Source organism: Trachemys scripta, chromosome 2, assembly GCF_013100865.1.
Source record: "Trachemys scripta elegans isolate TJP31775 chromosome 2, CAS_Tse_1.0, whole genome shotgun sequence".
Classification (NCBI taxonomy): Eukaryota; Metazoa; Chordata; order Testudines; family Emydidae; genus Trachemys; species Trachemys scripta.
In genome coordinates this window covers 112,905,635-112,962,092 of record NC_048299.1, presented here as the reverse complement: position 1 = coordinate 112,962,092, position 56,458 = coordinate 112,905,635, and the positions used below count along the sequence as shown (strand labels likewise).

Here is a 56,458-nt window from a genome sequence, read left to right as displayed (position 1 = left end):
CCAGACTCACGCCTGCTCCCCGCTCGGTTCCAGGATGGCCAGGCTCCTGAGGATGTTCAGGAAGAAGGCTCTGCAGGTGGCCCCAGAGCCTGAGGGAAGCAGCCACCATCTTCCCCAGGAGTAAAGTGGCCCCTCTGTTCCTGCTGGTGGGGAAGGAGCTCCTGGCCGGGCCAGGAGGTGGAAATGCCCAGCCTTCTGGGGAAACCCACTCCCGGTGCAGGCGCCAAGGTCGGAGAGGCACTGACCAGGCCAAAATGGAGCTGGGCCCTGGATGCGGCTGGGCAGGCAGGACCCAGCCCAGGAGGTGAGCCAAGCAGGGTGTCTCTGGGGCTTGTTGTGTGGGCAGCACCGGACCCAGGAGCCCAGACCAGATTCCAGCAAGAGGCATAGCTGAGGACCTTCCAGCCTTTCCAGTGCAGGAGGTGGATGATCCCTGTGCCAGCACAAGCAGCTTGGCCCGCTCCCCATGGGACAGCAGCAGCGCCTGGGACTCGGGCAGCAGCGAGGCCGATGGACGCCGTTGTTTTGTTCCAGGTGAGGAGCCAGGCTGGGCTCAGGGAGGGGTGACGAGGGGGCTGTGAACACCCTGGGCCCAGGTGCTCTACCAGTGCTATGGGGGCGGGTCCCCAGCCCAGGTGTCTGGCCTGAGCCACGTGACCCCACTGACACTAGATGCTGCCACTTTGGTCCTTGGTGCTCCAGTTGGGGTTGGGGGACAGGCAGCTCCCAGGGAGTCCAGGACAGTGTATGTGGGGGGGTGTCTTTGCTATGGGCTCCTGAAGGAGATGGGGGCTGAAGGCATCACTGAGAGGGGGGAATGTGGTGCCCGATCTGCCCTATGTCCCGCAGGTGGGAAGGTGGCACATTGCCCCACCATGTCCCTGTCCTTCCCCCCGTGAGTGGCAGCAGGAATCACCCTGTCCCCTTCTCTCCCTGGTGCAGGGACCTGCAGGGACTCAGAGGACGAGAAGGAGGAGGAATGGGCAGACATGGCCACAGAGGAGGCTGCTCTCAAGAACATCCGAGAGCAGCTCCAGGGCCGAGAAAAGGTACAAACGTTCCCCAGCTGTGCGGGAACCAAGATTGTCCTGCCCCTTCCCAGCATCACGACCCCCTGCAGAGGGTCTTGTCCCCAATGATCCACCACCCCAATGGAACCTTTCTCCTCCGTGACCTGGGATCCCCAAGGTGGCGGTGTTTGTCACACACCAACCAGGGTCTCTTCCCCCCACAGGCACAGCCCCAGTTCCTGACCTTGCTTGTGTAGGAGTCGTGGGTGATTTGGACAATGGTTGGGTCCCCATTATCCCCCATTCAGGCCCGAGTCCTGCAGCTGGTGTGAGTGGGGCAGGGAGGTTCCTGGCTAACTGGCTTTCTCTCTCCTAACCCCACTCCTGGTGGGTGCAGGATGAGGTCCAGCAGCTCATGTTTCTGCACACCATCCACCCCATGTGTCTTGCTGCACAGCAGAGCACAGGACACGCTGGAGCCACACTGCTGCAAGGTGGCTGTGGTGGAGAGAATTGTGGTGAGCGAGACACGGTGCCCGGCAGCTGGAGGAAGGACAGAGACATGGGAGGGGCAGGGGTCTCCCCGGGTCAGCGAATGGGGATGGGTGGTGCTGGAGGGGCAGCTGAGGGCTGGGATTGCTGGGGCTGAAGATTGGGGAGAAGAGATGGGAGAAATTCTGAGATTGGTCACCAATGGGCAGGAATCGGAGGAGCAGGAGGCAGGTGGGGGGATCCTGCTGGCTGTGTGGGGCGCTGGCTGTGTAATCTCCTCACTGGGAAGTGTCAGTGAGACCCGAATCTCACATGCTTTTTTGTCTCCTTTGGGTCTCACAGGAGCTCATTGAGGAGCTGCTTGATAACTCTCCACCCAGCGCCGTGCTAGCTAACTCCCTGATTGCTGTGGGCAACCTCAGGTACCGAGACCGTCTTGCCCGTTTCCCCTAACCCCGGTGCTGCTCAGGCCCAGGGCTGGGAGTCACTGCTCCTCCCACTCCCAGGTCACCTCCCAAGGGTGACTTCTCTGGCAGAGGTGATGGGAAGGTTCCCTCTCTCCTGGCTGCGCTGTTCTTTTCACTCTAGTATCATTCAATGGCTCTGGGGAGAGGCTCACTCCCAGGATCAGATACAGGAGGGGCAGCAGGGTCCAGGGAACAGGCACTATTCCTGTCCTGCCACTGTCTGTCTGGGAAACCTTGGCCTTGTCATTCCCTGGCTCGGTGCCTCAGTTTCCATTCTCGCCAGCCTGTGCCTATTTCTCTGCAGTTTCACGTCCGCGTTGGTGCCAGTCCCACTCCCGTACTGCACAGTCTAATACTGGCTCCTCTCTCTTGCCAGCACCATGACTCCTGCCCTGGAGTCAGAGCTGGAGACCCACCTCCTTTGAGCTGCCCTGCACGCCATCTTCACCCTGGGCACGGAGAAGGACACCACCCAAGTCCAGGTAGATCATGCTAAAGTTATGGATTGAAGAACCAGCTGTCATCCTGCCATGAATCATTGCTAATTGCCCGCAGTGGGATGTGAATGAGAGAGGCCAGAATATGTGTTTGTGGGTCGCACCAGTGCTTCCCAGAGACCCCTCTTCCCATTCTGTGACAGTTTCCCTATCTCTGACCCATAGCTCTCCCTTGCTTTGCAGGATCTGCATAGCGTCTTGCCAGACCTCCTGGATGCCATGCTGGGGAACCTGCTGGCAGAGTCCCCAGACACCGACAGGCTGCACTACATCTTGGAGGTGAGCCCGATGAGAAGGGTGGGGGCAATTTTATCTTAACTCTTAGATCCATTTTCCAGTCTGTCCTCCTAGCTGGGCCCCCAGTGGGCCGTCCTTGGTCAGGGCAGTCAGTGCAATGCAGTGTGAGGCCCTTTCTCCTTGAAGGACAGAGGAAGGAGCTGGGACTTCAAGCCAGAGCTCTGCCTGGTTCTGTTGAGCACTAATCACAGGACCCCTGGCTGGCTTGGGGAGTGAGAGTCTGAACCCCTCCTGTGAGTTCCAGAAGATGGTCCTCAGAGATGAGGCACAGGCTCCTTCCTAGAGAAACAGGAGAACCTCAGAGAATCAGCCCGTCTCTCCGATTGGCCCTGAGATTCCTGAGGGGATTTTGTTCACACTCAGTCCCTTCATCCAGCCAAGGACTTGAGAGCCAGGGCTGGGGGAGGGGTCTGTCTCCTTCCTGCTGAGCTGTTCAGGAATCAGGGGTTCAGGGAGGATGGGACCAGCCCCGACACCGAGCGTTGTCCCAATCTAGAGAGACAATGACAAGTTGTGACCTGCAGGATACAAGCATCGTCCTGGGGGCAACAATCCCCTTCTAAAGCTCTGCGATCAATGAATCAGATATTCCACCCCGCACACAATGTCTCAGCCCCCTGGCTATGGGGAAGGGCTCGTTAGCACAACACATGCACCTGCCCATTGATCCTGAGCTGCCTCCTTTCCCCACAGCACATTAACTACTGGATCGTGTCCAGGGTGTGGCAAGAGAGAGCCAGGGCCATTAGGAGCAGCACGGCCCTGCACAGATCCACCATCACCCTCCCTGAATTTGATGTAAGTGGCCTCTGACCCCAGCTTCCTGGCTCCAGGCGTAGGCAGGCTGGCTCCAACGGGCTGTAGGATCTGCTGCTGCAGGGGCTGTGGGTTAGGAGTGTCCCTCTCGGGGAGGCAGAGCCAGAGCAGAGAATGAGCTTGGCTTGAGTTAAGTTCTTCTTGTCCTGGTTCAGTGGTGACTCTGAGCTTTTAAGGGGACCATGCTCCAGATTCTTGCCTTCCTGTCATCCTGGAGCAACTGGGGAAGCAAATCCTCATGTTTGGCCCTGCCCACATCCCTGTGCTCCAGGTTCCCTTGCGGGCAGAGAAAATTAAGGGTCTAGCTCTAGCTCCTATCCTCTAGCATCTCCTGCAGAGGGGCTGAGGGGAAGGAGAGTCCTGGCTGGGGGGGACTGGGAGCTGACAGGAAAATGCTGATGGAGTCCCCTCTCCCTCTCCCTTCCATCCAGCAGAATGGGTCCAGGATGGGTCACCACGTGGCACAGCTGTCTCTGTTCATTGGTGACCCAGCCAAGGACATCAGCCGGCAGGCCGGGGAGGGGGTTTACCGGCTCTACCAGCTGCTTCTGCACCAGAGGGGTAAGGAACCCAGCTGGGAAATGGCACCGGATAGAAGAGTGAGACTGGGACCCCAGCCAATTTCTCTCAGGCTGACCCCGGCTGGAGGATGAGTCTCTCTCTGTCTCTTTCTGTGTTCTACACACCAACCCCTGCAATTCTGTTGGGCCAGGCGTGCAGCGAGAACTCTGCCCACTGTGCAGCCACCAATGGGGTTAGCAGGACACAAGCACTGCAACCAGAATGACAAATGTGTGTGTGTCTGTGTCTGTCTCTCTCTTTCCCAGGGCTGACCATCCATGAGGCCGAAGACCTGTGGTGCTGGGACTGGCACCAGGACAGCAGGCTCCTGGGCTATAGGAGCACAGCCAGGGTGGGGGAGGTAAGGACACTCTGCCAGGGCATCAGACAGTTCAGGGAGTGGGGGTGGCTGGTCCCCTGCAGTGGCTGCCTCCTGGGGCCACTAGAGGGAGATACCGTTCTAGCCCCAGGATTTGGAGCCTGGTTCTGGGCAATCTGCTAATGCCTCACGTCCTGTTGGTTTTAGGTCTTCGGAAAGTTCTTCTCGGAGGGGCAGAGAAGATCCTTCCTCTGGATGGCAGTGCTGGCCATCCACGACCCCCTGCTGTGTGTCAGCCAGGCTGGGCTGCTCCTCACCTACTTCCTCCTCGGAGAAGCCCAGCAGCTGATGGGGGGACAAGGTAAGCAGCTGAATTAGACTCAGGAGATTGGGGCGTGGCCCTAGCCTCATTCCTATGGCCATTCGCTGGCCTGGCAGCAAGGAGCCTGATGGGGAATGAGAGTGAGAGCAGGCGCTACTGGGAAGGGAGATGAATTCACCTCCGTGAGCAGGAGGGAGCCAGCTTGTCCCTGGAGCAGCTCCAACCCAGCTCTTTAGCAAGGCTAATTAATGACAAGCATTACCTCATCACAGGCTTATGTTCTTAGGACACGGTGCTATCACTCTTGGGAAGGGCAGCAGAGTCCTGTAAGTGCCCTCTGTGAGACAGTCCTGTCCCAAAGGGCCACACCCATTTCCCAGTGGCCTAAGGGCTTTGTCACCTGAGCCACCACTGAGTTGCTCCCATCACTGGCAGCCTGGGAGGCCAAGGACTGACCAGGCAGGGCTGAGGCACATGGGCAGGGGGAAGCTTGTCCTCCTGCTGGCAGGGCTGGGCCCCCTCTAGAGAGAACGGGAAGATTCAGTCAGCAGGGGCTGCTGATCTGCTCCATTCACCAGGGCTGCCATCCTGCGGCTTCAGCATTAGTCACTGGGGTGACTTAGGGAAAGGTCTCAACCTCCCCACATCCCACTTCACTGTTGCCAGAATCCCTCCTGCCCCCCTTGCTAGAGCCCCCTCCCTGCCCAACCTGGGTGGGGATGGAGGAGAGGGTTCTGAGAACTTGAGCTGTGGCTTGGAGGCGAAACAGCTGTCAGGGGCACTGAAGGGGAGGTGACAGGAGTTCACCCTAGAAGGAGGGGGGGTTGGCACTGGAGATCACTAGTAAGGACGACAAGACCCATTCTGGGGGTCAGGAGGGTGAATCCATCCCTCAAAGGTGGGCAGATGCTGGGTGGAAATGCTGCTGGTTTCAGATGCCTTTAATTTCCCCTGATTCCTCGGGGGCGTCTGAGTCTCTGACAGGTTCTTGTTCCCTTGCAGCAGGAGGACGTCACGGCCAACATGATGCGCCAGCTCCGCATCATCCAGCACTTGCGCCAGGTGCCTGAGGCACTCCAGGGGCTGTGCCTCTGAGGCCAGCAGCAATTCCCGCTCCCTGCTGCAGGTACTGCTCTGGCTCACTGTAAATGGGGAGCTAGTGGAAGGGGAAATGGAGCCCACTGGCACTCACAGAAACTCTCTCCCTCCTCTGTGGAGCAGGGTCCTTCCCTCTGTCCCCCAAATTCCTTCATCTGGCGCAGGAGCTCTTCCCCTCACTCCCATTCCCCTCCCCCTTTCCTTAGCCTGACCCCCATCCCATTCCCCGTGTGCGTAGGGAGAGCTCTCCCTTCCCCATATGGTGCAGAAGGGCTGTTGTGTCAGGGCCACAGCCCCTAGCCCCACTGAAGCTCGGAAAGTTCCACTTTTGAGGAGGTGGGGGTGGGAGAGAGGCTCAGGGCTAGCTTCACCTCCTGCCCTTTATTCTCCCCTTGACCCTTCTATGGGGACTCTGGGTGTGAAATGAATAGGAGCCTCCTTCCCAGCTATCTTCCAGGCCCTGGGATCTGGCACAGCCTCCCAGACGGGCGCATCCTGCAGCTGAGCCACCTCAGGGAGCAGTGGGGACAGGTCACCTCCCATCAAACCAAGCAATGCTGGATCTCAAAGAGGCTGAGAGGGAAGATTCCGCTCCCTCATGGAGGTAAGAACCATTTACTCCTCAGGGCATGGGGGTCTCTTGGGATCCCCGATGCATAGCCTGGCTGGGAGCTTCGCCTGTCCCTGGATCCCAGCCCTGGGACAGAAACGTTTCCATCAATGTGCCACCCTTGTTTTGTTCCTAGCAAGAGGCTCCCCAGAGACGTCCTCAAACCTGGACTCCTAAAAGCGTTTCTGACAGGAGGCTCCAGCCCCTCAGCCATGAAGAGAGCATCATGCAATTTCGTTCCCATGGCATCTCCGCTCCCCAGGTCCACTTCCTGCAGCAGAACACACGAACCCTTCAGCTCCCAGAGTCCCGACTCTTTGAGCTCCTTCCGATCAGCAGTGGGGTTTCTCCAGCCCCCTCACCACACCTGTCAGCCTCTGAATGATGAAGGGCCTGAATGTCAGAGTCATCATAACAAGAAACAGTTCCAGGCAGTGGGGCCTGTGTGTACTCAGCCCCTCTGGAAACCAGGTCTGAAATGGGGAGCAAGAATCCCAGCCCAGTAACAGCAGGACTGGGCAGAGCAGGCCTGTAACAGGGTGCTTTCCCCTGGGCTGCACAGCTGATTACAGAATGAGCCCTAACTGAAAGGGACCATGTACCTCCCGCTAAAGAGCCAGACTTCAGCAGTGATAAAACCCAGCTGGGCTATGAGAATGAGAACTAGATGGGAAGTTCAGAGCAGCAAGGAAAGCCTAGAGAGGAACTTGAGAAGAGAGTTAGGAAGTGCCCAGGGAAACTTGCAGCAAAGAGAAAGGAGCAGACCTAGCTGTTGGGTACAGGGTCCTGGGCTGCTACCAGTGTCAGGGTGGGGCTGGGTTCCCCTACTGGCCCCAAAGAAGGGGGCGTACACACACCCAGAGTGGGTTCCAAGCCCAGCAAGGGGGCTGCAGGCTGAGCTGGAGCCCCAGCGATGGCAGAAAGACTTCTTTCTGTGGGAAGACCTCTTGGACTTTTAGTGTGAGAAAAGCTGGGCCCTGGAAGGGTGGGCTAAAGGTGGTGACCAGGCCAGAGGCTGAGTTACCAGGCAGAGAAACTACCATCGTACTGGAACGACCATCGATGGGGGACAGTAGTCCAGTGAGAGGGCTGTGATTCCGTGCCTGGACTAAAAGAGCAGACACGGAGAGCATGCCTGGGCTGTGCTGAGAAGGTTAGCCCAGGAGAGCAGGGCATGAGAAAGTGTACAAGCGTAGCCTAATGCCAAGATGGGGCCAAATGTCCTTTGTTTTTGGTGCAGAGAAGCAGGCCATATCAAAAGACACGGCCTGCTTAGGAAATTGCTGAGTGGCAAAAGGAGGGGCCAGGGCCCCAAGAACATAGAAAGAAAGGAGAAGGTGTCCTCTGACACAAACCCACGTGAGGCAGGCAACATGGAGGTGGCAGGGATGGCTGTGGACCTTGCAGACCCTCCACCAACACACCCTGTTGGGTGCTGCAGGGAGGTGAAGGACGAAATGGGTGGCACCAAGATGAAGCAGACTGAAGTAGGGACAAACACAAGGGTGGAGCAGTCCATGGTGGGTCCTCAGACCCTGACGGAAAAGGTTTTGGGGGATGCAGCGGCAGTAGCAAAAAGGCTACAGGAGAAGCTAATGGCTTCAAAACAGGCTCTGCAAGCGGCTGTTGATGAGACTGAAGGGCTACAGGAAGAGCGTTGGGATACTGCAGAAGAGAAGGATTGCCTCTTAAGTCTGGTGAGCAAGCTGGCAGGGGAGCTGGAGATGCTGAGTGCCCAGGCTGTACAAGTGCGCAGCCGGTGACAGCGACAAGATGGTGAAGGATGAAGCTTGGACAAGAGTATAACTTGCACCTGGTTTGGACCAGATTTTAAGGAGGAGGGTATATAACAGGGTGTCTTGGCCTGTGGGCTGCAAAGCCTAGAGCTAGGTCAAATTGATTACAAAGTGAGCCCCACCTGAGGGGAAACCAGCTAGGTCTGCTCCTTTACATTTCCTGCTGTTTTCCCTGTTCAGTACAGGGCCTTGGGCCAGAACCTAGAGTCCAGGGCAGGACTGGGTTCTCCCACTGTCCCCAAGGAAGAGGACGTACAAGGCCATAGAAAGGGCTACCAAGCCCAGCAAGGGCAGGCTAAGCCAAAATCAGGCTGAGGAAGTGCCCCCAAGAGGGCGGAAGGCCTTGTTTCTGTTAAAGACATTTTTGGACTTTTAGTTTGGGATGAGTGCGACCCAAGAAGGAGTGGACTAAAGCACAGTCACCTGGCTGGAGGGCTGAGTTCCCAGCCAACAAACTACCAGAGTGACTATTGGCGCGGGTACTAGCCCAGCAAGAAAGCTGTGACACCAGGCTTGGCCAGAACCTAGCAGTGAGTAAACTTTGGAACAAGCCTGCTTCCATAATGGAAACAACCTGGTATGGGAGAGTGTTGGGGAGAAGAGGGAGATGGGAGGGGCTGCTGAGGCTGAGGTGGGGAGGAAGCTGTGGGGCTGGGAGGGGATTAGAGATGAACTTACTGGACACTCACAGAAAGAGACAGGGCACACTTCAGCCTGTTAGGTAGGCTGGAGACTTCACACTTCACTTGAACACAGCACTGAGGTGGTTTGGGAAGCATAGTAACAAAGAACAGATTTAAGTGATACTAAGTAAGAGAAACAGATAAGTTTGGTTACAAATGAAACAAAACACGCTTTGTGGTGACTAAAACTGAATCTTAGCAAGTTACAATCTTTGTCAGAGCAGTTTCCAGACTAACATCAAGTTACCAGCATCTCCAGCCCTCCAGGTGCTGTTCCCTCTCTTCCCTACGTGATGGAGAACTCAAATGTCTTTTGCTCCCCTTCTATTACCCAAAGTCCACTGTCTGTGGTGCCAGAGCCAGGAAAGCTTCCTGGGGTGCAGACTCGGTTCCCTGGTGTGCTCCCCAAGCTGCTGCGTGTTAGCTTGGTTGCTTTGTTTACTTTCGATGTCAATGTACTTTCATTGCCTATGGCTTGCAAAGCTTGACCCAGACAGATAAAGCCACATTCCTGTCTCTAAGCCAAACTTGTTTATCAAGTCTGATGCCAAATCATATTTTAAGAAGCGGTTTCCAGCACACACACACAACTCCTTATACCCTACCCGGACCTACATCACACAAGGATAGTCTTGACCAGTGTGTTCTCAGCGTTCCTAACAGACCTTACTTGATGTCCCTGGATGGTACAATAATTCTCTATCGAATCAGTTGATTTAATTGCTTAGTCTTTTGGTTTCAGACCCTCTGTTCTCCCCCTGGGGTGCCTGGACCCTGATTATCACATTTGTCTTCCAGGCTCTGTCCCAGCCGCTCACACAGATGTATCCTGCAGCCAGCCCAGCTCAGGAAGCAGTGATTTCATCCTGTCAAACCAAGCAACACAGGTCTCATTGAGGCTTAGATGGAAGTTCCCATGTATCTCCTGGAGGTAAGAACTGTTCACTCTTCTGGGCACTTGGGGCTTTTGCAACAAAGAGGGAGCTCCTGCTCAGTGATTTCCTACACCTCCCCTGAATTTCCCCAACACCCCCCCCCCAGTTTTGTGAACTAGTTACTGTGACGGGTTAGATCACAGAAACCCCCTTGGGAGCTGCCACCCGATGTGCAAAGACTACCCCTGCTTCTGTTTTCCCTGCCAGCTCAGGACTCCAGCACCCTGTCTTGCTGAGCCAGACACTCCCGTCTGGCTCCAGACACAGACCCAGGGTCTGAATCACTTGTCCCAAAGCTGCAAGTTTACCTGAAAACAGCTCACAGTAGTGTGCTTGTCTTTAGCACTCAGATGCCCAACTCCCAATGGGGTCTAAACCCAGATAAATCCGTTTTACCCTGTATAAAGCTTATGCAGGGCAAACTCATAAATTGTTTGCCCTCTATAACACTGATAGAGAGATATGCACAGTTGTTTGCTCCCCCAGGTATTAATATATACTCTGAGTAAATTACTAAATAAAAAGTGATTTTATTAAATACAGACAGTAGGATTTAAGTGGTTCCAAGTAGTAACAGACAGAACAAAGTAAGTCACCAAGCAAAATAAAATAAAATGCGCAAATCTATGTCTAATCAAACTGAATACAGATAATCTCACCCTCAGAGATGCTTCAGTACGTTTTTTTTTTTTGTTTTTTTTTTTTTCCTCAGACTGGACACCTTCCAAGCCTGGGCACAATTCTTTCCCCTGGCACAGCTCTTGTTGTAGCTCAGGTGGTAGCTAGGGGATTCTTCATGATGGCTCCTCCTCCCCTTGTTCTCTTCCACCCCTTTATACATCTTTTGCATAAGGCGGGAACCCTTTGTCCCTCTGGGTTTCCACCCCCTCCCCCCCACTGGAAAAGCACCAGGTTAAAGATGGATTCCAGTTCAGGTGACATGTGATCAAGACTTCATTACTCACTTGCCAGCACACACATATACAGGAAGACTCACAGGTAAATACAGCCATCTGCAGACAATGGGAGTCATCAAGATTCCAAACCATCCTTAATGGCCCACACTTTACATAATTACAATAGGCCCTCAGAGTTATGTTTTATATTTCTAGTTTTAGAAACAAGAGCGGTACATTTCTACAAATAGGATGATCACACTCAGTAAATTATGAGCTTTGTAATGATACCTTACAAGAGACCTTTTGCATGACGCATATCCCAGTTACGTTATGTTCACTTTTTACCCTATTTTTCTAAAACTATCCCAGTTACATTATATTCACTTATTATCATGTTTTTATAAAACCATATAGACTGCACAACATCACAGTTACATGCAAATTTAGTGACTGTTTGGAAATTTGAATTGAAATTGAAACATTAATACACACTTTAAAAGCATATACAGTGTATGATAAAATACGTGTATCTGAAAAAGTATAATAGATTTAAAAAGTATGAACATAGACTAGCTTCCTTATACAGCTCTTGTTTTTTATGACCATGTCAGTGCATTCATTTCAGTGATGTTAGCCAACCTAATAATTTCAAATGATGATTTGTAAGCAAAGTCTAAATGAGCTCTCCCTGACAGCTAGTGGTGAGCTGGGGCTGGGGGGGCAGGAAAGGCTTCAGGACAAGATTGTCTTTACATTCACACCTAATCTACCTAGGTACCCAGCAAACAAAGCTGTGTTGCCCAACTGATAGATTTTGGCTGGGGTTGGGTTACAAATCACTTGAATGGGGGGGGGGGAATGAAATGTTGTTGTTCTTATTGTATGAGTAAAAGGCAGTAGAACTGTACTTAGCCTGTGATGATTGAGGGCATCAAGAGAGAGGGTGGGGACCTGTCCCTCTCCACTGTTTAAAGACAGAGCTGATTAAGCTCCATAGATAGTCTTTTGTTCTGTTAAGTGACCACTGCAGCTGAAATCACTGATAATCAAGTCTTAAGTGCTTAGTCTGTGCTGTGGGAACAGTGTTTCTGTGGAAGAGACGGCCCAGACTGCACTAGCAGCGAGGTTCCCCGACTGAGAGCTCAGTTGAAATCACTGAGACCTGGGTGGAACCTCAAGAGACCAACTTGCAGAGGTCACAGTGGCAGGTGGCAGCAGAAGGTAACTGCACAGGGCCATTGGCAACAGAGTGGTGGAGTGAATAGTGGCACAACAAACAGCAGTGGCCAGAGTGAGCAGGTGGAGGAACGAGCAAGGTGCCTTCTTGCCCCCCATCTGGGAGATGTACTCACGTGAAAGCACCTCTGAACTCTGAGTCTCTACTGATCAAGGACAACACCGGTGTGGTGGAGGGAAAAGTGAGGGGCATGTGAAATAAACATTTGTTTGTTGGACTATATTTTAGTGACTTTGCTCCAGAATGCTAGATTTGTGACTGGGAATGGAAACTTATATAAATATATCTCCTAGTAGGCCAACATTTTTAAAATGCATTATTTGCCAAGGTTGTTATCTCACATCATTGCTATCTTGAGAGGTCATTATGTTGGGGAGTTTCTATACTAAACATTTTTATTATTATAATTAATTTTTACATAAGAATGGTCATACTGGGTCAGACCCATGGTCCATATAGCCCAGTATCCTGTCTTCCAACCGTGGTCAAGGCCAGGTGCTTCAGAGGGAATGAACAGAACAGGTAGTCATCAAATGATCCATCCCCTGTTGCCCATTCCCAGCATCTGGCAAACAGGCCAGGGACACTCAGAGCATGGTGTTGCATCCCTCCCCATCCTGGCTAATAGCCACTGATGGGCCTATTCTCCAGGAATTTAGCTAGTTCTTTTTTTAATCCTGCTGTGTCTTCTATGACTTGAACATCTAGAAATGCATCCATTGGCCTACCCCTGATATCAAGATAACGTACACAATGGCTTAATACTTGATGCCTATTTGCATCGGTGCATTCATCAGCCATGTATGCAAATTTTTTGAATGTGGTGAGAGTGTTCTTCACTTTTTCAACTGTTGAGTCTTTCACTGTTGCACCACATGCTTCTAGACAGTCAGTTGAGTTTCCTGCAGAAAGATAGTGAGCATTTGCTGGTCTTGTTCAGAACTAGTGTTCAACTTCAGGATGAACAAGTGACAATGCACTTAACATTGGCCTCCAGTTTATAGTGTGTGGTATCTCTTGCTTAAATAGAAACTAGGATGCCACAGCAGCAGGAACAGGAAGCTGTCTGAACACCCGAGCTCCTCCCTCTTCTGGACCATGTGCTACCTGCTCCTGCTCCCGCTCCCCCAGCTTGATTTCCTGGCATCCAGACTCGGTGTGACTCATGGCATCCGATTTGTGGTTCTGATCACAAGTTTGTCTTTTACTTCGGACCTTCCAGTATCCTGACCCAGCTGACTCTCGACTCCTGTCTTGTGAGTGTGGACTCTGGCTCTGACCATTAGGTCTGGCTGCCCCTGACCTGGCCGTGACACCGACTTTTGTACAATTTCTCCAATGCCCTTTTCTGCTCTCTGGCACTGCTTCCTCCAGCAAGGCACACCAATCCCTTGGTTCCCAGAGTCCTCGTTGTCTGCTAGTCTAGGGCTGAGGGGTAGTGCTTGTATTGCCCCCACCACAGCTGCTTTTCCTATGGGAATCTCCCTAGAGTGGAGGAGAAATCTCCTCTTCTCTTAGAATCAGTCCCAGCAATAATTTCATCCACCCTGGCCTCAGCTCAGCTACTTTCTTAATCTGGGATCAGGGACCACTATTGAAGCCCTTGGCATGTGGGTGGAGGTGGGGGCAGAGGCTGAAGCTCCAGCAGTTCTCACAAGAGGACACCACCCTGTCTTTCTATGGTTTGACTAGGGCTCACCATCCATCTTGGAGCTGAACACCAGATGGGAGCTGATAGATTGTCCTTGGTGGGCCATGTCCCGGTGTGTGATGGAGCTGTGTGCTAGAGAGGGCCAGGAGCAGATGCTCCATGCATGGCCAGGAATGGGCTAAACAGCCTGTAATGCCAGGTGAGTACAACCCATGGCCACTTACAGACACCCTGGGCATCCATGGGGACTGAATCTGGGCCCTTTTCTACCAAGAGCACAACCTCACTCCAACTTGAGCCATAACAGTGGTGACCCCTGCCAGACCCTCTGAGGTGGGTCAGTATTATCCCTGTTAGCTGGGGCACAGGGATAAAAAGTGATTGGCTGCAAGGTCACCCATAATGTCACTGAGAGAGGCAGGACCAGATACCAGTCCAGCTCCAACCACTAGACCACATCCGCTTCCATATCCAGAGAACCCAGGAGCCCTGCCTCTGACAGCCAGTCCTTAAATGACAAAAGCTGACTCCCTCCCTTTCAGGGATCCATAGAAGGAACCGTGTGCTGAGTCCCCTCTGCAATGCCTCTGTCAGAGACCATTGCTAGTGGGTGCCAAGTGACTGAGCAGGGAGCTCCTGGAGAGACTCCTAGGGGCTGCCCAGTCCTGTTTCCCTATGACCCTCTGGAAGCCATGTAAAGAGTGCAGCATTGATGAGACTCTCCTGCTCTAACAAAGAGTTTCTGTTCTCCTAGCTAGTCAGCCAGTGAGGCCAGCTTGCAGAATGTGGAAGAGCCATTTGGCGATGGGTTGGAGGACTCGCCATGTAGGTGGCAGCAGCTGCAATGCCCATGGGCCAAGCCTCCACTCCTGACACTCCAGGCTAATCTCCCACTGCTCTCAGTGGGGCATTGGCTTTAGCTGCTGGGCCTGCGTGCCCAGAGAGAGGACTCAGGTATTTCCATCAGTCTGCTCAATGGCAAATGCAGCCATCCAAAGAAGTGAAGAACGGAAGCAAAAGAGCAAAGCTGGACCATCCGCTGAGCTGCTGCAATCAAGTGAGCACAGCCGGGGAGAGAAGAGGGAGAACTCGAAGGTGGCTGGCAGCTGTAGGGAGGAGAAGCCATTTGGGAGCCAGGAGAGTAGAAATAAATAGTTAATGATGAATACTGCGGGCTTTGTCTTGTGTGGTGAAGGGTTTACAATGGGTCTCTTTACTGTTGCACTAAACTTTAAAATAGCTGTGTATGATGAAAGGGCAGGTCTATAAAGTTAAGAGGTCACACTAGGAGCTTGAAGTCTCAGATTCTGTCACTATTGCCTTCTTCTACCAGCTGATCTCAAATCCCTGAGGTGGTAGCAGTAGTGAGCTCTTGTCCTCTATTTCTGGACTAGCCACCAAAAAAAAAGGACATGATACATGTGGCCTAGGAAATAGAGAGGCATGGGGGTCACTTGCAGAGTTGCCTCTTGTGAGGGGAGCATGGCAGGGTACTGTGGACTTGGGCACCATTTCAGATTTTGGTGGGAGGGGGGCTATTTATTCATGATTCCAGGGTGTCACCGTGCTTCCATGGGTCACAACTGAGAATACCAAATTCAGGACAAACTGCTGAGAAAGAGGGCAGACGCCCCCCAAAACTGGTGGCTATTCTTCCATGTGTAGAGACTGTCCAGTTTGGCCAATGTACATGGCAGAGGGGCATTGCTGGCACATATCACATTGGTAGATGTGCAGGTGAACGAGCCCCTGATGGTATGGCTGATGTGGGTTAGGTCCTCTGCCATGTACATTGTCCAAACTGGACAGTCTCTATGCAAAACAAATAAATGGACACAAATCACACATCAAGAATTAGAACATTCAAAAACCAGTAGGAGAGCATTTCAACCTCCCTGGACACTCAATAACAGACTTAAAAGTGGCAATTCTTCAACAACAAAACTTCAAAAACAGACGCCAACAAGAAACTGCAGAACTGGAATTAATTTGCAAACTGGACACAATCAAATTAGGGTTAGGGTTAGGATTGATTGCATTGGCCTCATTAGCACTACAAAAGTGATGTTTCCCTCCCTTGGTATTCACCCCTTCTTGTCAACTGTTGAGAATAGGTCACTTCCACCTTAATTGAATTGGCTCATTAGCACTGACCCCCCCCCCCACTTGGTAAGGCAACTCCCATTTTTTCATGTGCTGTATATTTATACCTGCCTATTGTATTTTCCACTCCATGCATCTGATGAAGTGGGTTTTAGCCCATGAAAGCTTATGCTTAAATAAATTTGTTAGTCTCTAAGGTGCCACAAGGATTCCTCATTGTTTTTGCTGATACAGACTAACACAGCTACCACTCTGACCTCTAATACTAATGTATTCTGACATCTTGTGGCAAGTCACTTAAGCGACATCGGTTAAAATTTTAATGTATTTTCTTACTATGTTAGTATCTCTGCAGAGAGAGAGAGACCCTATCAGGACTCCTGGGTTTTATCCCAGCTCTGGGAGGGGAGTGGGGTCTAGTGGGTTACAGTGGGGGACAGATACATCTGGGTTCTATATAAGAACATCAGAATGGCCATACAGGGTTAGACCAATGGTCCATCTAGCCCAGTATCCTGACTTCTGACAGTGGCCAATACCAGGTGCTTTAGAGGGAATGAACAGAAGAGGCAATCATCAGGTGATTCATCCCCTGTTGCCCGCTCCCAGTTTCTGGCAAACAGAGGCTAGGGACAAGCAGAATATGGTGTTGCATCCTTGCCCGTCCTGGCTAACAGCCATTGATGGATCTATTCTCCATGAACTTATCTAGTTCTTCTTTGAACCCTGTTATAGTTTTGGCCTTCACAACATCCCCTGGCAAAGAGTTACACAGGTTGACTGTGAAGAAATACTTTCTTTTGTTTCTTTTAAATCTGCTGCCTATTAATTTCATTGGGTGATCCCCTTGTATTATATGAAGGAGTAAATAACATTTCCTTATTTACTTTCTCCAAACCAGTCATGGTTCTATAGACTTCTGTCATATCTCCCCTTAGAGTACGTCTTCACTATCCGCCGGATCGGCGGGTAGTAATCGATCTATCGGGGATCGATATATCGCGTCTCGTTAAGTCGCGATATATCGATCCCCGAACGCGCTCCCCATTGACTCCGGCACTCCACCGGAGCGAGCGACGGTAGCGCAGTCGACGGGGGAGCCATGGCCATCGATCCCGCGCCGTGTGGACCCCCAGATAATTCGATCTTAGATGCTTTGACTTCAGCTATGCTATTTGCGTAGCTGAAGTTGCGTATCTTAGATCGATCCTCCCCCCCAGCGTAGACCAGTCCTTAGTCATTTATTTTCTATGCTGAAAAGTCCCTGTCTTTTTCATCTCTCCTCATACAGAAGCAGTTCCATACCCCTAATCATTTCCGTTGCCTTTTCCAAATCCAATATATATTTTTTGAGATGGGGTGACCAGATCTGCATGCAGTATTCAAGATGTGGACATACCATGGATTTATACAGAGGCAATATGATATTTTCTGTCTTATTATCTATCCCTTTCCTATTGATTCCCAACATTCGGTTCACTTTTTTGATTATGACAGCACATTGAGCAGATATTTTCAGAGAACTATCCACAATGACTCCAAGATCTCTTTCTTGACGGGTAACAGCTAATTTAGATCCCATCATTTTGTATGTAAAGTTGGGATTATATTTTGGCATGTGCATTACTTCGCATTTATCAACACTGAATTTCATTTGCCATTGAGTTGCCCGGTCACCCACTTTTGTGAGATCCTTCTGCAACCCTTTGCAGTCAACTTTGGACTTAGTTATCTTGAGTAATTTTATATCATCTGCAAATTTTGCCACCTCACTCTTTATCCCTTTTTCCAGATCATTGAGGAATATGTTGAACAGCACTGGTCCCAGTACAGACCCCTGGGGGGACACCACTATTTACCTCTCACCCAGGGCCAGCGCAACCCATTAGGCGACCTAGGCAGTCACCTAGGGTGCTACAATTTGGGGGGTGGCGACCGTGGCAGTATTTCGGCGGCGGGACCTTCCGCCGCCTCTGTGGGGAGCGGCATTTCGGGGCGGGACCTTCCGCCGCCTAGGGTGGCAGAAAAGCTGGTGGCACTCCTGCTTTCACCATTCTGAAAACTGATAATTTATTCCTACCCTTTGTTTTGGATCTGTTCACTGAAGTGCCTCAGAGCTTCGAAGGAGCCAGGCGGCACCTGGCCTCTCTCCCTCCACCCCAGCAGTCCAGAAGAAGCTGTTTACAGACATGTCAAGTGTCCACTCCTGCCACACTCACATGTGGGAGACTAATGCAGTCACAGTCCGGGTGTCATGTATTCCTTTGGGCTGTGAAAAGCAGGAGGACTTGAGCTACAATGGATCCTCCTGTGCACGGGCTGAGTAGGCAACCTCGGTACTGCCCTATCTGGTTTCCAGCCCACACGCAGCAGCCGAGCGCTAAGGAGGAGGTGATGGACTTACCCCAAAGGTGGGTGTGGGAAGAAGCAGAGTGAAGAGGTGATCAGAGAGCCATCCCAAAGCATTCCTCCTAGAGTCACTCCAACAACCGCCTGGCTCCTTCCTGCCGTAGGCCACAGCCCCTAGGTTCCACAGGGAATTTCTGAATTAACCCTCTAGAAAGCTGCTTCTGGCTCTCTACAAACATGCTCAGTCCATGTGAGCCAAGCAGCAACTCTGGTGGGGTGCGGGAGAGGCACATGAGCCCACATGCTCCCTCCCCCATGCATCTCCTCTGCAGATGACCCTCCTGCAGAAACACAAGTGTGTACTCAGGGGAATGCTGCGCTATGGTGTATGTGCCCTGCAAGATACTCACTCGTAAGGGAAGCAACACTGCTGTTAGCACTGGAGTCTGGGCAATACAGAAGAGGAGTTGGAAATTCTCAACAACGAGGGGAAAGTGGATAGAACTGGGAAACCTGGTGGGACGATGTGTCTGTTTAGAATGTTAGTGTTGCTGGTGACAACCCTTAGAAGGGGAGAGAGGATCAAAATGGTGGGCGCGGTGGCACTTGACATTAGACACATCATTATCTGTTTAAAGTTCTTGGATATTGAGAACCCCAGGTCTTCGAAGGGACAGGGATCAATCTGCTAACTCACACAGCCCAGCAGGGGAACCAGTGTGGGGCTGGTACAGTTCACTGAATCCAAACCAGAGAGCAGGTTCAGGTTCTTCTTTTGCACCTGTCTGTGACCTGTGGGAAGACAATTGGGTTCGCATGGGGCACTTCCTATTGGGAGACAGACGGGGGAGGTCTCACGTAGCCAGTAGTAAATTACCCTCAGAGATTTAAAAAAATTATTTGGGCTTTTTGTAATAGGTGTCATCAGACACCCAGCTCTGAAGGCAGCGCCGCCAGCAGTAGCAGTGCAGAAGTAAGGGTGGCAATACACCCACACCACTGCACCCTTATTTCTGCACTCTTGCTGGCGGCAGTGCTACCTTCAGAGCTGGGCGCCCGCTGTCACCTATTACAAAAAAGCTCAAATAAGTGACTGTCAAATAATATAAGCCTGCAACCTGCAACTCTCATAACATTAAAGTGCCTTTTTTTAAAAACAAGCCAAATTCTGCTCAAGGATTTCTGATCCGCTCTCTTTAGGAAGACCTGGGACAGGTCCAACCCACTGCCACTTCTCTGGGACTAATGAGAGCTTCATGATTAGTTCTTTTCGTCTTCCCCTCGCCCCTCTCTGGCATGAGTTCCATGGGTTCTTTTCACAAAGGCAGGTGGAATCCAGACATCATAGGCCCCATGATTTTGACAGTTCTTTTGCAGCCTCTGACCCCAGTCCCATCATGCCCGGAGGGGTAAAAGATTCTCCACCTGCCATCATATTTGTAGTCTTGTCCTTATCAGAGTCTCTGGGTGAGAGAGGAACCCTAGGTTACATAAGCAAAATATAAAAGCAGTTATTTTCCTGTTAATCAACAACTCAGGTATAAGCTGCTCCCCTGTTTCATTCTGCCACATTCCAGACTGTTCAAAGAACATAGTGACGTTACACCATTCTGACTGAATACTGACTGAGTGAACTACAAAAACAAAGGGTGTATTTTCAAAGTGCTAAATGAAATCACTTAAATTCTGACTGATTAAAAAGGAGGAAACTGCACTTCCAACAAGGAGTGGACCAATTTCTGCTGCTTGTAGTCCTGAGTTGTCTCCTCCATCACCTGCAACAGGAACCAAATGCGAGTTGCCTGATTGTTAGCATTTCTGAGCCACCACATCAACCACCACTTAAGTCTTTCCCTGTGCATTACTTTGGAAAATAAGGCTGTTCTTTCTGCTTATCCTGGTTTGAAGATTTTGAATGGTGCCATGATAGATTGATTACTCAGCCTCATCTCTTGCAAGCCAACTATCAGCTTACAGAACAATCACTGAAATCAGTTCAGAAATAGCTTAGTTTGCTCAGCCAAACTGAGTGCTGGCAGATTTCCAAAGTGGTGAAGTTGATAAAAATTATTTTGATGAACTGGCAACCAGTGCTGTAAGTGAGCATAGTTTCAGTGCTCTACATCATATTAAAAAATGGTTTCTAATTACAATGTGACAATCACAGCTCAACAGGGGTATGACTTTACATGTACATAAGCACAAAAGGGCAAATGTACAGCTTATAGATGTTGCAGAAGAATTCATTTCAGAAACCCAGGGGGAAGAGCAGTGTTTGGAACTTTTTCAGATTTGTAAGTCATTCATTTTCTTAAGTTTTAAAAAGTAATGCTATAATTAGTAGTACTGTATCATGACTAAATATGTCCACTTCTAGTAAACTGGGTTAAACGATGTTCTGTGCTAAACTCAATGTTTCCTTTATTTATTAATGCAATCCCTGAATTTCTGGGTGGGGAGAGGCTAAAGCCTACAGTTGTCTCTACACCCATGGAAGGCAAAGTGGGGAGGCTACCAAAATAAAATGGTGATTAGAGGCAGGATTCCCCTCCAGCATACTTTGTGATCAGGAGTGGGAGAACATTTACCCATCCTGTACATCTTTTTTACTATGTAGCCTGGTTGATTGGAGATGCTAACCAGGTCTAGTTAGCATCCCACCTGTGACTGCATAGAGAAAACCTAGGGTTTGATCCTGAGCCGAGCAAAGTCAATCTTTCCATTGACCTCAGTGGCATTACATCAGGCCTGTTCCTAGACTGTTTCAACTCTTGCTACAGGTATAGCCCCAAAGAAGGAAGCATTGTAAACACAACTCTATATTAGTACAGCCTATAACTACTGTTCCTATGCTCCCAATCCCCCGGTCAGCTTCATATCCCACTAAGAAAAGGTGGGAATGGTTTGCCTTACGTAAGTTGACCTGCACTGATAAACATGATCGTTTGGAGGTTATTCTCTATAGGCTCTGACTAGCTGGGCTCGATCATGGAACTACACAAAGCTCCAATTCTCTTTGGGAGGCCCCCATCAATGATGCTACCACTCCCAATGAACATGGAATCAAACCTAGACCAGGATTTAGGGTGTGGACTGAACACATTATGCACACTCTGTGTACCAACATTCCATGTCTTATGTGTGGGGCACTGAGAACTAAACTGGCATTTCTTGACTGCTAGCCATGTTTAAGAACTTGCTTTGTAAACAGGAACTGGCTTATTGTGACTGTGCTGTAAAGTTGTTTGTGTCTGGATGTCTTTATGTGTTTTTCAATTTTTATTGTTTTGCACATCTAAGCTGCCACAGACTACTATTTCTAAACAGCTTATGAACCATTTGGAGAACAACTACTTATCACTAAATTTTTTAAAGAATGTTGCTAGGTTTTGATTTTCTCCTTTATCCTTGTCCCTATCCCCCTAGTTCTCCATGATACTTAGGAAATTGTTAGCAGGCAGAGAAAGTTCACTAGCCAATTCTTTTACTAATGATTCACACGAACAGATCTGGCCAAGTTTTCCCGGGTCTAGTTCCTTGTTCAAGAGACAATACAGCCATTCTCAGGGCTGTCAGCAAGTATAACAAGCATATATTTATTCAAATAAGGTAATAAAGTTGGTGTTGCAAATTATCAATTTTGTCTAACATTTTGTTAAAATTCTTCCATTTTCACCTCTGGAGAGGATAGTATGTTGCATGGATGGTAGTAGCCTGTCTGGAGTTGTTGGTTCCAGCATTTCTCAGACTGAGTTCTTAGGCACAAAGTCCCCACACTTGCAAACACTTAAGTGCCCTATGTAAGAGTTTGCCAGGATCAGGGCCAAAGTGAGAATCTTCTACTGAGCATGTGTGAAATTAAAATAAACAAATAAAAAGATGAAAACAACATTGTAACAACGCCTGCTTCTAAGATGTGTGCAACCTTGCACCCATCTGGGAGCAAGTGTTAATTCAGACCTCATACAGGAGGTATGCAATATTTATGATCTGCTGTATCATTTACAACTTGTTAGGGGTTTCCCCCCTACTCCTTTCTTTACTGGATCAAAACAATCACCACTCCTGTGCACTGCATTATAAAACTATATAATTCATCCTGAAAATAAAGTGTCTGGATTAGTTAATATAGACTGAGGTAAGCAACTCAAATTAGTTTACAATTACCTAGAAGTAATTCATAAGAAAAATATTTATTTTCATTTTCATTTTTTTTGTGTTAAATTCTTTGGTTACAGCAAAAGGAATCTAACACACTACCACAGTGACATATAACTAAGCCATAACATTGCAATATACCAAAATTGTGTAAACAAAAAGCCTTTCCATACTGGTACTCTCTGTGGGCCAGATTCTGACCTACAGAATCTCACTGAAGTCAAAAGGAATACTTATGAAGCACAGGCATACCCAACAGGAGTCAGGGTTTCAGCATCTGGCCAGTGCTGGGATAAGACTGATCCCCTTTTTATATTTGATCAGGGGGGAAAATACCTGCAGCCAGTTTTTAAAGAGATAATTTAACCTTGGATTGGTTCACACATCCATCCTGCACAGGAAAATATTATTCTTATTGCTTAGTCCAAACTCAAAGTAAACTAGGTGGACCAAAGTCTTGCCCCATTTATACCCAATGCAACCCCATACGATTTTGCTAGAGAATAACAGAATAGGACTCTGGAACATTATTGATCTTTTAGTATGAGGCATGTACCTAATATTCATTTGGAAGCAAATATTAGTTCATTGAACAAAAATGCAAAATCCAAGATGCTCCACTGAAGTTCTTCTTCTGGGGCCCAGGTACTAAGTATTATTCCCTCTTTATGGAAGCACGAGCACCTGCACCATCTCTGGACCTATGTCAGGCAATAGATGTCTAAAAGAGAGTTTAGCACATTTTGATGGTAAGTAAACTAGCAGTTCCTTAGATTAGGTCTAAAACCGCAACTTGTGGCAACATTTAGTGAGTCAGAGAGAGAGTGCAAGAAGCTAAAGAAAGGGGGATATTTTGTTTTTCTGTAATGAAATAAACAGGACATGTGCACTTAATATCTATCTCCAATTTGATGTACATTATAATAAGGCAACATAAGTACTGTAAAATCTAAGAGATTATTTGAATTGGAAATATAGTCCATTCAAAAACTATTTTAGCTACTAATACTTAAAATCTACCAGTTGGCCTCTCAGAGTTGGTAAGACAACTCCCACCTGTTCAAGCTCTCTGTATGTGTGTATATATCTCTCCTCAATATATGTTCCATTCTATGCATCCGAAGAAGTGGGCTGTAGCCCACGAAAGCTTATGCTCTAATAAATTTGTTAGTCTCTAAGGTGCCACAAGTACTCCTGTTCTTTTGGCGGATACAGACTAACACGGCTGCTACTCTGAAATCTTTGACAATGTACCAGACATTAATTACAGAGCGGATTGGTTTGTATGGTTTCACCTGCTGTGTTTTGGATAGCATTCAACAAGATTTTTCTCTTCATAGAAGAGGGTGGATCTGGTCCCACCGCCCTTACTCGTATGTAACTTCCTATTGAAGTCTAAGGGAGTGTTGCGTGTCTCAGACTGCAGGATTGGATCTTAAAACAGTAACGTACAGATGGCGTCTCATTAAAAAATACTGGAAAACTGGAATACAGTGATAGATAATTACAAGGTGATATTTTTAGTTAAAAAGTTACAAAGTTACAAACTTGTTTGCTTTAAAAAAAAAGCCACACACAGTTCACACAAACTATTAAAAAGCCACATAAATTCTTGCCCTTTACATGTTTGGCAAAATCAAAATCTTGGAGTTTGCATATACCCATGCTTGAGTACTTTTCAAAGGAATTAGTTCAGAACAAGAACATATCTCAGAAGCTGTATAGATCTACTGTACAGACTCATTCAAGTAGCATAGTTGTTGCTTCGTAGTGACAGGTGAATGGTAGTATCAAGCATGGACTATCATTTGATTTTATTTAATTTTAAAGATGTCTTCAGTCCACAAGTACACTTTTCATTAACCAAAAAAAAACCTGTCTTTTTATTATTTCTTTGGAGGAAGAACATTTTCTTCATAGAAACCTGGATTTACTACATTTCCAGGTGGATCGTATCTGGCCACCACAAATGTGGAGCCATCACTTGCTGTGGCTTTTCCAACTCCCATCTTCTTTGTGTTCTTCCAAACCATTGCTGTAAAGTGACCTAAGAGGAAAAAGGTCAAATAAACACATTAACTTTGGACAACAAATCTGAAAAATTATTTCTAGTGATTGAGCAAAAACAAGTCACACCAAACTAAGTTAGTTTCTTTCTCTGACAGGATAACACACCTAGGGGGTGAAAAAGAAAATGCAGCTGATCTAATAGTTTGTCTTTAGAAAGACAGCCAACATGGTTCTCCACTGCACTCATGAGCTCCTTACTCTGTTCCAAAACCAAAATACATAGGAAAAGTTATGTGAAAACAACCAGGCCTGGATGAACATCAAGTATAAAAGCCCCAGATCCAAGGCCCTGGGTACACACCATACCATGCGCAACAATGATCCCAGCCCTGTCACTCCCAGCAGTATGGCTGACAAAGTAACCATCCTACCACTGATTGTTCCCATCTGCTTCAACGTTCTGATCCCTCCGATTATGTTTCTATGGTGCACAGCATAAGTTAATAGAATTAGTGAAACATTAACTTCCCAGGCTTTTTTCTAGTCCCTTATGACAGTTATGGAGTAGCGGTCTCTCAAAACCTACTCCACCAGCTGTTCCCTCTATGCACAGTTACAGATAAATGAAACTTTCCTATGAAAAAAGAACAGGAGTACTTGTGGCACCTTAGAGACTAACAAATTTATTTCAGCATAAGCTTTTGTGGGCTACAGCCCACTTCTTCAGATGCATAGAATGGAACACAGACAGAAGGTATTTATACATACAGAGAACATGAAAAGGTGGAAGTACCCATACCAATTGTCTTACTCTGAAACCTTTCCTATGAAACACTTTTGAAATCTCTCTCATTTTTTCCTGCCAATTCCAAGAACAATGGTATTTTCATCTCATACTAAATTGCCAATAGGCAACTAAGGAGCCAAAATTTGGCCCCAATTTACACTCTAGGTAACCAGGGCTGGCTCCAGCTTTTTTGCCGCCCCAAGCGGCGAAGCAAAAAAAATAAATAAAGTTGCAATTGGCGGCACTTCGGCGGCAGCTCTACTGCGCCGCTTCATTCTTCGGTGGCAATTCGGCGGTGGGTCCTTCGAGAGGGACGAAGGGACCCGCCGCCGAATTGCAGCCGAAGCCCCGGACGTGCCGCCCCTTTCCATTGGCCGCCCCAGGCACCTGCTTCCTTCGCTGGTGCCTGGAGCCGGCCCTGTAGGTAACACCTCATTGACATCAATGGGATTAGATGGTAGGAGAAGTAAATCAAGGCAGACATCAGCACAGTATCTTTAATTAAAGAGCTGTATAGTTTCTATTATTATAATTTTGATATTTTGTGGGAAATAAGGTGCATTTGTCCTCAAAACCAACACCTTTTAATACTGACAGTTGAAGGGAAAAGACTGCGAATTTTTTAAAAATATATCTACTTTGTTTCTAATACAAATTTTGTTTACTTTCTCATTCCCCTCAGAGTCACAGTTTCCTTTTATCTTTCCAGTTACTGTCATTTTCCTGAGAGCAATTCTAACATTGGTCTTTTACACACACACACACACACACACACACACACACAAACACCTTAATTTTTTTTAAAAAGCTGATTTTTTAAAAATAGTGATAAAGTAGATTTAACAACTTTTTAAAGTAAGAGCTGCATCTTTGAAGGAACAGTGCCCAGCCTGAGCTCACCTGTCCCAGAAGAAAACCCCGGATTTTGAAAGCTGTAATTTTTTATTTCAGCGTACCATCTTTCAGCTACTTCCTTTCCTGCAAGACAAAAGAAATGATGCTGTGGATTTGCAACAGACAGAGTGAACTCAGCAAACTGCAACTCACATCTCCCTGCCCACAAGATTCTTCTGTTAATAGATCAGCAAGAACTGTTGATGCTTAAATGGAGTCATATAAACATGGAATGAGTAACAATTTTAAGCTACTTCTTGACTCAGGAGAAGTTCTTAGTTACAAGTGGCCTTCCCGCCCCACTCCCCAATTACCATCATACTCAGATATAGCATTCCATTATAAAAGGAACTAGAGCAAGAAACGAGAAACAGAGTGCTGATGGATGCTTTCTATAACAGAAGAAAACCCTAGGCCCTTTATGAGCAACAGCAGCGGAAAGAGACATGAAAGGCCACACCCTAAACAGGATGATGTACTTTCAGAGAGAATTAAAATTAAAAACCACAAACCTACCCAAAAGGATGAGCACCAAAGTGAGGTTTCAGAAAGATTAACTCATCCTGTTGGCTGATGGCATGTACAGTAAAATTATCCACTGTCTGTATTATTTACACAGATCACGATAAGTTAAGGATGAAGTGCTGGTCTTTTACAGAGGGTTTTCTGCTCGGGGATTTGTGGACAGGATGCCACAAAGGCACTGCTCCCACCACCCCCATTTCCACATTTCTGGGTGATTTCTAGTCTTATTTATTCCCTGTGGTCCAAATAGCAGAGGGCAGTATGATTATTATTACACCTGGCAAATTTATCCACAAAATAAAGCAGAGATACCCCTTCCCCAACCCCACCAAAAACCCCAGTAGTAATCCAAGCCTGGCAAATATATAACCTCTCAAAATTGGACAACATGAAAAAACAGGAAAGCAATAAATCAAAAGCAATGATAATATTTGGTCCCAATATAAAGCAGTTACCAGCAGCTTTAAGGTAATGGATTCACTGGGAAGACTTAATTTCCCGGAAATCTTTGAGGCAGTTTCCTCTGTCTCAATGAACTTCAGCTAGAGAAGAATATGAAAAGGCTTGCAGTTCAAATTATTGGGCCCTCTCTGGATGGCAGATGTGACCCAAGAACCTCTTGATGTCCACTGGCAGAGGGCGCAGGGGTTCACCAAAGCAGGTCAGATAAAATCTTTGCTGAAAGCCTGTGTCACAGTGGTCATCAAATCATTGTGAAATATATGGGCAGAATGTATTAATATATACTGAAAATTATATTAATAAGGCCTTGTAGTTAAAGGCTGGTCACTTAGAGGTAGTGTGCACTGAGACAGACTTCTCCAGACAGAAGGTGGGAGATGATCATTGTGAATCTTACAAAGGAAGTCTTTCAATCAGACTGCGAGTGCTGCAGGGAAAAAACAAAACCAGCAGGGGTTATCCTGTTTATGAGTAAAGACAATGAACTTTGGGGGGCAAAACTGGGGGTATGGAGGTACATCAGGTATCCTTCAATCTGTGAGGACAAGCTGCCAGCTGGCTTGATCTTATGAAAAAGGGTCTCAGCCATTCTGGTTGAAAAGGCTGGGGAAAGGATTTAGGGGAAGCTAACTTGTATGAGGCAGGGCTATTCATCTTGTGTGTTATAGGCTGCAGCAAGCATATTATCGTTTTGTTTTACATGTAACCAGTTGTTTCCAGTATTCTTTCTTACTATCATTTGAATCTCCGTTCTTTGATGACAAACTTGCTTTCACTATAAATGTATCTAAATTATGTGTGTTAAGTGGAGTGGTGATCCTGAGGTGAAACTAGTAAGCTGCTGTGTACTATTCCTTTGGGAGTAGCCAACCTGATAGTTCTGTGAGTGTTCAGTGGAATAGGGGCTGGGCACTGCAAAGGTATGCACAGAGAACTTGGGGATTGGTGTGTGCCTATTGCTAACCCACACAGAGAGAGTGAAGCCTATGGAGGCCTGGAAGGCAGTGCTTGTGTTGCCAGAGGCTGGTGGAGTCATGGAGCTCATCCACACCAGGCATAGACAAGACTTCCTCATGCTAAGGGCAGGTGGCAGCAAGGTACCTCACAATCCTGGGTACCCTGGGAAGCATCACAGCAAGTCCACTCCAGAAGTCAGTCAGGAAAAAGTCACAGAGAGTCAAGAAGGTTCCTCCATCCACCACCAAAGAAAAGGCAGTTGAAGGAAAGAAGGAGATACTTGAGACTCTACAACAAAATTCAAAGCAGGATTCCCCTGCCGTATTCTTTTGATCAGGGATAAGTGTAACAGCCCTCTCCCCCTCCCCTCCCCCACACATTGAACTTACCGATACTGTGCCTGTGCTGTACAGTTTGTGTTGTGTGTGTGTTTTTCAATGCTGGCTGTTTTTCAGTCATTCCCCGACCCCAGCGTTTTAATTCTATACAGCTCCTGCACCATTTGGAGAACATCTATGTGGTCCAATTTTCTTGTTAACCTTCTGATACAGTCAATTACTACAGCTGCTCTTCTAAATTTTTTGAATGAGTTATTAAAGATACTAGACCAGATTCTCCAGTGCTGTGCAGGTGCTTGGGGTCACATGGAAAGAATAGTCTCGCTCTAAACGAGTGTAAGTGAACCAGGGAAGATCATGTCAGTGCGAGGGTAATCCTCTGGTGGAACAGAGCTGATGTAGAGAGTCCTGCACCATTCCCTTTCTCTACTGCAAGTAGATTAGGGAAAAGCGGACATGGCAAGACACCCCTGTGATACATCAATCTTTGGCTGCAGTTAAAATCCCCGGGGCCATTTGTTAGAGTAGCCTTCAGTTCACAGGGACAAACCTTGCATAAAGCCAGCACCAGGATCAGGGAGGTAACAATGTGAGCTTTAAGCTACCCTTGCTGACACACCTGAGCTGTGTTGTTCACCTCCACCCCAGGAGCTATCTGACCAGAACCACATTTCAATAGCTGTTTTTACAGTTTACCACCTTCTGCTATTTTAATCCATTTTTGTCCCGCAATAAAATTAAGAAACTTTGATTATACTACACAAATCCTTAGAACAAAAAAAATGACCCAGGCAAGCTCTGTCTTGAGTTAAGAGTTTTATCATTTGTTAGTAACACTGCATAGTGCTTTGTTAATGTTTATAGCCCTGTGATCTGTTTATTCCCAGCCTTGGCAGAACAAGGCTTGCAGTTTGTTGGAGCTCAGAGGTTTTATATGAAACAGATTGTGTTTAATGGGGCTAACTGATCATTGACTTATATGCCATGTAGTTCCACTAAACTCTATGGGAGTGCATGGAACAAGGCTGGCCTAGGTGTTTTCCACCCAGGCGGAAAATGTTTTTGGCATCCATACACACATACAAGCAGATCAGCTGAGAAAAAAGTTGGCATCCAACTTGCCTGCCTCAAAGGCTGGCTTTGAGTTTTTGTAAGTGATGAATTTGGCTCTATTTTCTTTCTTTGTTTTGGGGGAGGAGGGGATAAGCTGTTGAGGACGGAAAGTTTATTTGCTCGTCTGTTTACTGTCAGGTTCTTTTGTGTCTGCAACTTTGAGGAGGCCAACAGCCATTTCATTTTGCTTCTCTGCCATGAGGGGCTAATCCAGCAAATTCACCATTACTTCTTGACAGTTGTTAACTGATGGAATTCAGAATGGGAGTTGAGGGTGCTTTGCACCCCTCAGGAACCAATCGAGAACTTGCAGGATCAATAAATTGAGAGTGTCCTGGGGGACTTGCAAACTCAAGTCGTAGGGAGTCTAGCTGTATTTTGGGTGACTTCCACAGGTACTAACTGAGTTTTGAGCTGCCTCTCCACACCTCTGAACTTAACTGGGAAGATCCTGAACGCTGCAATCCCACCTTGGAGATTGCAACTCCCATAATGCCTTGGGGAAGGGAGAGAGTCATCCTCTCCCAGGGAGTGCAGGGGGAGCGTGTTGTGGGCTCCATTTTTGGGAGAGGACCTGAGATTGCTTTTGTGGATCTCTGTCCATACTAGGAGCTGCTGCTAACCTGCTGCCAGGAAGCCAGAAGCTACTACTGAGAGCCTGCTGCGGCTTTGACCAAACAGAGAGCCTCAGAGGTGGTTGGTGGCTTCACTGGAGCCAGGGAAGAGACTGTTGATGTTCCTGGAGCTGACTGAGGTGGGCCTGAGGTGAAGGCAGTGTGCGAGTAACCACCAGCCTGGTTTGGGAAAGCACTTGTATAGGAAGGGGCACAGCAAAGAGACTCTAAGGGGTGGTCCGAGAAGAGGCAGAGTGATCTTCTCATCGAACAAGAACCAGGGTTACTGACATTTGGTTAAAACAATCTTCAGAGGGTTGTGCAGCTTGTTGCCTTGGCTGGACGGATTCACTGGACCAAAGGAGTGCTATCTCCAGTTTCAAGATCTCCAAGCACGCCCACGCAAGCAAGTGTTGAGAACTCTGAAATCCAGAGGAATGTCCACTCCGGGGAGGGGTAAATGGTGGCAGAGTAAAGGCAAGTTAGATAAGTTTTTTTGGTTTTGTTTTTTTAAGAGAAGAGAAGGGAAGGGAAAAGGGTACCTAACTAATACTGGTAAGCTAAATTAAAAGGGAAAAAAGTTGAACAAGGGAGAGAAGAAATTCTCTAACGAATCTGCTGAGCTCTGTCTCAGGCCGGGGACGGTAGAGAAGGAACTGAGGAGTCCGGTCACGCACGCATACTATTAAGTACTCTCGGGGAGTGTGTGTGGGGGGGCAGGCTCTGCGCGTGCTTGACCGGTACAAGTACTGCTGTAAAAATCTCCGAGCGAAAGTGCAGGGAGTCACCAACACCTGGAGTAGAGTACCCACAGGGACATCTCTCAAAGAAGAAAGGTTTTTTTAAACATAATTATGATAATTTATGCAGCACCACAGATGACTATTGCTCTGTATACAAGGAAAAGATTATCAAATAAATAACCCTGCTCTAATTTATGGTTTCGTGTATCTGGTTTCCCAGTCAATTCATCTGTAATAAGTAAGGCAGAACAGAAAATACTGAAAGCAGGGGCTCCAAACACAATTTGCAGATGCAAAGCACTCTCTCTGAAGTCTATTTAAAAAAAAAACCCACAACCATAGTTTGCAGAGATTGCTTATAACAAGCCTAGATTTGTCTCCCACCCCCATCAACTATGTTGTCTCTGCTTAACATTCCAGGAAGTAGAGTAATAAGTCAGTTGATGCTGCCAAAGCTGTTAGGCCTACAAACATGCACAATGTTGGGCCCTAGTTAATTCTCTGACTGCAGAACAGCAATGACTCATGTTTTGCTATTTCACAGGCAGTCTTAGTCTTCGACCGCTACCGATGTCTCAAACTAAACTCCACTGTTCATGTGCTCCATTAGGGCTACCATATGTCCGGATTTCCCCGGACATGTCCGGCTTTTCGGTCTATAAATAGCCGTCCGGGGGGGATTTTTAAAAATCTAAAAATGTCTGGGATTTCCCCCCGGTCGGCTATTTATAGATAGAAAAGCGGCGGCCAAGCGCCACTGGGCACCCAAAGCCCCTTCCCAGCTCCCCCCATCCCCTGCAGCCTTACCATGCTGTCCGGCCCGCAGCTGTCTTCCCCCTCCTCCCGAGCCCTGAACGCTCCACCCCTCCTGCTCCTCCCCCTCCCCTGCTTCCCGCGAATCAGATCTTCGCGGGAAGTCTGAAAAGAAGCAGGGGCAAGCGGGAGGCAGCAGCAGGTAAGCTGGGGCGGGGGGGGAGGGGGTGCGAGGAGGAGAGCTCCAGGAAGGCGCAGCCCTGGCCGAGCGGCGCCCGGCGGCCCCAGCGGCTCCAGCCCAGCTCGGGCCCCAGCACCCCCGGCCCAGCTCGGGCCCCAACAGCGCCGGCCGAGCACCTCCCGAGCCCGGCCCCAAGCCCCGCAACCCCGGCCGGAGCGCAGCCCGATTCCTGGGCTCTTTAAAGCCGGCCCTGGTCAGGGGACAGGGAGGCGGGGTTGGATGGGTCGGGAGTTTGGGGGGGAGCTGTCAGGGGGGCAAGGGTGTGGAGAGGGGTTGGGACAGTCAGGGACAGGGAGCAGGGGGGGTTAGATGGGTCTGGGATTCTGGGGGGGCTGTCAGGGGACAGGGGTGTGGAGAGGGGTCGAGGCAGGCAGGTAGCAGAGGGGGTTGGATGGGTCAGGAGTTCTGGGGGTCCTGTCGGGGGCAGGGAGCAGTTGGATAGGGCATGGGAGTCCCCGGGGGTCTGTCTGGGGGCAGGGGTGTGAATATGGGGTGGGGGTGTGGATAAGGGTCGGGGCAGTCAGGGGACAGGTAGGGTCGTAGGGCGTTCTCAGGAGGGGGCAATCAGGGGACAAGAAGCAGGGCGGCTTAGATAAGCGGTGGTGTCCTAGGGGACAGTTAGTGGCAGGGGTCCCAGGAGGGGGCAGTCAGGGGACAAGGAGTGGGGGGGTTGGGGTTTCTAAGGGGGGCAATCAGGGGGTGGGAAGTGGGAGGGAGTGGATGGGGGTGGGGCAGGAGCGGGGCTAGAGTGGGGCTCCTCCCTGCCCCCCCCCCCCCAGTGTCCTCTTTTTTGCTTGTGGAAATATGGTAACCCTAGCTCCATACGTGTGTGGCTTCAGTTCTCGGGATGCAACACACTCACCCCCTCCACTTACATGCTCCCATAGAATTACGACTTNAGGGAGCGGGGCTAGAGGGGGGCTCCTCCCTGCCCCCCCCCCCCAGTGTCCTCTTTTTTGCTTGTGGAAATATGGTAACCCTAGCTCCATACGTGTGTGGCTTCAGTTCTCGGGATGCAACACACTCACCCCCTCCACTTACATGCTCCCATAGAATTACGACTTCACTAACCTCCCAGCCTTAGTTGGCAAGAGGGTTAAGTCAATGCTTCGCCCTGAAGATAAAAGAGCAAGTGAATTGCTGTCTGTGATACAGATCTATGAACTGAATGCATTGTGTAGTGACCTGCACACGACTGCTTGCCATCCTGGTGCTCTCCAGCAGGTGTTAGTTTACATTTGTCACATAAACTGGTGGTAAAAGTAAACTGCATTTCACTCAGACACTTTCTGAAGCAATTGTTTCAAGCATAATTATGGGCTCTTCTCCCTCCCCCTCTGCCTTCTCTTGAGTTTTGGCCCAAGAAAAGCCATTGGAACAAGACCTGTTTTGCAGCTGCGTAGGCGGGGTGGGGTGGTCTCTGTGCACCTAGATGTGCAAGTGTGATTCCCATTAATGCTAACAGAAGTTACACCTGCACACTGAAGAAAAATCATAGATGCTTCTGTGCTTCATTCAGGAGTAACGTGTCTAAAATAAATCGATCACTCAGTCAATGATGCCCAAACCAAGATCTTATTGATGCTATGAGCTTTTTTGGAATGTGATGTTTTGGTATCAACATCTCCGTTAAATCGAGTGCATGCCAAAAAATAATTCTTCCTGATTAAGTGGCTCCAACTGCAACCTTTTCTTCAGCTGCAGAATCTGAATGAACCCTATGTTACTCCAGCTATAGGTCAGTGTGAATGCATAGCATTACACAGCATAAAACGGGTGAATTAAGCCCACAGTCTTTATTCTAGGTCTAATAGATACATTCAGACTTCATATGAAGAAAGAGCTTACCAGGAACAGAATAGAGAGTACGCAAGATATGAGGAACCAATGACAAACATGTCATTGTTATGTCATATTTTAAGAATTCTGCTAGGTAAGAATTTTATGAACCCTCTATGTGACCTGTTCAGTGAGGTAGTTACTGTATACTGGGTGCTTAGAAGTTTCTGTATGAATGCCTTCATCTAATTCCTACTGGGAGCAGCCAAACTCACTGACCCTCTAAGACGCATACAACAATCTTCAGAAATTCAAGAATCAGGGCTTGCCTGCCGGGGCTTGGGGATTCAGCTGAGGGGGGAGGAGGATCTTGGGGCTTCAGCCCCCTGGGAGGCACCTGCTGGGACTCAGGGCTTCAGCCCTGCTCCTGCTGAAGCCCCGAGCCCCGACAGGTGCGCTCAGCAGGGCTGAAGGCCCCCTCCCTGCTGGGCACAGAGGTGGCACATAGGGAGGCATATGGGATCACGTGTCTCCCTCCTCCCCCGCTGATTTTTGCCATAGTTTGCTGGCGCCGCTTGGTCACATGGTGCTGCCTGGCCCCCTCCCTGCACTGCAGCTGGGCATCAATAGCTGGGAGCTGCAGGGAGAGCCGCTGCTTTTGTTGCTGCCTCTCCCCCTTGGAGCTAATGCAGCGGCCCCTTCCTGCAGCTCCCAGCTGTTTGCCGCTGCCTCTCTGTGCAGAGCTAACACCTGGGAGCTGCAGGGAGGGACCGCTGATGGTAACAGGGGGCATGTGCCTGAGGGGGGGCGTGACTCAAGCTGTTGGGGGGGCCTTTAAATTGTGCCCCCCAACTCTCAGCAGGCAATATTTGTCTCTGGCAGAAGCCCCTAGCTCCGCCCCCCAAATCTGGTAGGCGGAGAATGGGGGATGCGGGGGGCTCTGCAAGTCACACTTTAACTGTAAAAGAGCCGCATACGTTGCCACTTCCGGGAAGCCCCCAGGTAAGCCCCGCCCAGACCCCACCTCACCCCATTCCATGCCCCCTCCCATAACCAAACTCTGCTGCTTGCGGGGGGGGGGAGAAAGGAGGGGGAACCAGGTAGGGAGCCTGCTGCCTCCACCAACTCTGCCCCCCCCCCAGCACCAGTGGGGGTCTTGGGCCATGTGCTGCCGCCTGTGCCACCCCAGCACCTGCGGGGGCCCAGGCAGCCTCCCCCCCCAGTTTTAGTCACCAGTATCTTTAGTAAAAGTCATGGACATGTCATGGGCTGTGAATTTTTCTTTACTGCCCGTGACCTGTCTGTGACTTTTACTAAAAATACCTGTGACTAAAATGTAGCCTTACCTATAATGCTTGAATTGAAGGAGAATTGTCCCCAGGAAGAAAACTATTGCCCAGATAAGGACATCCCAGCTCACACCTGAAAGACTGAGCAAAGCTATCAGCTCCAAGGACCTTGCATCCTGTCTCCAACAAGTTGCAAGCCTTGGGCCAAGGCTGAGAACTAACAGCTCACCGGGCTATACACAGTTAAAAAGTGATTGTCTTGGAGAAAGGGGAGGTGATCAAAAGGACTAAACAGCTTTTAAAAGAACTCTTCCTCTGAGGCTGGGAGAGAGAAGTGGGTTGAGTTAATGGAAGTATCTATGCCAGCCAGACCCCAGAGGTCTTATGGGATTTATAGGAAGCTTAGCCCTATGAGGAGCCCCATATGGATAATAATTAGATACCTGGTAAACTAGCTGTAAGTACAGTCTGCTTTATTTTTCACAATTTTACCATCACTTTAGCAATTTTGGGGTGATTTTTACCTGTTTCATAAAAATATGGTGATAGGTTGCCAACTCATGAATTTTCCCTTATTCAAAACAGGAGATGAATGGCAGTTCCTCTATCTTAAGGGTGAGGAGAGGGCAAGTGGAGTTTCCATCTGAGCCGCCTGGAGAGGTGTGAATTGTTGTGTGCATTAAAGGTTGACTTTTCTACCTGAAATTATCCCACACACATTGGGAGGGGAATAAAGGGGACTTAAAAAGTCAAAAGACAGAATAAAAACCATGATTTGATTTGAAAAAGACTATTCTGGGGGCTAATCTCATGATTTGAGGGCATGATTCATGAGTTTGGATCTCTTGAGAGGGTCTGACTTACGATTTTTGATCTTGTAAGGTTGGCAATATTGTTCTTTTAAGATCTGTTTTTCTCTTAAATGCTTGTGTGTTAATATATGACACTTTACTTTAAAAAGGCTGTCCGGTCACTGGGTACCACTGTCATAGCTCTCAGAGGGAACAGGCTTGCAGATGCTGGACATAAATTCAGACCTGCTGAGATAAGCACAGAATCATTCACAGAAGACTAAAGCCAGAGACCAGCCTGAGAATAGGAGAATTGCACAATTCCACTTTAAACCAGGTGATGGCTAGAGATCTGAAAAGGGGTTCGCGCAAAGAGACCAGAGGGTCAGAAGGGCAGTTAGCCAGTAACTGTCACAGAATCTATTTCCCCAAGTTTGATGATCTAGAGCAGTATTTCCCAAACTTGGGACGCCACTTGTGTAGGGAAAGCCCCTGGTGGGCCGGGCCGGTTTGTTTACCTGCTGCATCCACAGGTCCGGCCGATCGCGGCTCTCACTGTCCGCGGTTCGCTGCTCCAGGCCAATGGGAGCTGCTGGAAGCGGTGGCCAGTACATCCCTCGGCCCGCGCCGCTTCCAGCAGCTCCCATTGGCCTGGAGCAGCGAACTGCAGCCAGTGGGAGCCACGATCGGCCGGACTTGCGGATGCGGCAGGTAAACAAACCAGCCCGGCCTACCAGGGGCTTTCCTTACACAAGTGGCATCCCAAATTTGGGAAACACTGATATAGAGAACTCACCACCGCATTTCTAGTTAATCCGCCTGAATTGATTTTGTATTGAGCAATGTAATTTTATATTAAATGCCACCATTTTACTTTACATTTGAATAAACTTTTTGTAAAACAAACAAACAACAAACAAACAAAACCCCAAATAGGAAACATTTGGCTGAGCTGGCACTCGTAAGAAGTACATTTTAGTTTAAAGGAAGAAGTCAAACAAACCAACCACACCCACCCACCCTAGATGACAGTTACCAGATCATAGCGGAAGTGGTGAGTGCAAGCAGTGTGCAAACAGATGTGATCTCTTTTTAAATCACTTCCGGAGCTTCCTTTCTGCTGGACTTAGTTGCAGAGCAATGCACTAACACTTTAAAAAAAAAAAAACTTTACTTGATTTTACTGCTGTGAACCACAGCTGAAATTGCAAAACTTTTCTAAGGAAACACAGCTGCTGCTGACAATGTCTGACTGATGGCCCCTACTAGACAGCAATCCTGGCATGCCTCTCTGAAGTGTGAACTGAACAGTCTTGGATGGTTTTCGACATGCCCTGGCTGTGAGGAAAAGCTGCTAAAATTCCATATTGCATGTAGATGACAGAACATGTATAATAAGAACAGGACAATCTGATAAGCAGAAGCTTTAAGTTCTAAGAGTTGATACTGCTCTATTGTGGTGATGATAATGATTTTATAGTGAAGATGGAGAAGATGTATGCATTATATTTCTCCCACTAAAACCTCTTCTCTTTCTCACTCGCTTTTTTGTACACTTCCTTAATATCTTGTGGTGCCTTTCCTCACACTGAGTAGTAATTTACTCCGTGAATAATCCTAGTGATTTTCACAAGTAGACTAACAGAGTTAATATTATTCCACGTAAAGAAAAGCAGCAGAATTGGGCTCGATTAAAAAAAAAAGTTGTAACATTTTTCTAATTTCATTTTTAAACAAAAACTGTCTTAGAATTTACCAGTTTCCACAAAACACAGAAAATTAGGAAATGTAGAGTTGTTTTCTCTCAAAAATAAACCGCATATTTGCTTAATGTAACCAATATTTATTTGTAATATTGAACCTTTCTTTTCTGCCAGCCCTCTTTGCGTGCTTGATTGGGGGGGGGGGAACTGCCTGAGGCCCCGTGGTTGCTGGGGTGGCACAAGCAGCAGCACACGGCCCAGGACCCCCACTGGTGCTGGGGGGGGGAGTTGGTGGAGGCGGCAGGCTCCCTACCTGGCTCTTCCCCCCCAACCCCCCAGCAGCAGAGTTTGGGTGTGGGAGGGGGCACAGGATGGGGTGAGGCGGGCTCTGGGCGGGGCTTACCTGGGGGGCTCCCCGGAAGCGGCAACACCCCACAGGTCTTTCTAGTAGACGTGCGGTAAGTCTGCTGCAACGCACCAGGTGCTACAGCCTCTACAGACCTTTATACTGATCAAGCCCGTAGGGTGCAACTCTGCCCTGAGTGGTAAGGAGCCATCCATGCCATGAGGCATATTGGGGAGTCTCAAGGCGTGCCTGCTACTACACTCCTTTATTGCCGTGAAGCTTGCTCCCTTCTGCATGCTGATCCATCTCCATAGGTTAGGCCCTGCATCCTTCCAATCCTCTGGGACATCATGTGTCCCCCGGGCAGTAGAACAGTGAAGTCCCTTTTCTCCCCAGAGTGCACAGCCTGCAGTCCTCTATGGCCATTTCACAGACCACAAGATGCCCTCTCATACTTCCCACCACATAAGGTCTAGTCAGAATTTCGTCCTAAACGTCTCTAGTACCTGCCTTCAAGTTCATGAGACACATGGCATGCCATCAGGTGTTTGGTGTACCAGAGCAGTCCAGAGAAGGGTGAGGTAGAATACACTAGGTAACTGTGCTTATGCTGTCACTCATCTGAGCATAGAAAAAGAAAGTCTGCAACGCAACTTCCTCAGGATCAGAGGGAGCAAATGACTGATGCATACTTGTTAGAGTACAGGGCTAAATAAATTTCAAACAACAGCCATAGACTGTTAGCTGGAAATCTTATAATGAAATTTAAAGAAATTCTAAAAACTCACAGTTAAGGCATTACATTTTCAAACCCTACTTTTCTTCTGACACATGAAACCCAACTATGCCAGCATTCTTGTTGAACACCAAGAATCCAGCAATGCAACAGCTCTTTTTAGAGAGACTGTATGCCAAGTTGAAGATTTACTGATGTTTCCTTCATCTGGAAAGGAAATTGGAAGACACTAACTCCTTTTGTTAACTACTTGAATAGAATCCATAATACAGCCAGTTTCCAGCCTCATTCAGGTTAACACAAATTAATTATCAGGATGGAACTGGACAAGGGAAAAAAAAGGAAAGAGAACCAACTCCACAGGGGCATAGCTTAAGCCAACAGCTGAGAACAATTTTCTGCACACAACTAGCTTTCACTCACAAGCACTTAAAAAGACCCTGCTCTATAGGCAATGTAGTTGACTCAAAAGATTTGTATCATAAAAGTTATCATTTTGGGGAACAAGGAGAGGACATGGCTCAGACTGCTCAGCAGGACATGCAATGCTGTAAATAAATAAATTAGATACAGCCATATAAAAAGCTCTCCATGCAGATTAGACAAAACACCTGTGGAAACAGCATGTAGAAGAAAAAACTGCTCCATGAAGGAGTAAGGATTATATAATGTAGAGGGGTTTTTTTCCCTCGCTAAGTTGTCGAACAAAGTCATCATATAAACTGTTAAAAATGTTTGTGGAACATTAGTGCTAATAAAAAGGAGGAAATGAAGTACAGCTAGCAAGGGACAAGCCCTGTGCTAACTTCACACAACTATGCTCCCCCAGGCTGCCCCAAAAGCATGTTTCATGCTATTCCAAAGGACATCATGCTAATAGTTCTGAAGTGAGCCAAAGTGTGTAATGATTTTTTTACTGTGAACGAATATCCATTAAGGGATAGGTCTGGGATTTTCAAAGGTGCTTAGAGGCCTAATAACAATGGGATTTGGGATCCTACCTCCCCAGGACTCTTTTGAAAATCCCGGTCTAAGGTGACAGTATGAAACTACTTTTCTTCTAAGTCAAATGTTCTCTGGAAAGGATAGAGTCCTAACCTACTGCATTGCCTGGTCCCTGCAGGGGGAAAGCAAGCCTTAAAGTCACTAAAATAAGGGACCGGAGAAGGGATGGATGGGAGCTCAGTGAAAATTGTTCTTCCTGACCACTCACCACATGCTGCCTATGTGAGATAGTTTTACTAAGAGCTCGATTTGTCACGTATCTGAACTAAACCACATAAAAATCATTTCTCTTTTAGGTCAGAAAGTATTTGCACTGGTGATTCAAGAGGGACCAGAAAGGTGTTGACACAAAGGTCTCTAGAAGTGATTTATTCATATAGCAGTTCCCGCACTTGGAGAGGAGAATGCAGGAGCAATTAGCATTGACTTAGGGCTGATCTACACTGAAATCCTACATCAGCATAACTACATTTCTCAGGGGTGTGGGGAATCCCTCCCATTGCTGTAATGTATGTCTACACGGAAGTGCTGCTGCAGCTGTGCCAATGTAGAGTTTCAAGGGCAGACAAGCCCTTAGGCTTCTTGGCAATGTTGGGCCAACGACTCTCCTATGTTGTGCTGGTGCAAAATTGGGACAGGGAATAGAGAAGATGTAGGAGGCTTCTTTCCCCAAAGGGGCATGGGCTGCTACTCGCAGCATGCAGATCCAGCCCACCAGCTGTCTGTCACCTGCCGTTAGCAGACCATGCTAGCTGCAGCAGGGCCGCCCAGAGGATTCAGGGGGTCTGGGGCAAAGCAATTTCGGGGGCCCCTTCCATAAAAAAAATTGCAATACTATACAATACTATATTCTCGTGGGGGCCCCTGTGGGGCCCGGGGCAAATTGCCCCACTTGTTCCCCCCACCCTCCCGGGCGGCGTTGGGAAAAATAAACCTTCTGCATCTCGGCACAAACCCAGTTTGAGAAAACTTCTTTACAAGTTATCACTGGTTCTCAACATCAGCTAGTGCTAAAAGGCACTAAAGCTCATTAAAAGGGTTGGACAAATACTTTCCGTCAAAACTTTTTTTGGATCAAAAACTAGGGGTTTTTAAAAAGCAGAAAAAATAACGGACAATGCCTGCTTTCCTTCAAAATTTGTTGTGGTTTTTTTAATTGAAAAGCTGAAATTAGTCTGCCAAAATCTGAATATGGTTTGGGGTTTCAGAAATGTGTGGCCAAATAGTTGCTGCTTGCTGTGTTTAATTGTTTAAAGAAACAATAAAAAAATTCTGCTTAAAAAAAATCCCAAACTTTTGAACCACCTCAGCTTGTGACCAAACGCCTGAGCCCATCCAGTCAGAGATTTTTCCAGGTTTCTGATACTCTGCTGGCTTCCTTGACTCATATCTGTCTCCATAACTTTGGGTTCATTTAGGTTAGAACATGAGAACAGCCGTACTGGGTCAGACCAAAGGTCCATCCAGCCCAGTATCCTGTCTACCGACAATGGCCAATGCCGAGTGCCCCAGAGGGAGTGAACCTAATAGGTAATGATCAAGTGATCTCTCTCCTGCCATCCATCTCCATCCACCTTCTGACAAACAGAGGCTAGGGACACCATTCCTTACCCATGCTGGCTAATAGCCATTAATGGACTTAACCTCCATGAATTTATCTGTTTCCTAGAGACTGGCTCCATGGGGTCCCTCACAAACTGGAGACGGTTACTGTGGGTTTGCTTTAATATAGCTTATGTACGTACTCCACGAACTGAGCATTTGAGCTTGTTCCAGAATCTGGGATGAGCCTATGTTGTGAAAACTGAAATGCTCAAAATAGTACATGCATGTGAATGGACACAGGGTGCTAAAATTAAATTAACCCAGGGGTTCTCAAACTGGGGATCAGGAACCCTCAGGGGGTCACGAGGTTATTACTGGGGGTCGCGAGTTGCCAGCCTCTACCTCAAACCCCGCTTTGCCTCCAGCATTTATAATAGTGTTAAATATATAAAAAAGTGTTTTTAATTTATAAGGGGGGGGGTCGCACTCAGAGCTTTGCTATGTGAAAGGGGTCACCAGTACAAAAATTTGAGAAGCACTGAATTAACCCCTCTGGATCCTCGGAGAATGTTGCGGGGGGTCTCCCTTGGTAGGGTTGGGAAGGAGGTAGGTGGTGTAGGATATTGCTCTTCTCATGTGATCCCTCCCCAAGTGGATAATTTTACATGAAGTTACCCTCCCCTGACATGAATCTCCCTATGGAACTAACATTAAATATAGACTATAATTAGACATTTGAGAAGTGAAAGGGATGGCAGCAGTGGCGTAGCCAGGTTCTAAGAGCAGGGGGAGCAAACACATAAAAAAGGCGCCCCCCCCCCCGGCTCCTCCGGCCACGCTGCGGCCATGCTACGCCCCCACCTCGCTCCTCCAGCCATGCCGCGCCCCGTTGGCTCCTCCAGCTGCGCCGCCTCCCCATGGCTCCTCTGGCTGCGCAGCCCCCACCGGCTCCTCCGGCCGCGCTGCGGCCATGCTGCACCCCCCCCCCCCCCCCCCCCCGTGCCGCGCCCCCCCCCCCCGCCCCCCCCCCTTTGCCGCCACCCCCCCCCACCCCTTGCTCCTCCGGCCGCACCCCCTAGCTTTTTTTTTTTGCTTGGGGTGGCGGCAAAAAAGTTAGAGCCGGCCCTGCGCTCCCTGTTCCAGCTCACCTCTGCTCCACCTCCCCGGGCCTGAGCGCGCCGCCGCTTGCTTCTCCGCCCTCCCAGGCTTCCCACTCAAACAGCTGATTCGCGGGAAGCAGGGGGTGGAGGGCGGAGAAGCAGAGCGGGGCGGCGTGTTCAGGGGAGGAGGCAGAGGCAGAGTGGAGGTGAGCTGAGGCTGAGGAGCGGGGTGGGGAGCTGCCGGTGGGTACTCTGCACCCACCCACCAAATTTTGGAACACCCATGAGTCGGCGCCTAAGGCCCCACTTTTGGATATGTGCTCAGTGAGGGAGAGGCCACTTCCCCTGCTCCCCCGCAACTACACTAGTGGATGGCAGCCCTAATGGAAAAGCTAACAGCTTGGCTCTTCTGCAAGCCTCAAACTGCTGAATGAGCTTTAGGGTAGGGAAGGCTGTGCATCCCAAACAGCCTGGCCCTGCCCCCTATCCGACCCCCACCCACTTCCTGCCCCCCGACTGCCTCCCTCAGAATCCCCGACCCATCCTGCTCCTTATCCCCTCACCGTTCCTCAGACACCCTCCTCAACCACCACGCCGGGACCCCACCCCTGCTCCCTGTCCCCTGATTGCCCTGACCCCTATCCACCCCCCCCGCCGAGTCCTGACAGACCCCCCGGAATGCCCACGATCCAACCCCCCCGTTCCCTGTTCCCTGACCGCCCCCCCCAACCTCTGCCCCCTCCCTGCCCCTTATCCAACCCCCCTGGCCCCAGCCCCTTACCCCCGGCTCTCCCTTCACCCGGAGCCTCGGCGCGCCGCATCCAGGAGCGTCCCTGGACAGTGCTGCAGCGTGGCTCTGGTGGGGCTGTGAGCCGCGTGGTAAGGGGGCGGGGCTGCGAGCTCCAGCGGGGCCTGAGCTCCCACCGCTCAGCCCAGAGTTCGCAGCCCCGCCCCCTTACCACATGGCTCTGAGCGGGGAGGAGCTCAGGCCTTACCGGAGCCAGGGACGCTCCTGGATGCGCTGAGGCTCCGGGAGAGGGGCGGAGGCGGGTTCGGGCCGGGGCCAGGGTTGGGGAGGGAGCCTCAGCCATTCTCGTGGGGGCCCCTGTGGAGCCCGGGGCCTAGGGCAAATTGCCTCACTTGCCCTCCCCCGCCCCCCCCGGGCGGTCCTGACCTGCAGCATGCACATCTTCTTTTCAGCACAGCAGTTTAAGTGTCCACCACTGCACATCCCCTAAGCCAGTCCCATGGAACCAGGTTCATACTGTCAAGATTTCTGGAGCTGAGGAAATATCTACCTGTGTCCTTGCTCTGAGCCACCCGACCAGCCAGGATGGGATTTGGGCCTTTGTATTAAAAATATTTACATGCCTAGTTCAAAGTGACTAAAGAGGCTTGTTTACTTAATATCTATGAGTTAGGAGCAAAGACCAAACTTACCTGGCTGATCATAGGAAGCCCACGCTAGATTTTCTCCACATTTTCCATTTGAAGACTCAGGGCTGTGTTGGAGGACCTTGGTGCTAGCCAATGTTGCTGCATACCTAGCAAAGGAATCATACACCAGTGACAGAGCAGTACCAGCTAATATCGCATGCAGATAGCAGTCACACTGACCTGAGGGTTTATAATCCTGTTACTGAATTTCCAGGCACCTAAAATAGTGGGTGCTCTGAGATCAACACAGATCTCAGCAGCATGAGGAGAGGAGTCCAGAGGCCTTCTGCCTTCTTATTGCCTCTAGGGCCTCCCCACTTCTATACAGCATGACTCTCTGCCACAGAGGGTCTGGTACAAAGCCTCATGTCACTGAGATCTGTGCAGATCCTGGAGAATCCAGGAGCTGCAGCTTCTGCCACTTCTGTGTACGGAGAAGAAAAAGAACCTGCAGAAACTGCTGTAAGTGCCAATTCCTATAGTTTTTAGTCCCCTACATGGGAAAAATCTGAATAGGGACAATATGGATTATAAATTAGAATATATTGAGGGGGGGGTTCCCAAGTCCCAGCCAAGAAGCTATAAAGAGAACAAATTAATCGTGGCATGAGAGGTAATAGTCATGGATTAGAGATTGTTTAAGAGACAAAAAAACAGTGAGCAGGAAATAAATAGTCAATTTTCAGTGTGGACAGAGATGATTTAAAAGAGTTTAAGCCCAGAAGGACCATTAAATCATCTAGTCCAGGGGCTCCCAAACCGCAGTACATGAACATGGTATGGGAGCCTGTTGGAAGGGTTACACCCAAAACTCTAAAAAGGAACAGTCATTTCCTGCACCGTGGAGGCCAAAAAATGCCCAAGAAGCAACATGTATCAGAGGGGTAGCCATGTTAGTCTGTGTCCACAAAAACAATGAGGAATCTGGTGGCACCTTACAGACTAACAGATTTATTTGGGCATAACCTTTTGTGGGTAAAAAAAACCCACTTCTTCAGCTGTATCTGAAGTAGTGGGGGGTTTTTACCCACAAAAGCTTATGCCCAAATAAATCTGTTAGTCTTTAAGGTGCCACCCGACTTCAAGAAGCAACATGATGCTTTCAGCCACAAAGGTGAACAACTTGCCCACTGCGCCGGCACAGTAGTTTTATTCGGTGGTGTGTTGAGCGCTGTGGTTGTCCACAGGGGCGCTCTACTCTCACCAGGCACCCAGCTAGCTGCCTTTCTGCTATATTATTATTTGCGTCACTGTAGTGCCTAGGACGAGGCCCCAGTTGTGCTAGGCACTGCACACAGAACAGAAGGCCGGCATAGTCTTCTACTTGTACAGGGCTACACTGCTCAAGTTATTATAGCAAACGTGCAAAGTTCCCTGTTGTGTCACAAGAACTCCTCTCATCTGAAAAGACACGCGCAGGCAGGGCTGGTTCAGGGCGGCTGCAAAGCTCACAGTCACAGGGAGCCACAGGATTGAAGCCCCGTCACCCTCACCACACACATAAGTAACCGCTGCAGAGCAGGAGCTTCCTCTGCACTCCCTGCCCCACAGAGGCTGAGGCCTGACCCCTGCAGGGCTGGAAGGCAGGGGATGCATGGAGAATTCCCCCTGCCCCTGCAGGGAGGCCGGGAGGGTGGGGTGGCAGCTGGTCAGGTCCAGTGAATAAAAGCCTGGCTACAGGACTAAGCAGAGTCACATTGCTCTGGCTGCAATCTGAGCCTCATCCTAAGAACGGGGCCACTGTGCAGTTTGTCCAGCATTGCAGATGTCCAGGGGCCATGTTTGGGAGTGGAAGCTAGAACTGCTGAGGAGCAAAAGGCCTCCTGGAGCGGAACCTGCCTGGTGCCCACATAAAGGCCCCAACTTCCAGCAAAGGGCAAGAAGGAGCATGCAAAAGATCACAGACCTAGTAAAAGACATTTAAACTCAAGCTGGGTTGCTGGGGATGCACTGTAAGCACTGTTTTACCAAAGCTGCTGCTCCCAGGTTAGGATAGAACCCCCACCTCTTCTTTCAGACCACTTTAAGCACTGCCCTCCCCTCTCTACCCCACCTGCTGAGCCCCCCTGCCCTTTCACACAGATACGTCCCCTTCTCATTAATAGCACTCTTCTTTCTCTCTGACAGCTACTCAAAGTATTTTGTGTTTTTCTTGATTTACATCTTGCAAAAGGAAAGCAACGTGACCTTTGACTTGTGTTCAACAACCATCCAGATAAGAATTAGCAGGAACTTTTAATTTAAATGAGATGATTTAAAAAGTCAAGCCACTGCATGTAGTACAGCCGCACACCAATACAGATCAATGCATCATGGATGAGATATGTAATTGTTTCTTGTAATCTGAGTACTATGAAAGGCCAATAATAATAATGGCTGCCTCACTGTGCTGCTTCTTGTTGCACTGTCTAAAAACCTGAGATGTTTTCAAATATTATAATCAAATATTTGAGGCTTCTGTACGCATTTATTTTTCCATAGAATCTGGAAATACATAAGGTAAGCCTCCTAAGGCCTAAAATAAATATGCACAACAAGGACAAATTTTCATGTGGTAACTCAAACATCAATTTTTTTAGGAAGGTAGTATGTGAATCAATCCAGTTTGGGAGCCACTGATCTACTCTGACCTCATGTATATCACACGGCATTTCACCCAGAGACCTCTATACTGAGCCCAGTGATGTTTTAATTAAAAAAAAACACATGTCAGTCATCAGGAGACTAAACTATTGTGTGCCACAAGCAGAGAAGAGGAGAGAACAGGGTGCCACCAATGCCCAAGTTTTCTGTGAAGTCTTCTGCACAGTGTGAGGCATCAGCTAATGACAGGGAGTTGTTTGATTGAGGGTGTACAGCGAAGTTGCCCAAGGTGCTCTACTAGGACCAATGTTTAATATATTAATGATTGGAATAGGGGCTTACATCTGCAATGACACAAAAGTTATTAGGTGCTTGTAGTGCCTGTTTACACTGGTATCTGAGTGCCTTCCAAAGTTAAAATAAATATATCAAGGTGACTAACATCAGTCAAGCAAAGGTTTCTCTTCATTCCACACATACAGGGAAAAGTTAAGTGGTAAGTCAAGAACAGAAAGGATTGTGAGGAATTCCAGAGAGACTTAACAATACTAGGCAATTGGGCAGCACAATGGCAGATGACATTCAATAGAGACAAATGCGAGGTAATACACATTTGAAAGAATAATTTGAACTATTCATAAATATTGCTGTGGTCTATATTAACTGTAATCATGCAGGAGAAGACCTGGGGTGGCTGTGGACAAGTCACCATAAGGCAATCAGTTAAAATACCAAAAATTTAGGATGCATAAAGAATGGGTTAGAAAACAGTAAGAATATTACTGTTTGTATACAACCAATGTGTGGCACCACCTGGAATATTGGGCTAAGTTCTGGTTATTGCATCTCAAAAAAGAATATGCCAGAAGTAGGAGGAGTCCAAAAGGGGCCAATTAAAAGGATTGTAGAAATGGGACGGCTCCTGTAGGAAAGACTGAAAAGAGCAGGACTATTCATTTTAGAGAGAAGACAAATACTAGGGAACCTGAGAGATATGTACAATAATTAATCGTGTAGAGAAAGGCAATTGGAAGCTTCTCAAATAAAACAAGGGGACATCAGATATAATTATAACACAACAAATTTTGAAGCATTTCCTAAATCAAGGCCTAATTAACTTGGGGTACTCACTACCGCAGGATTTATTGCAGTCAAAATTTAGTAATACTCAAAAATGATTTATTGATATAGATAACAAGATGACTTTTTCACTACACAGTTACATTAGAAGGATAAAAGCATATAAGGTTGCATGCTTTAAGGCACAAACCAACCACTATCTATCTGTCAGGAGTAGGAAGAAACTTATTTTAAGGGTAGGTTATTTCACATATTGTCCATTCTCAGATTTTGTATACCTTCCTTTGTAGCATCTAGTATACCTACTTTCAGGAACCCTAGAAGAACTAGTGTACTGATGTAGTATGGTCGTTCCTATGTTTCTAAAAGATAATTTCTTCCATCCTCCTTCCCTCAGAGCACAAAATAGTAGTCTCACAAAAATTTATATTGATCAAAGCTCTGGTGTTATTATATTAGTCAAAGCTCTGTGAAATTATTGTATCTCTCCACTATTCCATCTCCAGAATAAGCTACTTTTGCAGATGACAAGAGTAGGATCCTGGGATACATAGACAGGGGAATCTCGAATAGGAGTAGAGAGGCTATTTTATCCCTGTATTTGGCACTGGTGCAACCACTGATGGAATTCAGTGTCCAATTCTGGTGCCCCCAATTTGCAAAGGATGTTGATAAACTGGAGAGGGTTCAGAGAAGAACCACAAGAATGATTAAAGAAAACATGCCTTACAGTGATAAGACTCAAGAAGCAAAATCTATTTATCTTAAGAGAAGATTAAGGGGTAACTTGATTGCATGTATAAGTACCTGTGTGGGAAACCAATATTTAATAATGGGCTTTTCAGTTTAACAGAGAAAGATGTAACATACTCCAATGGCTGGAAGTTGAAGTTAGACCAATTCAGACTGGAAATAAGGTGTAAATTTTTAACAGTGAGAGTAATTAACCATTGGAACAATTTTACCAAAGGTCATGGTGGATTCTCCATTACTGGCATTTTTAAAATCAAGATTGGAAGTTTTTCTAAAAGATCTGCTTTAGGAATTATTTGGGGGAAGTTCTATGGTCTGTGCTATACAGGAGGTCAGACTAGACTATCAGAATGGTCCCTTCTGGCCTTAGAGGCTAGGAATATGAATACCACCGCCACCTCGAGAGATTCACTGATACGGAAGCATCATTTATGGAAGCATCATACATGGAGGCAACATCTCAACAAAGGACAATACATATCAAAGTGCACATATTTCTGGGATATGCATAGGCAGATCCCGGTGCTGGGTAAAAGAATAGAATGTGCTATGCTTAATTCATATATGTGATAAAAGTCTCATTACAAGAAAGGAAGGGTTGAACTCACTGTTGTGCTCCACTGGTTAACTTCTTGCAAAGCTTCAGTGGTGGGACGCCATGCTTCTTCCTGTAGTCATTGTGGGCTTTTAAGACCTCTTCAGCAAATTGTTTGGAAGCTGAAATAATGCAAAATATTGGAGAGGTCTATCAAATACAGCCTTCATTAAAATCAGGAAAAGAAAACTTGAAATATATTGGGAAGCACTCTGAATGAATCTAAAGAATACTGTGTGCACTGTTCAGTGAAATAACAACAGAGCTGTACCACCCTAATTACCTACAAGCAGAATGAAATGAAGCCAGAAGTATAGCGAGTGCTTTATATCTCAGAATTTTGAAAGTGTTATATATATTTAAATACCTACCTGCGACCTCAAGAGGGTGTTATTTGGGTCTACTGATTAATGCCTGCAGAACACAGACCTTATTCTCATCAACAATAAGGCTCTTTTACATAGGGTGACCAGACAGCAAGTGTGAAAAATTGGGACAGAGCTGGGAGGGTAATAGGAGCCTATATAAGACAAAGCACCAAATATCGGGACTGTCCCTATAAAATCGGGACATCTGGTCACCCTAATTTAACATCTCAGTAGCTGTATAAAGAGGCCTTAAAGTAAGCGTATTTTAAGGCCCTTTTATACTGTTAGGTCAGTGTGAAGGGGCCTGACTGTAAATGAGAATCAGGCCCTTTGAGATACTTTGTTGGAAGGACACTATCTAATTAGCATGATGATGAATAAAAATAAAGGGTTTTTTTTATACAAGACCTTTCTACATATGTCAAAACCCCCGGTACAGATAGTCAAAAGACTACGTGAATGTTCTTCACAGTTAAGATATATGCAAATATTTTGAAACATACATTGCATAAGGTCACTGTCCCTGCCCCCACCCCCACCACTCCCCATTACTGGAAAAAAAAATGTATGAGGAATTGAAAATACAACTCAGGGGTTAAAGACTGAAACAATCACCACAAATATTGAGAGGCAAGACAGGAATGGATTGTTTTGTTTCTTGTAAAAATCTGATTTTTTTAAAAAACTTTAAGATGTTTCTTTTTATACCCTGGTAATCTTCAACTTTAAGACAGCACACAGGATGAATAAGCAATGATATATGGTGTCACTGGAATAGTGAAGCAGGAGCAACTCACTTTGCTGACAGAAGTCAGAAGTTTGCAGAGACTGGAGTTTCCGAGATGCAATGAGCCAAAAAGCCATTAGGAGAGGTTTCAAAAAATGAACAAGGGAAATTTTGAGACATCATAGATTTACAATGGCTTTGCTGATTTTTTTCAAACTTCACAGAGGAACTATACTTTAGAATAAGCTGTGGCATGTGACATTTCAGTTTCTTTTGGTGACAATTTGGGTTTCAAAAAGAAAAAAATATAGACAAACCTTAAATGAGAAGCTAGTTTCAACTTTAAATATCGCTGCTCCACAAGAAGACAAGTCCCATTAGAATGTTAATTCTATCTCCCCAGTGATGCAGGATTGTTCACTATTATCCATTTAATTATGTTTTATCAAGTCTATTTTTAAATATCCTAAACAACAGGACTTCCAACACTCCCCCTGTAAGATCATTTCTAGCTTAATTCACCTCCTGGTTGGGAAGTTTTTCCTGTTATTAACCTTATGGTTTCCTAAATTTCTTCTCAACACACCGCCTGCAGAGGTTGGGGAGCTGCGCGGGCTGCTCCGAGCTCTGGGGGCCCCACTGCCTGTGGGGGCTTGGAGCTCCAGGGTCCCCCCACCACCTGCGGCAGCTGGGAGCTTTGAAGGACCCCCAGTGGCTTGGAGCTCCTGGGACCCCTGCCCCCCCGTGGCAGCTAGGAGCTGTGGGGGAGCTCCTGTTGCCGGCAGCTGCTTGAAGCTCTGGGGGCCCCACCACCTGCGTTGGCTGGGAGCTGTGGGGGACCACCGCCCGAAGCACCTCAGGAGCTGCAGCCCTGCCCCTGCGGCAGCTGGGAGCTCTGGGGGGCCTGTGACCATGGAGGGTGGCAGAAGGACCCGCAGCTCCTGGTCTACAGGGCTGAATTCATGGATGTCACTGGAAGTCACGGATTCCATGACTTCCACGAACTCTGTGAAAAAATTGTAGCCTTAGTTATGTACAGTAAAATGACAGGTGTACATTCGTCAGAAGACAGGTATGAATGAGTGCTGAGTGGCGGAACAGTATGATTTGCACCAGTTTGACATTAAATAAACATTACACTAATCCCTGCAGTAAAGATTAACAATTTCCACTGAAGTCACTGTGACTTGTGTTCACTTATGCCAGGTTTGAATTTGGCAATGGGAGTTTTCTGGGTGATGTAACTTTATTAAAAGAAACCAGCCTAGCAGCCTCCCCTGCATCTTCCTGCAAGATGTTTTTCCTTCCATACCTCACCTTTCCCCCCCACTTATATTCTGTACTCACTTTCAATACCTTTAAATGCCAAATTGGTGCAGCTTATACCACTTTGCCTCTCAAACTCACATACACCCATTTTCCGAACAATTTACACCACCATTTTTGTTATCACTGAATTTGGCTTAGAGATTGATTTAGAGGTTGCATCTGCATGTTCCACGCTGCACTTGCCGGAATGAGATCCATATTACGGCATGCAACAACTAATCAAATTCCACAATGACTGACTGATGTCATCTACAGTGGATTATCACTTCTGTCCTGCATTAAACAGTGGAAAATCTTGGACCGCAAGGGAAAGAGCTTTTATTCAAATACAAATTGTGGCAGATGCTTTTGAAACATGGACTATTCAATGACTATTGTATTAATGTTATACATTTTATATATATCTTCGTGGGCTTGAAAGTGAGCATCCCTGGCTCAATGGGTAAGTTAAAAGGTGTTTCCTGCAGTAAATTAATGGATGGCAGTTAATGAAAATCCCCAATGCTGAAACAATGCAGATAAATTTTTGAAGTTATGGCTCCTTGCAGAAATAGCATATACTGGTTTGACCTAGTTCAAGAAGCTTCTGAATACAGAGGATCTGAAATGGTACACAGTGACAGCCCTGACCTGGGAGAGGGTCACTGACACTTAATCAAAGAGCTGACATGAGTCTGTGCCCATAGACAGGCCCTGTGAGAGGACCTGAAGTGCTTTAAAGCCTGCCAGGGTTTCCATATGAAAGATGGATGACCACCTGGAAAACCAGGCATGCATATAAGCTGTTTATTGTTTTTAAGCTATGTTTGAACTGAAATGTTTTTGTTCTAAAACAATAGTATGCTACTTTATGAGAGCCGGTTGGTCACTGAATAACTTTGTTATTGCCTCTGAAGTGAGAGATGCTGAGGTGATCACAGAATGACAGCTATGCAGCCATGTCTGGAGGGAGAGGATTGTGGGATCTTACCTTGAGAAAGGTGAAAGCTAGAGGCCTAAGAGCTAATGAGCTACACTCATGGGGACCATGGAGGTTTAGAAGTACAGTAAACTGGGGAACTGTGACACAAATATCTCCAATAACAGCAAGAGCAAACGAGAAAAATACTAGACAAAGAGTCCAGAGATTTACAGGATCACGTAAATAGTCACTCAACACGTTAGCAGAAACATAGCACCAAAAATTGTTTTTGCATTTACATTTTGGCTTACAAAAGCAAATAAGTAGCAGGCACAATTGACAATACCGACAATTTCCTCAAAACTTAGCAAACAGGACTTAATTTTTGCCTAGAGTTACTCTGTGTCTCTTTCTCTGCCCTTTTCTCACCCCCACAAAAAAAGCTACTATTGAACAATTATATAAATGAGTAATTATCCACTATGATCTCAAGGTCATGTATATTTTTGCCATTTTTTCCCTCCAGGATCTGTGTGCTCTGATATGCAAGTAGAGACTCCACCCTGCCAAAAGTCTTCTAGTTTGTTTTGGAAGGAATTCTATTTTTTCCATTTCAGTGACATGCCATTAACTGAGAAGCCAGACACTGAAAGTGAGAGTTAGTGGGAATTTCCAGGCTTGTTCCCAGCTGGAAATAGCTTTTGTGCCTCCCTGTTCTGTGCAACTGGGTTGCTTAGGCCATGGAGAAAGTTACTCCGTAATCCCAGTCAATTAAGATTCTGTTTTATGTCATGAAGTTTTAAACCCTCTAATTAAAAAAAAATCATCCTATCAAATGTTACTGTAAGTATCTAATCCTTTTTTGAATCCTGAGGTCTTGGCCTCAGCAATATCTTATAGCAATGAGTTCCATAGGTTAATGATGTGTGGTGTGAAACAGTATTTCCTCTTGTCAGAATTAAGTTCTGCTGCCTTTCAATTTCCTGGACTGTCTCCCCATTTTCATATTATGAGAAAAGGTAAATAGGAGCAATTTACCTTCTCTGCACAATTTACTATTTTGAATACTTCTGTTTTGTCCCCTCTGTTAGCCTTCTCTCTAAACGGTGCCAATCTATTCAGTATCTCCGCATATGAAAGTTTCTTCATTTTCACCTCTGAACCCCCTCTATTTCTGCTCTATTCTTCTTGAGACATGGTGATCAGGACTGACTATAGCAGTCCAGGCTGTTGACTGCCCCAGCTCTGACTGCTTTGTGCCACTTCAGCAGCCATAAAGAAGTCGTAATCCTCAGGTGGTGCAGAGCTGCCATACTTCGGTTGTAAGTTCCTTGGGGCAGGGACTGTCTTTGTTCTTCTGTGTTTGTACAGCACCTAGCACAATGGGGTCCTGGTCCATCATGGGGTCTCCAAGATAATAGAAATAATAAATAATACTGGGCAATGTTGGGGTGGAGAAAGGGCAGTGAGGGGGCATCCCAGGGGGAGAGTGCATGGTGCGCCACCTGAATCCTGTCCATCACACTGGCCCCTGTGGGACCGACTGCAGTGAGTATAAATTAGAAGCAGCCCCTAGGTTTTGCTAAATTATGCCAGGAGCTCTCTTTGGTCTCTGGCTGACCCAGGATCAGGGGATTAGAAAGGTGCTTCAGAGCCTTAGCAGAAGCCATGCTGGTTTGTACATGTCATATTATGTTCACCTATGATAGGTATTTTATAATTTGCCTTTATTGTGAAAATGACTTTTTATTAGTAAAGCTATGACTGAAATAAAAATAAGAATATCATAATACATAGTACAGATATAATTAAATGTACTGGGACCAACATCCTACTCTGAAGCAAGACCAGCTACAGTAAACTTTATTTAATCATTTTATTCCCCTACAATAACAACCCTTCTGTGGGGAAATACCTGAGATTTCTGATTTGGGTGAGAAGTAAAAAGCCCATAGCTATACCTATCCTTTGCCTCAGTTTGTTTCACATGCCCAAGGTCACGAAGGCCTCAGGATGGTCTTTATAGACTCTAAGGCCAGAAGGGAACATTGTGATCATCTAGTCTGACCTCCTGCATGTTGCAGGCCACAGAACCTCACCCACCCGCTCCTGAAATAGACCCATACCCTCTGGATGAGTTACTAGTCCTCAAATCATGGTTTAAAGACTTCAAGTCAGGGCCGGCTCCAGGAGAAATTCATTCCTGACCCCAAATATGACAATCAGTTCGACCCTGAGGCAGATACCTGGGAAAGAATTATCTGTAGTAACTCAGAGCCCTCCCCATCTAGTGCTACATCTCTGGCCATTGGGATTTTTGCTACTTTAATGACGAAACCTTTTGGAATGCTAGCAAGGAGTTAAAAATTCATATTTCTTACCCATTTTAATATCAATGAATCCCTCCTTCCCTTCATTTCAGAACTTTGAGTTTTCCCACTGTTAAGGCTCCCCTCTTTCAAATAAAAATAGTTGCAATATTTATGGGAAACACAGAAGAAATAAAAAGTTATGTACGCACAGGGCGAAGGATGCTGTATTAGGAGAGCAAAGAGGCACTTTCCAGAAAATGGGAGGAGCATCCTTGTAACTTCCTGCACAGGGCAAGAGTTAAGAAAAAATACCTGCGGGTGTGGTATCTCAAATTCACAGAGAACTGGAAGGGAAGCAGTTTCCAGGAACATTTTTTTTTTTATGCTGGACTTCCTTGTGTGTTAGACCTCTCAAAATAGCATTCATTTCAATCTAGTGAGGATTTTCCTTCATCTATTTTTGCATTTTTTCCCCTCCCATCTTGCCTTTTCTTACACTTTTCTCACCATGGGGCTATATTTTCAGTGAGGCTCATGTCTCTCAAGCTCTTATTAAAGTTAATTGACGTTAAGACAGAATCTCTTCTTATCACACTATTTCTCTCTACATTACACTGGCTATGCAATAGTCTTGTATATGTGCCACATCATGTAACAAGGTGAGTAGGCACGCTACCAGATAACTGTTTTGGCAGGCTTCCCCCACTTGAGGTATATGGTATGAAGTGTTATAGTTGGTATACAGTGTTTCTTATATTTTTATGCATAGCATTAAAAACATTTGAAAATATATTAACTGCAAATTCCATTTTTGTTTAAATCAATAACAGCCTTTATATATTTTCTCAGTTAAGGCTTTTTACTAACTAAACCACTGCCCACACTTGGCATGCAACAGGTGAAAAAATACACTTGTTAACCTGGATGTTGGGAAGAACGGCCCTTCCCAGGATCATCCACTTCTGTAGCGAGATTTGGGGAGCTCAGAAACACTTGCTGGAAGGAATCAAGAAGCTTTGTTTGTTACTCCTTGAGAGGATTTAGAACCTTCTGCCAAACAAACAAAGCAGAAGCCAGGCTAATGAGCATAGATTCCCCAGACCTTGAACAGTTGTTACACCAAGTTTCCCACTTTCATGGCATAAGCAGACATGATTTCCTTTGTGTATCAATGAAGAAGCTAGCTACTGAACCACTAACCAGCCTCCTTCATAGATACGTTGCCATACTTATGGTTGGGCCTGACTACCTGCTGTATTTGTAGAAGCCAGTGCTTGCCACGCCATTGCCACGCTGCCAAAAGCCCTTGTTTACTGATTACTGATTAATTATTGCAAACAGGCCACATGCAGAGACATTCTGCTTTTAGAAAGCTGGGGTGGGAATAATGCCTCTCTGAACTTCTTAGCCAATCTAAGATGGTGGAAAACATGGTCAGGCCATTAACTCAAAAGAGGAAGCTGCTGCCTGATTAAGAAGAATCCCAAGAATTCCTTGTGAGTTATCATGCCAAAAATTCTCCAAGGCCCAACCACACAGTAAAAAAATTCCCTGAAAATTCATCACTAGCTAGCACTGGATTACATCCATTTGTTAGAGCTGAGACAGCCAGTGGAGCTCCTATATAGGCAGAATGAAGCAATCATAATGTTTTCCTCTTTTGATTTCACCTTCTTGTAGGGTCACTGATCCAATTCTGTTTTCTGGTGCTGGAGACTTCCCTATTTCCAGGGGCAGTAGTAGGTAGGGTTACCATACGTCTGGATTTTCCCAGACATGTCCAGCTTTTTGGTCCTCAAATCCCTGTCCGGGGGGAATTGCCAAAAAGCCAAACATGTCCGGGAAAATGCTTTGCCGGCATCCCTGTCCCCTGCTTACCTTAGAGCAGCTCCAGCGGCTGCTGCTGCTCCCCCCAGACACCTCAGCTCTGTGTAGCTGAAGAGCCGAGCTGTCTGAGCACTACTGGCTTCACGGTTTGCCGGGCAGCCCCCAGACCTCCAGACCCTGCGCCCCCAGCCAAGCGCTTCCCCAGCACAGCTGGAGCCCGGGAGGGGAAGTGTCCGGCCGGGGGCACAGGGTCTGGAGGTCTGGGGGCTGCCCGGCAAACCATGAAGCCAGTAGTGCTCAGACAGCTCGGCTCTTCAGCTACACAGAGCTGAGGTGTCTGGGGGGAGCAGCAGCAGCCGCTGGAGCTGCTCTAAGGTAAGCAGGGGACAGGGATGCCGGCAAAGCATTTTCCCGGACATGTTTGGCTTTTTGGCAATTCCCCCCGGACAGGGATTTGAGGACCAAAAAGCTGGACATGTCTGGGTAAATCCAGACGTATGGTAACCCTACCTACT

The 56,458-nt window shown here is 47.4% G+C and overlaps 1 protein-coding gene across 1 annotated transcript; it reads right to left on the bottom strand.

The window, feature by feature from the left end:
- Window positions 1-22,316: 22,316 nt before the first annotated feature.
- Window positions 22,317-55,402, bottom strand: GLIPR2 (GLI pathogenesis related 2). The gene is made up of 6 exons (XM_034759509.1): window positions 55,366-55,402; window positions 51,874-52,010; window positions 48,493-48,629; window positions 43,472-43,575; window positions 25,998-26,075; window positions 22,317-24,347 (listed from the first exon to the last, which is right to left on the bottom strand). The coding sequence occupies exons 1-6, from the start codon at window positions 55,400-55,402 to the stop codon at window positions 24,187-24,189; spliced, it is 654 nt and encodes a 217-aa protein (XP_034615400.1). The 3' UTR covers window positions 22,317-24,186.
- Between the last annotated feature and the right edge of the window lie 1,056 nt (window positions 55,403-56,458).

Bases quoted from the DNA above. Each gene is read 5' to 3' on its own strand.
- GLIPR2 (XM_034759509.1), bottom strand. From the start codon at position 55,402: ATGGCGTGGCAAGCACTGGCTTCTACAAATACAGCAG. The intron at 52,011-55,365 runs GTAGTCAGGCCC...CTCTTTGTCTAG, and splicing joins GGCTTCTACAAATACAGCAG to TATTTTTCTCGTTTGCTCTT. The intron at 24,348-25,997 runs GTGAGCTCAGGC...TTTTCCTCTTAG, and splicing joins GGGGTTTTCTTCTGGGACAG to GTCACTTTACAGCAATGGTT.